A 72,089-nucleotide genomic window follows, 5' to 3' on the forward strand; every position below is an offset into this window, starting at 1 on the left:
CTATGTTTAATACTTCAAATATGTGCCGATAATATCTGATGTGACAATAAAAAAAATTCGTGAACTAAACAACGCCTGAGAGGATAGCGAGCAATATATAGCAAACTAGCAAAGGCCAACGTGCATTCCATTTAGGCATGACCAAAGGTCTGGACACTTTGCAAAAACAGGCTAATTGAGGTACGGAAGTCGGTTGAAGACCATCGCCACCACAGTTCATCTGTAACGGTGATCCATCTCCGAGGAGGCATCAACCTAGCTTAATGATAGTCTTCTGCTAATTGAGGTACGTATGTGCTAATTAACCTGTGAATTAGTCTGTTCATGTCTTTAGACTAGCGATCATAATGGGCTAATCACGATTAAGAATTCTAATAAGATATAACTAGGAAAGTCTCGACGAACTTTCTTTATCTGCATGCCTGCACTGGTCACCACGCTAGCCTTTTTTTCACACCATTTCTGTCCACGGATAAGCAACTGATGAACTGACAGACAACGAGCAACATATATGCAAACTAGCAAAGGCCAACGTGCGTTGCATTTAGGCGTAACCAAATTAGGTCTGGAGACTTTGCAAAAAACAGGCTAACTACTGCCGGTCTGTCTGTCAAATACAGTGGCCATCTATGCCGCCGTGGTCGTCGTCGCTGCTGCTGCTGCTGGCCGCGATAGCGGCCATGCTGGCGCTGCAGCTCCGCGTGGCAACGGCGGCGCCTCCCGTCCAGATACCCGGCTGCCGGACCTCGTCATGCGGCGGCAACGTGAGCTTGCCGTACCCGTTCAGCATCAACGCCAACTGTTCCATCCCCGGCTTCAACGACCTCACTTGCGACAGAACAACGGACAGCTCGTCGAGGCTGCTGCTCATCAACGAAGGCTCTGCCGGCCTCCAGGTCACCAGCATACATCTCAGGAAGGCCACCATATATGCTGCCAACTGTGCCATACAAAGCATGTGTTTGATTTCGGGACACCATCAGATGGGACGGTCCCATCTCCCGTTCGAGGGATGGGATGATCCCGGTTCTTATTTGGATGAAATGATGGGATCACTCCTGTTTTTCTTTTGGTTGGTGGGATAAAGAAAAAAACGAAATGATCCTGGCCCTAGCAGTCACTTGTGTTCACCATATGTTGGTAGGCTTACCTTATATGCTGGTACATATTGCTGCCTCCATTAGTCCATATGTACTCGCATAGGAATTGTATACCAACCTCACCATAGTGCTCTAGAGGTTTATTCAAATGCTGAATTAGCGTCACCTTTGTGATCTTAAAACAGAATAAAGGTAGTAGCAAAACATCACCAGGCCAATTAGCATGATGGAGAAGTTGTTTGCAAGTATACTCGAATACGGTTATTAACTTATTATAGTGCTCATCATGTAGAGTGATGATGAAGTTATCTTTGTCCTAGCCAACGACACTCAATTTTGTAAGCTTGTTTATTTAGCTTTGCATACCTCCTTTGCATCAATTAATTAGAATTTTCTAACATATAATGAGGAAGTTGTTGGTCATATTTCTACATATCAACAATTAGTATATAGGGATCGATACTGGCGGATATCACTGATAATACATTGTTTTCATATTTCTGTCCGGATTTAGATTCTATTACAGATAGTGTCAACAATGCCGAATAGGATATGGTTAGATATCGATATTATAAATATGTGATTTGAGTATTCAGATACGGATATGGTATCTCAAACGTTGAATATCCGGACTCGAATATGGTTGGAATATATCCTTACATTTTCACCCTGTTAGTATGGATCATATATGGGACTAAGTCCTTCTATTACCTACTGGAATATGAAGTTCATTTTCACATTCTCTTGCAAAATTAGGGGATCATGTGTTGTCTCCTCCCAACACACAAAACACTTGTGAACCGAAGATCAAAATCTACAACTACCATTACATTTTGAGTGACATGAACGGAATGCTCCGTACCATTTCAAAGAGATGCTATTACATGTGTATCATCAATAGATCTAATACAAGCATAGATATTAGAGATCACATGGATTGCGTGGGTGCTTGGCTGCGAGCATGCAAAAATAGAAACGGCATAAAGATGTGCCTCCACCTTAAAGTAAGGATCCCACCAAGGGTTCCATGCTATTTTGGTTGGAGTGTCCAAAGAAGTTGGTCTAATTAGTTCCATGTAAATCACCAATAACATGAAGTAGTTTTGTTGAAATAATGTCTAATAATTTCTTCATATATATCTATCAAATTAAACTAGTGCCACAACTAACCTATTCCTAAGGTTGTGCCATACCATATTTAGAAACACACTGAAAGCCCTAGTTTGGTTTTGGATAATTGATGAAACCCTAGTACTAACCTCTATGCTAAGTGTGTGTAGACTTAATGAGGTTGGTACATGCCAAGTGATGGAGCAAGTGTGATCATGGTGATGATGGTGATGACCACAAGGTGATCAAGTGCTCAACTTGAAAAGAAGAAAGAGAAAAACAAAGCCCTATGGAGATCAAGGCAAAGGTATTGCTTAGGGTTTTGGTTTCGGTGATCAAGACACCATAGAGGGTGTGATCACATTTAGGATAGATAGCCGTACTGTAAAGAGGGGAATTCTTTGGCTAAGCGGTTATCAAGTGCCACTAGGTGTCATTGTTCATGTGCATGCATTTAGAACCTAGTGAGCTAACTTAACTCCTTCGAAGAAAATGTTTGTGAAAATGCTAACACACGTGCACATGTCGGTTTACACGTTGTGGTGTTAGCACACTTTGAGAAGGAGGTGGAGTTTGAAGGGTAGAGAGAGGATGGGTTCGGCGCTTTTCGAGAAAATGAAGTGCATATTTTTCTATTGCGCCGGTGGGAAATTTGGAGAAGTCGCGGGAGTGTTTCTCGCTGAGAAAACACTCACCAGACGCTAGCTTCTGGAGCACCGGACGCTGAGTCTGAGCGTCCGGTGCAGACAGTGCCTGGCCCAGCTAGGGTAAGGCACCGGACGATAGGCACCGGACGCTGGCTTGAGCGTCCGGTGATGCGCGTCCGGTGTGCGGGCGTTTTGCGACCCTCTCTGCGCATGGGTCCCGTGAGCACCGGACGCTGAGGGTGCGTCCGGTGGCTTGCGTCCGGTGACCCTGCGAGTTTGCGGAGCTCTCTGCGCATGAGTCCGGTGTGCACCGGATGCGTCCGGTGCCAACCTGCTCAGCGTCCGGTGCTCTGCAGGTTACCGTTAGACTCTGACACGCGGCTGACGTTGGAGCACCGGACGCTGGTGTTGAGCGTCCGGTGCCCCTTTAAGAGCGTCCGGTGACCCCGAGTTTTGCCCAATGAAGGAGCCAACGGCTCTATTTGCTTGAGGGGCTATAAATATGTGTTTGGCCGGCTTGGGGCTCACCCTCTTGGCATTCTAACATACTTGACATCCTTGTGAGCCTAAGCAAACACCTCCCACTCATCTCCTTCATAGATTAAACATCTTTGTGAGATTGGGAGTGATTCCAAGTGCATTTGCTTGAGTGATTGCATCTAGTGGCACTTGGGGATCGTTTTAGCTGCGGTTTTCTCGTTACTCTTGGTGGTTGCCGCCACCTAGACGGCTTGGAGCAGCGGAGGAGGATTGGCACGAGTTGGTGATTGTTCGTGGCCATCTCCCGGTGATTGTGAGAGGTTTGTGCCTACCTCGGCGGAGAGCCAAAGGCAACATTAGTGGATTGCTCGTGTCATTGAGCTACCTCACTTGTGGGTAGGTTCTTGTAGTGTCCTAGTGAGGACGAGGTTCGTGCTACACCTCTTAGCCACCGAACCACCAAGTGTTGGTCGACACAACGGGGACGTAGCGTGCCGGCAAGCACGTGAACCTCGGGAGAAAAATTGTGTGTCTCCATTGTGATTGTTCATTGGATATCTCCCGGTGATTGGACTTCATATTATTGATTGGTTCATCCCCTCTACGCGGCGGTATAAAGTTCAAACCATCTCTTTTACATTCCCGCAAACTAGAGTAGCTTACTTACTTGTATAGAAACTTTAGGTAGCTTTCTAGTGTAAGTAGTGACATAGCTCTTGTGTGCCTAGTAATTATATCAACTAGATTTGTTGGATAGGTGGCTTGCAAACCCCCCTTTAAAGCTAGAGCAAAAAGCTTCGCTTTGTTATTTACTAACCTCTTGCTCTAGTGAGTTTGTAGAATTTTTAAATAGGCTATTCACCCCCCTCTAGCCATATTAGGACCTTTCACACACACACCTTTTGCTCAACATGAAAATGGATGGTATCTTGGAGAGTCCCTAAAAGATAACAAAACTGAAAGAAGGATGCTCTATAATAACCCTAGGAATGTTTATATAAGTTGTGTCATCATTCCAATTCCATATCCCTTTCGTCCAATGTTGGGTGGGGACTTTCGATTGCCCTCCCAGCCTCCCCCCTAGCTCACAAAGAGCCATCCTGGAAACCTTCCCCAGATGTTTTTGGTCATTTCATAGGATGGTGCATTTCGTTAGGCCACGGGAGGCTTCACTAGAGCTCGACATACGAAGAGCATCTGGAGTGAAGGCATCGTGTGTGCAGGCGATGAGATGTATCCCTAAGGAGGATCCTAGCGAGGACTATGTGCCCGAGCAAAGGAGCGACATGGTTTCGTGTATGAAGTCGAGCGAAGGCTTTAGTGGTCTGACAGTCCCACGAAGGTGAATGCTTTTGGTTTCATGTGTGAATTTGACTAGGATGCCCCCACCTGAGAGAATCTAGATATCTCAAGTAGGTTTGGGAGGAGGCATAAGAGTCCTTGCATTGTGTTGTAAAGGGGAACCTATAAATAGTGTCAATTGTACAATAGGAAGGGGATGATGAATAGTGAAACCACTAGTTATTTGAGAGTTTGGCAATTACCCATGTTCGAAGACTTCTGACCAGAACAACTATATACCCAATGGTGGAGGGAAGGGGCCTAAGGGGGCCTGGCACCCCCACCCCCACCCCCCCCCCAAAACCTTCACATACCTACCATAATACATCCCCTAGTTAATGATACTATTTTTACTATGATTTTTTATTCTTACTCCATATTAATCTCTAATAGTATCTTATATAAATAAAAACTAGGTCTTCCTAATATTTTGACCATATCTTTTTGTTCTTATTATTGCTTACAAAACATTAGTTTGTCCCCATAACACAGACTCTAATTAGCTAGTTAATTAAAAATCAGTGCTTTTCTTGTTTACTCCTTAGAATAGATCTCCAATTAAATCTATATTATTTAGCATTAGCGAGTGTGGTCAATATTTAAACGCTATATAGTGGCACAATGTTTCTGTCTAATCGTCTATTTAGACAAACATTTTACCCGTCTTTAAGTGACCATTTTGTCCGAGGCTAAGCAACAAGTGACCAATTGCTAGCCATTTAACATTTATTAGGATCTACAGCCAATTAATTTTGGCCCTGTTGAACTACTTGTTATTACCATAATTCTTTTTCCAGCCAAAAAAATTAGATTGATCAGGTAACGGTTAGAGGCCTGAGGCTAATTAAATTCCCTTCATTTTTTAGTTTTTTCCTCTTTCATTTGTATCGCAAGTCGCAACACAAACGTTTATTTGAGTGGTATGTATCTTTGCCGTGTAGACATTTTGACACGCGCGCATAGTTGTCGCCGGTTTGCACGGCCCTCCTATACTCAAATCCTAGCTACTCCTGAAAAGATACCCATATTACAGTATTATTCACGATCATAGAATCACACTGCTCCTATACTGCACTCCATCACGCATCCTGGATAGACAGCTTGATGACGTACTCCGTCTCTGATTTCTGGACTGATCTACCCTTGCACTCGTAGTAGAACGCGGTCAACGCGCAGTCTTGGAACAATTCTAGGGCGGCCATCAGGACGGTGTACAAGACTCCCAGGAGCAGAGCCCCCAACGTCATGTCGCTACGGGCGCTCATCTTGGCCTGCCAGTAAATCAGCCTGACCACGGCGGCGAGCACGGTCGTCACAAAAACAAAGAGCATGGCACCCTCCTGCCTGCCCTTCACCAGCTGCCGTGCTCGCCCGACCGCGCCGCCGGCGCCATGGCAGCGCCGAGCTTCAGATTCATCCAAGGCCACGACGACGGCGAGCGAGCAGACGAAGGACAGGAAGATGTAGAAGGCGAAGGCGACGAGGAGGACCAGGCAGCCGGCGAGAAACAGCCCCCGGCACCGGCAGTACCACGGCCACCTGAACGCGAGGAAGGCCACGACGGCAGTCGAGGCCAACAGCAGCGAGACGGCGGCGGTCTTGAGCGCGCAGACGAAGGCGACCGTCAGCACGGCCGCCTTCAGCTGCTGCTTCTGCTGCTTGGCTCTGCCGACGACGACGAGCGCGCCGAAGGTGTGCACTTCACCACCGTCGTCACCGGAGTATGTCGTGACGGCGGCGAAGAGGGAGACGAGCTGGATGACGGAGCCGGTGATGTCGGCTGACACGAGATAGGCGGCGCATGTGATGAAGAGGACCTGGTAGTCATCCAGCGTCTGTTGGAGGAGGTCAGCGTAGTCTGGGCCTCCAGGGTCGGTGCTTTTGAGCGTGTCCATGTCGCGGCCGACCTCAAGCTTGAGGGGCTCGATGCCAAGCTCGTCGGCGACGAGAAGGAGAGTGATCCAGGCGACGAGGATGGTGAAGATCGCCGCGAAGAGTCGCCGGCTCCTGCCGGCGGGGAGGAGCAGGCCTTCCTTGAGGAAGTTGAAGGACGATGGGGTGGTAGAGCTAGCACTAGCAGGCTTGGTGGCAGCCATGGATAGAGGTTAGACAGATAGACGAGAGGAATGTCAATGTGTTGAGATTAATTATGAGAGGAGAATAACGGTGATGGTTTAAACCTTTATTATAACGGCCTGTTCGTTAATTTTGTAGTGTCAATGTGTAGCTGTGTGTGGCTGGATGCTTTCTTGCCTACCTCAACCGTGTTTGCTAGTCATTTTTTACAGCAACGTAACAGCCAGCCATACCGCAACAAATGCTTTTAATTTGGCGGAACAAATGCTTCTTTCTCTGGTAGAGTAGTGAAAGTCTAGAACCTTGACGACCAGGCCTAAATGGCACAAAACTGAATTGATAAAACAATTCTAGCAAAAAACCGAAGACATATTTTAATTAATGTTGTGTACTACCTCTATCAAACAAAATGCAACTCTCACATTTTGAGGAGCCAAACAGTTCAAACTTATAGTTATATCATGAAAAATAATAAGTACAATTGGTTTAGCTATAGAATATGGTTTTGTAATAAATTTATTTTGGCGACATAAATGTTGATATTATTTATTATAATTTTGTTTAAACTTGAGCTACTTTGATCAGCACGGTTCCTATAATTGAGTTGTTTTATGGACAGTACACTAGGCTTGACGACAATGAGTAAATGCAACGGTTTTTGGCCGGCACAAATGTTTCTTTCTTTGGTAAAGTAGTGAAACTCTAGAAGCTTTATGACCATGCATACCTAAATGCACGGCCTTTTTATTAGCTCCTGTGAGCTCAGGCTCATCGTTAACAGAAATGCTAACGTGGTGATGACCAATGCAAGCAGCATGCACACAAAGAAATTTCATCGAATCTTTCGTAGATCTTGGCTATGTATATACAGCTGTTGGTGCTCCTGTCCAATAATGTACTCTGGCAAAACGAACGTTAGGATTTCCCGACAGATCAACAAGAGCCAAGGTAAAAAATTTGTTTTTGAGTAGTGTGGGTCATGCAAGACGTCGAGCCCAGAGCTTGCAGTAGGGTAAGGGCATACATTGGCAAAGCAAACCTAAATAAAAATAAATTGAGCCGTTTGTTCTCACGTAATTAAATTACAATCCGATTCACAAATAAAGGAATCTTTATTTATATGAGGTGAATTATTTTATGAGCACCATTAATTGGACATAATAAAATTTACCTTTCATGTCTCAAAAACTGAATCATTTCTGTATGTGTATATTCTCGGGCCTAATCATTGGCTTAGGACTTTGTGAGTGGTAGTGCAGTGGTTCTCGTTCTAGCCATAAGCACCACATTACTGATACATAAACTCAAGGCAGAAAGAAATAAAGAAGAGGCTAAGGCAAAGATTTTTCAAGAAAAATCATGGGCAGTTGTTACAGCAATTGGTATGTGTCAAAGAGCATATATATAGGAGAAAGAATGACCACTACACTAGAAGAGCTCGAGAAAGCCACTAACAACTTTGATAAATCTCATGAGCTTCTTGGTGGTGGAGGACATGGCATAGTCTACAAGGTAATTTAATCAAGTCACATGTTGCAATTAAGAAGGCAAAGATCATGATACAAAAAGAAATCAGTGAGTTTATAAATGAGGTTGCAATTCTTTCTCATGTAAAGCATCGAAATATTGTGAAACTACTTGGATGTTGCCTTTGAGACATAAGCCCCATTACTTATTTATGAGTTCATATCCAACGACACTCTTTACAAGCATCTTCATGTCAGACCACCAACATTAGTTTCTTGGGAAAATAGGCTTAGGATTGTTGTTGAAATTGCTAGAGCTCTCACATATCTTCACTCCTTAGTCTCTACGCCAATAGTCCACAGGGATATCAAGCCCCTTAACATACTTCTTGATGATAATCTAACTATGAAATTGTCAGACTTTGGAGCGTAAAGATATATTCCTATTGATCAAGAAGGGATACATATATATAACTGTGTAAGGGGCATTATGATATTTGGATCCTACATACCACGGCATGGGACTTCTTTTCGAAAAGATGATGTCTATAGTTTTGGTGTGCTCCTTATAGAGTTGCTTACCAGAGAGAACCCAAATTGTTATAGATCCCCACCAAGGTTTTTCTCTTGTCAACATTTTTATAGTTTGCACTCTCAAGGAAACTTAGTCGAAATAATGGAATAATGGATCCACAAGTTGCCAAGGAAAGAGATGGAGAAGTTGTTGATGTTGCCCTATTGGTAGCAGTATGTTTCAAGTTTAGAGCTAAGGAACAACCAATGATGAGGCATGTTGAGATGACGCTAGAAATCATCCAAGCTTCAAAGGAGTTTCCTAGCAACGTGATATATCTAGTGTAGACAATATCCTCGAGGAAAGGAGTTAGGATTCATTTAGGTTTGTATCTAAGGAAAAGTTATTAGATGTTCTTGCGTGGTAGCCTTGATCTTGCTTTGGTTTGCTAAGAGTCATAATAATCAAGTTTTGTTCAATATGGAGCATATAATTAATGTGATCATGTTCTTCTTCCCATCATTGTCGTGTAATATGTTACAAACAAATAAAAAACTATAAATCATAAAGTATACGTATCCTAATGCTCTCATTTTTTCTGGATTTATTTCATCAATTTTAATGGCGCTATTCTTTCAAAGATAGGAGATGTACCCATTGACAGTCGAGTACATGCAGTTGTTAGAAAATTACACAAATGTTTGATTTAATCTATAAAATTACGCATAATACAGTGGTGGCATATATGTGCACATGTACAATTTTATCACTCCTAGATTAGAGATAAACATTACAAGAACTACTGCAACTACAGCAGACATGAAAATGAAAAACAATCGTTTAAGATTGTATTCTGAGGAGGGACCAGTGCCGAAGGCACCGACGGCTCCATTCACACTAGTCAACATAGTGTGTTGCTCGAACTAGTGGACCTCAGTCGATGCAGGAAGATGTTCGCAGTGCAGTCCCGTGAACGTCCACCAGGAAGAAGACGAAGACGAAGTAGTCGCAGTCCCGAACGTCCACTAGGAAGAAGACGATCCCGATCCGTCGGAGTGGAAGAAGACGATCTCGCCGGCGAGCGGTCGTGGAAGACGCTCCCAAAAACCTGATTACCCGCACACCCGAGCAGGTGTCTCGATGCAGGGCGTTGGGTTCCGGAGGCCTGCTCTCCCTGTGCGCGCAGAGGTTCGGGACGGGGATGAACAGAGAGCAACACGACTGGAATGCAAAGGAATGACTGATTGTGTCTCACACAGGGAAAGAGTCTCGCAGGTATGGAATATATAGGCTCAGAAGGAAACGTCTGAGTTAATGACAATCAATCGCAATTAATTACCATTAACGAGACAATCAATCACAATTAATTACCATTAATGAGACAACGGTCAGATCCGGTCAGACCCCGATTTCCTCCCTTTCCTTATTCACCACGCGTGTGCCACGTCACGTCTCGAGAAGACAAGACAAGACAACGCCACGCCACGCCACGCCACGCATCGCCTCGCCTCGCCCCGCCACGGCATGGCTCGGTGCGTGCGCGTGTGGCACCTTTTTTCTCTTCCTCAACTTCTCCATAGGAGCTATAAAAGGCCACCTATTTAAGTTGAGTTAACACATGGTCAATAGTTAATACGGTATTAAACTGTTTTCAATATAGCATTTATTATGGGCCCTTGAATTAATCATCAAATATAATATGGGCTAAAAGCCCATTTATATTCAACAAACCTCACCTATTTCTAGGGCACATAAGAAAATGTCTCAAATTTCCATGTCGTTTCATATACCAGTTGTTTCGGTGGAGACTGTCAAATTGAACTTCCACCTAGAGTACAGACTACACTCAGTCACAACTTGAACAATGGACTATACCTTGAATTGCAAGTTTTGTGTGATGTAAGTTTTATCTAAACTCATAACTGATACCGGGTTGCATGAACATCCTCTCTTGAAGCATATAAGTGATACTTCTGGCCCATTCATGAGTATGTAGAGACCACCCAAATCTCATAGACTGTGACTAGCAGTCAAACTCATATAGGTGTATTCCTTAAAGATGTTTTGTAGGACAACATCTATCGCTTCACAAGCCGCTTTGGAATACATTAAGGTATATAACCAGCCTTCCTTACAGACTTAGGAAAAGAAGTACACTTGAGATGAGTTAAGTTTGGTTCTTTCCTCACAATCTACTTCTGGCTTGTTTCACCATTCTACTTCACGGGATCTCCGATCATATAGAACATGTTGCCACCACGGTAGACCTTACGTGGGTCTCAAACACATCTCACTCGATGCACTATCTATCACATTACGTGATAGTCTCTTTTTAAATTGATCTGCTAGATTCTTAGACGTATAGACATAGTCCAACGCTATAACTCTGGAGTTTCTCAATTTTCTGATAGTCTTCAAACACCGTTTGACATGCCTTGTGGACTTCATGTTGTCCTAGAACTGTTGACTTTTGTGATCACCGTTTGATTGTCACAGTTCATGGAAATAGCCGGCATAGGTTTTTCAACCACCGGTAGATCCATCAGGAGTTCACGAAGCCACTCGACCTCAGCACCGGTGGTGTCTAATGCTGTGAGTTCTGCTTCCATGGTTGACTTGGTTAAGATAGTCTGCTTGCAAGACTTTCATGAAACAGCGCCACCTCCAAGCAGAAACACATATCCACTCGTGGCCTTTAAAACATCAGCATCAGATATCCAATTTGCATCACAATAACCCTCTAATACCTTGGGGTATCCGGTATAGTGAATGCCATAGCTCACAGTACCTTTTAAATAGCGCATCACTCTCTCAAGAGCTTGCCAGTGAATATCTCCCGGATTTGATACAAACCGGCTAAGTTTGCTAACTGCAAACGAGATATCATGCCTCGTGGCACTTGCAAGGTACATCAGTGAACCTATAATTTGAGAGAATCTTAGTTGATCCCTTGCTATTCTTTGATTTTTCCTCAATAGCACACTAGGATCACTAGGCGTAGGAGCAAATTGACAGTCACTGTACCCAAAGCAACTTAAAATCTTCTCCACATAGTGGGATTGCACAAGTGTAATCCCACCATTGCCTTCTCTCAAAAGCTTAATGTTTAGAATAACATCAGCTTCTCCCAAATCTTTCATCTCAAAGTTATTAGACAAAAAGTCTTTAACTTCCTTGATCACATCAAGGCTTGTCCCAAGGATCAGTTTCATCTCAAAGTTATTAGACAAAAAGTCTTTAACTTCCTTGATCACATCAAGGCTTGTCCCATGGATCAGTATGTCATCCACGTACAAACAAAGGATCACACCTTCACCCCCACCAAACTGATAGTACACACATTTGTCAGCTTCATTAACAGCAAAGCCGACAGAAGTTAAAGTTCTGTCAAACTTTTCATGCCATTGTTTTGGAGCTTGTTTTAGGCCATATAGGGATTTTAATAGCTTACACGCCTTGCCTTTTTGACCACTTGTTACAAATCCATCAAGCTGATCCATATAGATCTCTTCCTCTAACTCTCCATTTAGGAAAGCTGTCTTTACATCCATCTGATGAATGAGAAGACCATGAGAGACAGCCAAGGATAGTAACACTCGAATTGTTGTCAAACGGGCAACCGGTGAATAAGTATCAAAGAAATCTTTCTCTTCTCTTTAGGTATAACCCTTAGCCACAAGCCTAGCCTTGTACCTGTCAATTGTACCATCAGGCCTAAGCTTTTTCTTGAACACCCATTTACAACCTATAGGTTTACACCCATAAGGCCGTTCAACAACTTCCCAAGTTCCATTAGACATTATTGAATCCATCTCATTCTTTATTGTTTCCTTCCACAAGTCAGCATCAGGAGAGGAAAATGCCTCTTTAATGGTTGTTGGGGTATCATCCACGAGGTACACAATATAGTCATCTCCAAAATACTTCACTTTCCTTTGTCTTTTGCTCGTTCGAGTGACTATATTATCATCCTCCTTAGGATAGTGAACATGGTTCCTCAGTTTGTTCTATCGGAATGAATTGCACATGGGAATCTATAGATTCGTGACTAGAAATATTATGTGTACTTTTCATAGGGAATTCACTTTCAAAGAATGTTGCATCTCTTGATTCCATTATAGTACCAACATGCATATCTGATAATCCAGAATTTATAATTAAAAACCTATACCCTACCCTGTGAGTAGCATAACCAAGGAAAATACAATCAACTGTCTTAGGTCCAAGTTTACGTTTCTTGTTTATTGGCACATTCACTTTTACCAAACAACCCCAAGTACGCAAATAGGAGACATTTATTCTCTTCTTTTCTCATTCCTCAAATGGCGTGATTTCTTTATTCTTTGTAGGAACTCTATTCAGGACATGATATGCTGTCAGTATCGCCTCACCCCACCATTCCTTAGATAGTCCTGAAGTCTTTAACATGGCGTTAACCATCTCTGTTAGAGTACGGTTCTTTCTTTCGGCAATCTCATTGGACTGTGGTGAGTGTGGTGGTGTCCTCTCATGAATAATTCCATGTTCTACGCAAAAATCAGAAAAATCACTTGAAAAATATTCTCCACCACGATCGGACCTTAAGCGTTTAATTTTCCTCTCAAGTTGATTATCTACTTTAGCTTTATAGGCTTTAAAATATTGTAATGCTTCATCCTTTGATTTAAGCAAGTACACATGACAAAATCTAGTACAATCGTCTATAAATATAATTAAGTATCGTCTACCACCTTTAGTCAATTCATCATTCATCTCACATAGATCAGAATGGATTAGTTCTAATTGTGCCAAGTTCCTCGCCTCTGCAGCCTTGTGAGGCTTGCGAGGTTGCTTGGATTGCACACAGACATGGCACTTAGAACCTTTGACTAAATTAAATTTCGGGATTAAATTCATATTTGCTAGCCGCGTTAAACAACCGTAATTAACATGACAAAATCGCGAATACCAAATATTCGACTCATTCGAAATGTTCACGACTTTATTACACACATCATGCATAGATAAGCGGAACAAGCCTCCACAATCATAACCTTTACCAATAAAAGCTCCAAACTTAGAAAGTATAACTTTATTGGCCTCAAAGACAATTTTATAGCCATCTCTGCAAAGTTGTGAACCGCTAACTAGATTCTTTTTGATGGAGGGGACATGTTGTACGTTCTTCATCAGCACCGTCTTTCCCGAAGTGAACTTCAGAATGACCATGCCAACACTAAGAACACGTGCATGAGAGCCATTCCCCATCACTAAGACTCCAGTGTCGCGGGCCTGATAAGAAGAAAACAAAGAGATGTCAGCACATACATGAACATTAGCCTCAGTGTCCATCCACCACTCAGGTGAATGACAGACTGAAAGAACAATGAGTAAATAATTATCATACCCAGATGTTCCTCCTTCAGCCTCGCTAACGACCATGTTCACTGACTTTTCTCTTCTCGTTTGAATTTGCGGTCTGGACAAGCACTTGCCTAATGGTCATTGCTACCACAAACAAAGCAGCCTCCATCTGCCTTTTTCTTCTTAAAAGTTGTAGTTTGCTTTGGCTTCAGATTTTTCCCTTGCTTGTTCTTTTTCTTATTACGGAATGCGTATTGCTTTTTCTTCTGCACCACATTGGCACTAGAAGACTCAACGCCTTTCCCATTTGTGTCTTTTGCTCTCGTCTTCTCCTCAACATCAAGAGTTTCCATGAGTTTGGCAAGACCAAACTCTTTTCTCTGATGTTTTAGAGAAGTAGCAAAATCCTTTCAAGAAGGTGGCAGCTTAGCGATTATACCACTGGTGTAACATCCCAAAAATTCACATTCAAAAATCACTCGCATTAAAAATTATTTTAAAAATATATTTCAAAAACTATAAAATAATTTGAGCTCTATAGTATCTCCATCTAATCCATCCATATTTTTTTCGCGCACAAATAACAGCAAGTACCAGCAAGCTTACATGCAAGAAAACATAGCAGTGCACCTACACGAATATATATCTCATGCATGCATGCATGCATGCGGGACGAGCATGCACCGTCCATTAGCATGCACCTACATGCAAGGACATGGTGATTAGGCACCGTCCATTTGCACGCACCGTGCATGCAAATGAGACATTGCCATTTGCATGAAAATTAGGCACCGCCCACCGTCCTGTCGTCCTATGTAGCCATGCACTACAGTAGCAATTCTAATGGTACGAAGCTGAGCACCAGAGGCATAACCTCACTCCTCTGGCCTATAAAAAACCAGCCTCGGGTGCTCACTCTCACCACCCGAGAAACACATTCACTCACTCGCTCACTCGCTTTCACTTCGCGTATACCGTATACGGCCATACGCACAAGCCGAGCTCGACTGTCGTCGCAAGACGAGGTGAGCAGCTCATGAGCATCCCCTTACTCTTCTCTGTCTTTCTGTAGTATTTTTCTGTATTTTTCCTTATATTTGTCTGTACCGATTCACTGTTAAGAACTCCACGAATAGAGCCATGACATACAGAAGAGCTCTAATGACCCCTGCTAATTTCTCTCTAACCATGCATGCGTGGGCCATAAGCATTAACTCCAAATAGTACATGCATGCATGCAACATGCACTACCAGCCAAGCAAATGTCCACGTGAAGCATCCATTCCTTAATCATCGTTAGCCTTTTTCGCATGATTAAATTCCGGCCATTTCACAAATACCACATGCTAACTCTGATTTCAATAATTCTTTTTCCTAAATTAATCTAAAATCATGATCTACCTCTCATATTAATTTCTTGATTTTTGGAGCTCATTTGAATTTATATAATTATTTATCTGTGCCTGTTGTCTGTGTCGTTCGTCGCGTATTTTAGTTGACGGAGTGAACGAGCCGGAAAACGAGAACGTTGGAAACGAGTACCGCGAGTTTGACGCCGAGGACCCGGACTGTCAGCAGGAGTTTGCTGAGGACGCCGACGGAGGCAAGTCCAACCGATCCCCTTTGATGCATATTGATCCTATTTTTAAACACAACCCGTAGAAGCCGTTTTAAATATTGCATGTACGATATATGTACGAAGTATTTTCGCTGCTTAGTTAAAATCTGTTGAATAGCCATCCTTGAATTGATATTACCCGGTAATTGTCTTGTTCGAACCTAGGAACAAATAATATGCTACGACAGAAATATCATTATTTAGTATGCTTAGGACTTGTTACTCATCCTGGATACTCATCGCTATATTTTTCAAATATAATGATTTTAAAAGTAAAAGATGTGAGTGGTGAAAATAAATTGTGGGTATTATGAAAGAGTTAATGAACAAGTTATAGATGTGATTACTATGGAGATGGGGCGGATGGGATCTCTTTTGGGGATGCCCTGGTGTTGTGGCTTATACCTTGCGGGGTTAAGCGAAAAGATATCCGCCTTGTCTCGATTAAGGACTGAGTTGATGATTCATCTTGCCTAACTCATTTATCGTACAACCACTCGCCTTGCATGAGAAAGGCTTAGTCTAAATCCCTCTAGTTAGTATGGCAATCACCTGGAGGCAGGTGTGCAACGGGACACTAAGTGATGTATGTAAAATTGTGGAAATATATGAAAAGAGCTTTGTGAATTATTGTGGTATCATGAGGTGTGGCCTTAGTGTTCCCGTGGTGAGCGCCATTACTTAGCTATGGAGGGTAATGACTTTGATGGATCTGTGCTTGCACGACGGTGTAAGTTATGGTATCCTACTTGTGGGAAAAGCGTACAACCTCTACAGAGTGTAAATCTATCTGGATAGTCGTGTCCGCGGTCTCGGACGGGTTATGGTTTGGTTTCAACAACTAGATGGGTTGGTATGAGTGAAAACATGAGAGTGAGTGTGATTTTGGAAATAAATGGTTGACTGCCATTTTGTTGTGGGAACAAGGGTTCAACAACACTTAAAATTGTGATCAAACCCCCATTTTCAGAAATACTATCATATGTGGAAAAAGAGTTCTTTTACAACAGTATTTGTGAAATGAAACCTTGCATGTGTAAAAAGATAGCTTTATGCAAATAAAACTAAGCCTCATCCTTGATTTATCCATATGCATATATATTGTTATCCCCTTCCGTAGGGTAAGGTTGGATTTGCTGAGTACTTTGTACTCACCCTTGCTTTATTAAACAGAGGAAGATCCGGACTTCGATCCCGAAGTGGCGTTCGAGTAAGGTCGTGTCTGCACCCAACTAAGCCTGTGGCATTGGGACTCGTCAGATGTTCGATGGCGATATCGTTTGTTTCTGGGTCCTTTGGACCTATGTTGTATTTTGGTGTCTTATTATTATAGCGTGCCTTCCTTGTCCACGCTTTCCGAAGACTACTGCGCTGAAACTTATCTGATGTAATAAATGTGTTACTAGCCTCCTGGGACTAGTATTGTATCACATTTGAGTTCCTGGTTTACCAGGGGCGCTTCAGGTGGTATCAGAGCCGTAGTTGGCTGTAGGACGCGACCTTAGGCTTTTCTGGACCAGTATTTTACTAAATAAACATATTTTACCAAAGTTCTTACCCTCTTCCCTCTATTTGAAAAAATATTTACTCTCATCTATGTCTCTCAGATGGCAGAAGGAGTTTGGACCAGCAGTTACTGTCTAAGTGTAGACGGCTTTCCCAAGCTCTTGTATGCTACCATGCAGAAACTTGGAATCAAGGATCGCCCAGAATATGAAGGCAGAGAATATGAAGAGCATGAGACCGAGCGGTGTGAAGTTACCGTCTATATTGGGAAAAGTGAGGACTTCCCTAACATAGCCGAAGCTTGGAGTATGACTGCGACCGGATTTCGGTTTGCAGATACATATCAAGCCGTCGCCCGCAAAGCCTTGAGGTACCTATGCCAGATCTACGAGAAGTCCATCACCCGTACCCCCATGAGGTTCTTTCCACCCGACGAAAAAGATCGACCAGTTTGGAGGACCCGTATGGAGCTCTTGCAAGGATGCTACTCACTTGAAGATAACCCAACTGTGGTATTCATGACCACATACCTTCTTGCTCTAGATAAGCAATATGATGAGCAGGCCTCAGAGTTAAGGAAGTGCATCCATCGTGCGGAGGAAGCTGAGATCATAGTTAGAAAGCTCCATGTACAGCTCGCGGAAGCTCAGGCCCAAGCAGCTGCAGCCGAGAGTCGTGAAACTGCCATTGCTGAAGTCTTGAAGGCAGCTGAAGACCGCCATGCTCAGGAGTTGAAGGATGCCTACCTTATCACCAGGATCAAAAGAAGGATGTTAGCAGAGGAAGACCAAGAGCCCATAGTCCTAAAAGGTATCCTAATCATGTCCCTAAAAACCAAAAGAAAGATGGACATAGAAGGGCCATCAGCTCCCCCACCCACAGAAGCCTCTCATAAAGCTTTAGAGTTGGAGCCCAGTAAGGAAGAAGGATTTCCCCTCCTCACCCAGCCAGCACCAAAAGAAGACAGTGACCCACCTCTTAGTCCAAAAGAAGAACCACAAATGCCGGAAGCGTGATCCTCCTCAACACCAAGGGAATGAAGCTGTTCTGTCCGAAGAAGTTGAAGAATAGTAGCACCTAGTTCCTCCTTATGTCTTGGGGAAGTGAAGTTTACTTCACTTTTGTTCAACCCCCCAAAGTAGATGAACCATATTGTAGTACGCTTATTTCCTCCATTACTATGTTGTAAACCGCCCTCTTATTCAAAATATATTTGTGCTTGTTGGTTGTGATAAATAATTGAGTGCTCTATGTTGTTCCCTTACGGGATAGCAAGTCTTAAAACTTGCACCTTTTTAAAATATAACGCTTTAATAAAAAAAAAGAACATCACTCAATAGATCTAACCCTTATCTAATGCTTTCTCATCTTAACCAACAGATGCCTCCCAAACCAGCTACCCGCTCTCAACCAAGTGGTCGTGCAGCTAGTAGACAAAGCCAAAATCCAAATGGAAGTCAAGCCAATGCAAATGTGGATGGTATTCATGAAGATGAAGTGAGTCAGACTAGGAACCATAATGAAGGAGATGACTTGCCCCCTCCTCCAGTAATTGACTTAGCACAAGTCATGGCAACTCAGACTCGCCTTCTAGAGACCTTGGCTCAAGGCATGAACCGCCCTAGGAACAACCGTGGAGCCGGAGTCCAAGACAAGATGACTGAGTTCATGAGGCTTAAGCCACCCACCTTTACTGGATCTGACAACCCCATGGAAGCAGATGATTGGCTTAAGGTGATTGAAAGGAAGTTGGACACAATCCACTGTGATGGAAGGGATAGAGTTCTGCTAGCATCTCATCAGCTGACAGGAATTGCCCTTTCTTGGTGGGAAGCCTATAGTGGAGCTGTGGACAATGCAAACACTATCACATGGGAAGAATTTGTGGATGAATTCCGTCGGTACCACATTCCAGATGGAATCATAAAGCTGAAAGCTGATGAATTTCGCAACTTGAAGCAAGGAAATAAAACTCTAAGTGAGTACATCTTCCAATTCACTGAATTGTCTCGCTATGCCCCAGAATTGGTCAACACTGATGCCAAGAAACAGACAAAGTTCATAGAAGGATTGACCTGTGAGCTCAGAACCCTCATGACCCCACAGATCTATCCAGATTTCAACACATTGATGAATAGGACCATTCTGACTGATGTGGCCAAGACTGAAGAAAGGAAAGAAAACAAGCGCAAATTTCTGGAGCGCAAGGTTCAAGATGGTGCTAGATCCCAGAGGCTGAAAACCTTTAGCCAACCAAGCCAGCGGACTCAAGCCCCAATGCAGTTTCGCTCTCCTCCTAGTGTCTCCAATAACCAAATGCAGTCATCATATCAGCCCAAGACAACCTATCAGAATCAAACTTATGGCAAGACTCAACAGAACAGCACTGGTCAAGTCACAAACAATGTTAGGACTTGCTTTAATTGCCATGAGACTGGACACTACATCGCCAACTGTCCCAACAAGAACAACCCACCAGCAGTATCCACTCAGTCCCATACTGTTAATGGACCAAGACCTGCAGTGTCTGGAGTCAACCGTGGTTTCCCTCGCAACAATAGCAACACCAACAATAATAGCCAGATGATGAAGCAACCTCAACAATCCTATGGTAGAGCCCGTGTCAACCATATTCATGCTCAGGATGCTCAGACTGCTTCAGGAGTGGTACTTGGTGAGTTCTTAGTCAATTCAGTACTTGCAACAGTATTATTTGATTCTGGAGCATCACATTCCTTCATATCATCAAGTTTTGTTGAGAAGCATCAAATACCCACAGTACTACTAAAGTTACCCCTAATAACCCGAACACCTGGGTCTGACATCAAATGTCATCTAGGATGTTCAAATGTAAGGATCATTCTAAGTGGGGTAGTTTTCTTAGCAGACTTAGTAGTGCTCAAGTCCAAAGGAATAGATGTTATCCTTGGAATGGATTGGTTAACCAGACACAATAGAATTATTAGTTGTGCAATCAAAGAAGTATCATTAGTTAACCATGAAGGGATTAAAGTGAAATGCCAAACCCGAGGGTCTAAAGTTAATCCAATGGTCTTCAATTTGGATGCAAGGACCATAGAGGAAGTACCAATAGTGCAAGAATACCCTGATGTATTTCCTGAGGAACTACCTGGAATGCCACCAGACAGGGATATAGAGTTCATCATTGATCTTATCTCTGGGACTGCCCCATAGCCAAGAGACCTTACAGAATGTCTCCAGCAGAGTTAGCTGAACTAAAAGAGCAGCTAAGAGAATTGCAGCAGAAAGGTTATATCAGACCTAGTTCTTCACCATGGGGAGCCCCAGTCTTGTTTGTGAAGAAGAAAGATGGAAGTATGAGGATGTGTGTGGATTATAGGTCTCTAAATGAAGTCACCATCAAGAATAAGTATCCCCTACCAAGGATAGATGACCTTTTTTATTAGCTTAAAGGAGCCAAGTATTTCTCTAAGATTGATTTGAGATCAGGTTATCACCAGCTCAAGATCAAGAATAGTGATGTTCCCAAGACAGCCTTTGTAACCAGATATGGACAATACGAGTTTACAGTGATGTCTTTTGGATTAACCAATGCCCCTGCCTATTTCATGAACCTCATGAATAAGGTATTCATGGAAGAGTTAGATAAGTTTGTTGTAGTCTTCATTGATGACATACTTATCTACTCTAAGAGTGCTGAAGAACATGGGCAACACTTGAGAGTAGTGTTGGAAAAGCTAAGAAGACACAAGTTGTATGCTAAATTCAGCAAATGTGAATTTTGGCTTGAGAAGGTTGCATTTCTAGGCCACATCTTGACAGCTGAAGGAGTTGCAGTTGACCCTGAGAAAGTAGAAGCTGTCTCCCATTGGCAGCAACCCACCAATGTGAGTGAGGTTAGAAGTTTTCTTGGATTAGCTGGATATTATCGAAGGTTTATAGAAGGATTTTCCAAGATAGCCAGACCCATGACAGAGCTTCTTAGGAAGGATAAGAAATTCACTTGGACAGAATCATGTGAGAAGAGTTTCCAAGAGTTGAAGAAGAGACTGACAGCAGCACCAGTGTTAACTTTACCAGACATTCACCAAGATTTCATCATATACTGTGATGCCTCAAGACAAGGTTTAGGATGTGTTCTCATGCAAGGAGGAAAAGTGGTTGCTTATGCATCCCGTCAGCTTAGACCTCATGAGCAAAATTACCCTACCCATGATTTGGAGTTAGCAGCGATAGTACATGCTCTCAAGATTTGGAGGCACTACCTCATTGGAAACAAGTGTGAAATCTACACTGATCACAAGAGTTTGAAGTACATCTTCACACAGTCAGACTTGAACCTAAGGCAAAGAAGATGGTTAGAATTAATCAAGGACTATAACCTTGAGATTCATTACCACCCAGAAAAGGCCAACGTGGTAGCAGATGCCCTAAGCAGAAGGTCATATGGTCAGCAGCTGGTGCCTAAGAACACTCACCTACAAGAAGAGGTAGCACAGTTGAACATGCATATAGTACGCCAACCTCAAAATGGCAGTCTGATGGTGCAGCCAACTCTTGTGGAAGAAATCAAGCAGACACAACATAAGGATAAGGATCTGATGAAGATTCGTGAGCAAACTGGAGAAAATAAAGCTCCATACTTTAGAGTGGATAACAAAGGAGTATTGTGGTATAAAAACAGGATTTGTGTGCCCAAGGAGGGAAGTTTCAAGAATTAATCCTTGATGAAGCCCATAACTCAGCTTATTCTATCCACCCTGGTGCCACCAAGATGTACATGGACCTAAAAGAAAGATATTGGTGGAATGGCATGAAAGCTGATGTGGCACGATTTGTTGCACAATGTGATGTATGCCAAAGGGTTAAAGAAGAGCATCAGAAACCAGCAGGCTTGCTCCAGCCATTGCCTATTCCTGTTTGGAAATGGGATGAGATAGGCATGGATTTTGTGAATGGATTACCCAAAACTCTGAAAGAAAATGATTCAATATGGGTAATAGTGGACCGCCTTACCAAGGTTGCTCACTTCATACCTGTGCGCACCAAATATAGTGGAGACAAGTTAGCCCAGTTATATGTGGATAACATAGTCAAATTGCATGGTGTGCCAAGTAGGATTGTATCTGACCGAGGTACCCAATTTACCTCTAAGTTCTGGAAAAGTTTGCATGAAGCTATGGGAACCAAGCTAGATTTTAGCTCAGCTTATCATCCTCAAACAGATGGTCAGACTGAAAGAATAAATCAGATTATGGAAGATATGCTAAGAGCATGTGTGCTCACATATGGTAAAGATTGGGAGAAAAGCCTAACTTATGCAGAGTTCTCCTATAATAACAGTTACCAAGCTAGTTTGGGCATGTCACCTTTTGAGGCCCTGTATGGAAGAAAATGTAGAACCCCATTGATGTGGTCAGAAGTTGGAGAACGAACCTTGCTTGGACCAGCCCTTATAAAGGAAGCAGAATATCGTGTAGCTGAAATCAGAGAAAAATTGAAAGAGGCACAATCACGTCAAAAGAGCTATTCTGATAAAAGAAGGCGAGAGTTATGTTTTGCAGTTGGAGATTTTGTGTATATCAAAGTTTCTCCTATTCGAGGAACTCGAAGGTTCCAAGTTAGAGGCAAGCTAGCACCTCGGTATATTGGACCATATCAAGTATTACAGAGGATTGGAGCTGTAGCCTATCGTGTTCGGCTACCTGAAGAAATGTCAGATATACACAATGTGTTTCATGTCTCCCAATTGAAGAAATGTCTCAGAGTACCAGAGGAACACATATCGCCAGACACAGTTGATTTACAAGACGACCTAAGATATCAAGAAGTGCCAATAAAAATACTAGATACAGTCACCAAGCAAACTCAAACAACAACAGTCCGAATTTGTCGTGTTCAGTGGAGTAGACACACAGAAGCAGAAGCAACATGGGAAAGAGAAGATGCCCTGAGAGAAGAGTTTCCCCATCTATTTAGGACCCAGCCGAATCTCGAGGACGAGATTCCTTTTAAGTGGGGTAGGTTTGTAACATCCCAAAAATTCACATTCAAAAATCACTCGCATTAAAAATTATTTTCAAAATATATTTCAAAAACTATAAAATAATTTGAGCTCTATAGTATCTCCATCTAATCCATCCATATTTTTTTCGCGCACAAATAACAGCAAGTACCAGCAAGCTTACATGCAAGAAAACATAGCAGTGCACCTACACGAATATATATCTCATGCATGCATCCATGCATGCAGGACGAGCATGCACCGTCCATTTGCATGCACCTACATGCAAGGACATGGTGATTAGGCACCGTCCATTTGCACGCACCGTGCATGCAAATGAGACATTGCCATTTGCATGAAAATTAGGCACCGCCCACCGTCCTGTCGTCCTGTGTAGCCATGCACTACAGTAGCAATTCTAATGGCACGAAGCTGAGCACCAGAGGCATAACCTCACTCCTCTGGCCTATAAAAAACCAGCCTCGGGTGCTCACTCTCACCACCCGAGAAACACATTCACTCACTCGCTCACTCGCTTTCACTTCGCGTATACCGTATACGGCCATACGCACAAGCCGAGCTCGACTGTCGTCGCAAGACGAGGTGAGCAGCTCATGAGCATCCCCTTACTCTTCTCTGTCTTTCTGTAGTATTTTTCTGTATTTTTTCTTGTATTTGTCTGTACCGATTCACTGTTAAGAACTCCACGAATAGAGCCATGACATACAGAAGAGCTCTAATGACCCCTGCTAATTTCTCTCTAACCATGCATGCGTGGGCCATAAGCATTAACTCCAAATAGTACATGCATGCATGCAACATGCACTACCAGCCAAGCAAATGTCTACGTGAAGTATCCATTCCTTAATCATCGTTAGCCTTTTTCGCATGATTAAATTCCGGCCATTTCACAAATACCACATGCTAACTCTGATTTCAATAATTCTTTTTCCTAAATTAATCTAAAATCATGATCTACCTCCCATATTAATTTCATGATTTTTGGAGCTCATTTGAATTTATATAATTATTTATCTGTGCCTGTTGTCTGTGTCGTTCGTCGCGTATTTTAGTTGACGGAGTGAACGAGCCGGAAAACGAGAACGTTGGAAACGAGTACCGCGAGTTTGACGCCGAGGACCCGGACTGTCAGCAGGAGTTTGCTGAGGACGCCGACGGAGGCAAGGCCAACCGATCCCCTTTGATGCATATTGATCCTATTTTTAAACACAACCCGTAGAAGCCGTTTTAAATATTGCATGTACGATATATGTAAGAAGTATTTTCGCTGCTTAGTTAAAACCTGTTGAATAGCCATCCTTGAATTGATATTACCCGGTAATTGTCTTGTTCGAACCTAGGAACAAATAATATGCTACGACAGAAATATCATTATTTAGTATGCTTAGGACTTGTTACTCATCCTGAATACTCATCGCTATATTTTTCAAATATAATGATTTTAAAAGTAAAAGGTGTGAGTGGTGAAAATAAATTGTGGGTATTATGAAAGGGTTACTGAACAAGTTATAGATGTGATTACTATGGAGATGGGGCGGATGGGATCTCTTTTGGGGATGCTCTGGTGTTGTGGCTTATACCTTGCGGGGTTAAGCGAAAAGATATCCGCCTTGTCTCGATTAAGGACTGAGTTGATGATTCATCTTGCCTAACTCATTTATCGTACAACCACTCGCCTTGCATGGAAAAGGCTTAGTCTAAATCCCTCTAGTTAGTATGGCAATCACCTGGAGGCAGGTGTGCAACGGGACACTAAGTGATGTATGTAAAATTATGGAAATATATGAAAAGAGCTTTGTGAATTATTGTGGTATCACGAGATGTGGCCTTAGTGTTCCCGTGGTGAGCGCCATTACTTAGCTATGGAGGGTAATGACTTTGATGGATCTGTGCTTGCACGACAGTGTAAGTTATGGTATCCTACTTGTGGGAAAAGCGTACAACCTCTACAGAGTGTAAATCTATCTGGATAGTCGTGTCTGCGGTCTCGGACGGGTTATGGTTTGGTTTCAACAACTAGATGGGTTGGTATGAGTGAAAACATGAGAGTGAGTGTGATTTTGGAAATAAATGGTTGACTGCCATTTTGTTGTGGGAACAAGGGTTCAACAACACTTAAAATTGTGATCAAACCCCCATTTTCAGAAATACTATCATATGTGGAAAAAGAGTTCTTTTACAACAGTATTTGTGAAATGAAACCTTGCATGTGTAAAAAGATAGCTTTATGCAAATAAAATTAAGCCTCATCCTTGATTTATCCATATGCATATATATTGTTATCCCCTTCCGTAGGGTAAGGTTAGATTTGCTGAGTACTTTGTACTCACCTTTGCTTTATTAAACAGAGGAAGATCCGGACTTCGATCCCGAAGTGGCGTTCGAGTAAGGTCGTGTCTGCACCCAACTAAGCCTGTGGCATTGGGACTCGTCAGATGTTCGATGGCGATATCGTTTGTTTCTGGGTCCTTTGGACCTATGTTGTATTTTGGTGTCTTATTATTATAGCGTGCCTTCTTTGTCCACGCTTTCCGAAGACTACTGCGCTGAAACTTATCTGATGTAATAAATGTGTTACTAGCCTTCTGGGACTAGTATTGTATCACATTTGAGTTCCTGGTTTACCAGGGGCGCTTCAGCTGGCCACAAACTTTTCAGGCAACACACAAGGGAATTATTCTAGTTCCTTTGTTAGTGCCTATATCTCATGTGCTTGTTCAATCACAGAACGGTTATCCACCATTTTGTAATCAAACAGCTGCTCCAGGAGATACAGCTTGCTACCAGCACCAGAAACCCCAAACTTAGCCTCAAGCGCATCCCATAATTCCTTCACAGTGGTGCAAATGATATAGTTGTCAACATACTTTTTACCGAGTGCACTAATCACGGCGCCTCTGAAGAGGTTATCGGATGCCAGGAACTTTTGCTCCTCCTCAGGAGTAAACTGTTCCGGCTTCGCCTCTGCGGCGTGAAAGCAACTCGTAGGAGTTAACCACAAAATCATTCTCGCGCGCCACCGTTTATAGTTTAAACCATCAAAATGATCCGGTTTTAACGCAGCAGCAAAAGCACTAACAGAAAAATGTCTAATATCAGGTTTTTGAATTGTTAGAAAATTAGATATTTTAATGTTTGATTTAATCTAGAAAATTACGCATAATATAGTGGTGGCATATATATGCACGTGTGCAATTGTATCACTACTCAGATTAGAGATAAACATCGCAAGAACTACTGCAACTACAGCAGACATACTGAAAATGAAAAACAATCGTTTAAGATTGTATCCCGAGGAGGGACCAGTGACGAAGACACCGACGGCTCCATTCACACTAGTCGACATAGTGTGTTGCTCGAAGTAGTGGACCTCAGTCGATGCAGGAAGATGTTCGCAGTGCAGTCCCGCGAACGTCCACCAGGAAGAAGACGAAGACGAAGTAGTCGCAGTCCCGAACGTCCACCAGGAAGAAGACGATCCCGGTCCGCTGGAGTGGAAGAAGACGATCTCGCCGGCGAGCAGTCACGGAAGACGCTCCCTAAAAACCTGATTGCCCGCACACCCGAGAAGGTGTCTCGATGCAGGGCGTTATGTTCCAGAGGCCTGCTCTCCCGATCTCTGTGCGCGCAGAGGTTCGGGACGGGATGAACAGAGAGCAACGCGACTGGAATGGAAATGAATGACTGATTGTGTCTCACACAGGAAACGATTTCCTCTCTTTCCTTATTCACCAAGCGTGTGCCACGTCACGTCACGTGACAAGACACGACACGGCTCGGCGGCAGCGATGCGCGCGCGTGGTACCTTTTTTCTCTTCCTCAACTTCTCTATAGGAGCTATCAAAGGCCACCTATTTAAGTTGAGTTAATACATGGTCAATAATCAATACGGTATTAAACCGTTTTTAATATAGCATTTATATTTATTTAAGTTGAGTTAACACATAGTCAATAGTTAATACGGTATTAAACTGTACGTTTTTAATATAGCATTTATTATGAGCCTTTGAATTAATCATTAAATATAATATAGGTTAAAAGCCCATTTATATTCAACAGCAGTGACATTGTCGACTTTAAGATGTGTTGGCTTTTTACTCTCGAAGGTGCATATAGAGGAAGGATTTGTGTATAGGGATGGATAACGTACATGCATGTTTGTGGATATCTGTGTCTCTACTATGTTGTTGGCAAAAGAAAGGAGTGGTGGTGAATCATATATATGTTTGCATTCACAGGATCAATTATCTCACATTTTCGCGAAGAGAAACTAATCATTCAGCGGTGTGTGACAAATTCAATATGCCAACGTGTGTTGGTGAGCACATCATCGCTCAATCCGGAATGTAACAACGACTTTTCTAAGGTCGTTTCCTCCAAAATTACAAATAAAGTCACACCTTTTTCCTCTCTTTTTTTCTGTTTGCCCGAGAGGAACGCACTTGGGAAGAATGATGACGGAAATTATTCTAATTTTGACCAAATTTATATAATAAAATAATTATTATTATAATACCAATTAAGTATTATTAGATTTTTTCTTTAATTATATTTTCATAGGATACTCACTTTATGTTAAAAATCTTAATATTTTTTCTATAATTTTAATCAAACTTAAAAATGTTTTGACTCTCTAAGATTTTTAGAATGACTTATAATTTGGAATGGAGGGAGAAGTATATTTTCCGATGTGTACTGTACACATTGAGCAACGCAATTTTTTTGTAAAACAAAGACGTCGACTTCGGCTGCGATAGGCCATGCATCCACACCGCACCAAATTTGGTCAGCCGCTCCACCCACCGGTACGACGAGCCTGATGCATGCATGGTCCCTGCTGGTAGATCCCCCTCTAGCTCGTATATGCATGCATGGTATCCGTTGTCTAGCTGCTACGGCCTACGGAGTACGGATACATACACACGTACGTACACGCTACGTGCATGCTAGGGCTTGTGCAGGATGCCCCTGGCGTACACGGCGGCCTCCACGACGGTGGTGATCTCGTCGGCGACGTCCGTGACGTTGCACCGGTTCCCCTGGAACGTGGCCGCCGCCGCCGCCGGCCTCGCCGCCGCCACGCAGTCCAGCAGGCTCTGGTTGCACAGCAAGTTGAGGTAGTCGTCTGCAAGAGCGTACGACGTACGTTCCATGCGCATGCATATGCACACACAGGCAAAGATCGAGTTAATTAACGCATCAATTATTAAAAACTAGCAGCAGGCAGGATGAAATTAAAACGAGAAATAAAGAGATCGAAGAGATCTTGTACTCGTTCGATATGATCTTGGAATAAATAAATAAAATGAATGAAGAGAATATAATGCTACAGTGATGGAACCTATATATATATATATATATATATATATATATATATATATATATATATATATATAACTGTTGCATGTATATGTATTACTATATATTACGTACTGTCGGTGGCCTGGACGCAGGCGTCGTGGAGCATGCAGCAGGCGTCGATGGCGTCGCAGGGGACCTCGCCGGGGCACCCCGTGTAGGACACGCCGCAGTACTTGCCGTAGCGCATCAGCGGCGCTGCTCATCATCGTCGTCATCGATGGCAAAAAAACATATCAGTCAGCTGCATATATATTAATTGGTTCCACGCACACAACATTCAGTTCAGGCACAGCGCACACGCAAGGCCTTTGCTTAGTTTATTAAAAAATCTAAAAACTTTTTAAAATTTCCCGTCACATATATAGAGCAATAAATATAGATAAAAAATAACTAATTATATAGTTTGTTCTTAATTTGTGAGATGAATCGTCTTTTGAGTCTAGTTATTAATCTATGATTAGATAATAATTATCAAATAAAAACAAAAGTGTTACGACAGGAAACTAGACAAGGCCTAATACGTACCCGTGCAGTGCTGGGACTCGCACTCTCGGCTGCAATCCTGCGGATGCATAGATATGGATCATCGCACTGCAAATGACTATACCGAGTACATAGTGGAATTAGAGGTGTATATATGGGTCAGACCGATACCGAGTCGTCGTCGCCGCCACCGAAGATGCTGCCGGCGGCGGTGGGTGACTGGCTGCTGGCGACGGCGAGCAGCAGGATGAGAAGAGGAGCAAGAAGACGACGACGACTACACCGCCGTTGCAGGGGATGACGGCCGACGGCGAGCTCCCTTCTTCTTCCGTCCATTCTTGGTTGATGATTCGGAGAAGTGATCAAAGGCTGGGTACTGGTGGCTGCGTTTCGGCGGATTATTATTTGAGCTGCTGAATGAGAGCTAAATATATATATGAATGAATTATTAATAGGGGATTATAAGTGCGAAGTTAAGTTTGGTGTAGATTGGTTGGGAAAAACGCAGTGCTTCGCACAAACTGATGGATGGACGAGATGGCGATGAGTCGACGGAGAACCTGACCGAAACTAACAATATTTTGTTGCTTTCGTTTCCCTCTACTATCCATCATGAGTTTATTTAACCATATATAGCTATCTAGATGATGATAGATTACGTTAAGTAACAGTGTACTTGATCAACTGGCTAGTGCTTGACGCTTAATCTGGAGATGAACTTGGCAGGCGGGTCTATACGCTGTGCTGAATTGTTTTGAACGCTTTAGCAATAGGGAAACCTTTTGTCTACAAAAAATTTGGAGATGAACTGGCGGCGCACAACCAGATTTTTCAATTTCTCATAGTAGTGTGGGGTTCTCCTAGTGTTTTAGCATTCAAAATTTAGTATAAACTTTCCCTAGTAAATACCTCCTAGTGAGAATTCTCTAGTGTTTTGACTACTAACTAAAAACACTAGAAGAACTCAACCATTTTGGTAGTGGCCTGTCAGCATAACGCTAGCTCCAGAACTTTAGTACGCTAATTTGAACCTTATCTTCTAAAGAAACAAACAAAAAAAAAATCGATTCCGATCTATGTTAGTTGTTAGCTCAACTGCAAGAGCTAGCTAGCTAGCGGACCAACGCTAGGGCGCTCAGGGTGGTTGTCCGCCCGGTGATCTATCAGAGTCTGTGTCTGATCTCCACGTGACCACCAGCTGCTTTGTTGCTCTTTGTTTGCCGGGACAATGCCTCGTCGCATGTCCTTGTCCAGTTGCCGTTTTCTTGGGGACTGATGATTATGGCCAAAAGCCCAAAAGTTTGGGTCAGTAATTTGACCATTCCTCTTTGGAAGCCAACCAAAAATGCTTTTCCAAACAACTCTTTATTTAGGCCGCTCTACTACCCAAGTTTTAGCACGCACAGATTTAGACCCTAACCCAAAGTGGGCTACAAAGTTTTCTGGGCTAGGCCATTGATTTTTCACCTTTTTGAACAGAAATCCAATGGGCCTTTAATCCACATGGCCACCAAGGCTTGGCTTTTCCAATGGTACAACTGAGGAGATGTTTGGGAGAGATTCTTGAGCAACTCCTAAAGCTGTTTTGGGACTTTCTCTATTATAAACACTGCTCCATAGCACAGCGGTGTCTGACGAAGCCAGAAAAAAGGAGCTTCCACTAGGTAGAAGCTCCCTACCTGTCCTCTAAGTCTAGATCCCCTTTTTGCTCTCCTACACCAAGCTCGTAGGCAGGCCGTGGCGGTGGCGGTGGTGTGTGCATGGAGTAGTGGATCGAGGTGGGGCAAAGTCGTCGGCATGGACCTAATTCACGGCGCAAACAGACTAGAGCAAAGTGGCCAAGCCATGTAGGTGACGCACAGTTCTCGGAGTCGTCGGGGCCGGCGGAGACCAAAGCATGTCGAGACCATAAGACGCGAGACGACACCAAGGCGTGGTGCATGAAGGACAGGAATGTCGAGGAGCGATTGAGCAGAGTGAGCAGACTCCAAGGAGGACAGGGTGCGGAGCTACCAGAGTGGGCGGACGCAGGACACCAGGGCATGGTCGCGCAGAGCTGCGGGAGCAAGGGATGCTGGGGACGCCGAAGCACGAGCACACCTAGGACAGGGACATTGAGGTGTGGCCACACGGAGGTACTAAGGCCAATCTCAATGGGCATTTCATGAGAGTATCATGCACATTAAGTAGGACACCAACTCAGCAAAAAGAGAATGTTTGCATGAAATGTTTAGGAGAGAGAAAGAAATCGTTTAACCACGGTGAATGAGATAGCGTTGTTTCCAAGCTCTGGGAAATCATGTGAAATTCGCATTGAGGGTCATCGTTTCATCCTCCCAGATCCGGTGCACGGGCGGAGCCGCTTCGCCATCTTCCTGCGCGGTGCAGCAATCTTCCTGCGCGTCACCACCATATCCTCCCGCCCGCACTCCACTTTGGCATCTTCCCTCCGACGGCGCGAGCGCAGACGCGTTCATCCACACTAGAGGCCAAATACAGGTGATTGCGGGCCAGAGCATTGAGGCGAAGCCCGTCCGCCGTGTGCCTGCTCGTCCGTTCGCCGTCCGCTATCACGCCATCTTGCCTCGTTCGCTGTCCCCCATCGCGTCGTGCCCGCGAATCGCCAATGATCCGCTGCCGGCAGCCTCTTTCGGGCGACGCGCACACGGCAGAGAAGGGAAGACGCGCCAGACCGCCTTGGACTGAAGAAGCCCTCCAATCCGGTGCCATCACCCCCACCAGGTTCGTCGATAGCATCGCCACTCGTCCCTCGGCCGCCGTCGCTGCCGATTTCTTCCTCAGATCCGCTTGCCATGCCTGCTCCGCCAACTTCCTCCTCAGCTCCACTGACTGCCGCCCCTGGTGTGGCTAGTTGGTCCCCTTCTGCGCCGACATCAACCATGCTACCAGCCACAGCCACCACAAGGAGCAGGATGGGGGGCCATGCTCCCAAATTTTTCATCTCAACATGGAAACCAGCAAGCCCCAAATCCATGGTATGTGTTCATATATATCTATGCAAGTAATTAATAGATTTCGATCTGTGCAAAAATAGTTCAAATGATATTTATAGATGCCTTGAATTAGTTGATTTAAAAGTTGTTAGGCTGGTTTGTGCTAAACATGCTGCATCTGTGTCGATCCTATTTGGTTGGATAAGATGATAGTTTCACTTTGTGATTCTATTTGGTTGGATAGACATGTACTCCATCCATGGACAAAAATGAAAGAATCACGAAGATGCAGCATATACATAGCTTTTGTGTTTCAAGAAGCAGATGTCCAATATATATACAATATATACATGTTCAAGAAGCTTATGTTTGGTACTCACACTTGCATGCCGATCGGCATCAGCACCTAGCTTTATTGTTACTGACAGCATAATTTATCTATTCACAGAACTGAATACAAGTGATGCTTGCACTAGTGTTTTTTTCTTTTCAGAAAGCACTTGTGTTATTGTGAATACGTGTTTGCATTTGACTTCCTGTATGTGGGTGATAGTATATGTTTTTTAATTGTATGAAAATGCCAGGGCTCGTCCACCAGGTGGTTATCTGAATTTACTTCAACAACCACAGTATCCGCCACAGCCACACATGCACGGAGAAAATTTTCATTTAGTTGGTCACGCTATGAGCTTCAACCCAATATCCCCACCAGCACCACCACCACCACCAGGTGGCTATAGAACAGGATCATCTCATGTTGTCAACCAAAGCACTTCAATGAAGGAGACTATGAACATTGACATTGAGGAAGGGGAGAACATTGAGGCAAATATGGCAGTAAAGAAAAGATACTGGACTCATGAAGAGGAAGAAAGACTGGTAATCATTTATCAGTTTTGTAATTTGCTTTTTCTAGGTCATTGTTTGGTATAATACTTGATTTGTTCTTATTGACTTTTTATAGGCCAGTGCTTGGTTGAATGCTTCTAAAGACCCAATTCATGGGAATGACAAGAGAGGTGAAACATTTTGGAAGGAAGTCACTGATGTATTCAATAAGAAAAGGAATGGGAAGTGTAGAAGGGAAACAAACCAATTGAAGATTCACTGGTCACGCCTCAAGTTATCGATCGTTGATTTCAATGACTATTGGGTTAAGGTAACTCAAATGCATACAAGCGGATACTCTGATGACATGCTAGAGAAAGAGGCACAATAGATGTATGCAAACAGGTTTGGAAAGCCTTTTCTGTTGGTGCACTGGTGGAAGATACTAAAAGAAGAGCCCAAATGGTGTGCACAGTTTGAGACGGAGAAAGACAAGACTGAAGTTGTTGATATTCTAGAGGAGCACTCACATCCCATTGGTAGAGAAACAGCAAAGGCTGAGCGCAATGGAAAACGTAAGAAGAAAAATGTTATGGAAGGAATTGTCATCCTTGGGGATAACATTGAGAAAATTATCAAGATACATGAAGATCAGAAGGTAGAGCGTGAAAAGGTCACATAAGCACAGATTAATATATCTAATGCAAATAAGGCAACAAAAGAGCAAAAGGAAGCAAAGATGTTTGAGGTCTATAATTCCCTACTTAGTCAAGATGCAAGTCACATGTCTGAAGATCAAAAGGCTAGTCGAGACAAGGCATTATGTAAGCTTGAGGAAAAGTTATTTGTTGACTAAGGTTAGTTCTCCAATCTGTCTACTGAATGCTCAGTTCATTATTGTGTGAATGCAGCACTTAAGATCTTCTAGTATGAATGCAGCTCTATATATGTGCACGCAGGGCAGTTTCACATCTAGTGTGAACGTACTCCGTGATGTCGTGCTAGCTTGCATCATACTTCATAATATGATAGTTGAAGATGAGAAGGAACGTGACATTCTTGAAGAAAATCTAGATCTAAATGTGCCTCCTAGTTCATCAACCGTTCAAAAACTCGAATTCTCTTTGAATCAGAATGTTCCGTTAGAGAGAGCTTTACAAAAAGATACTTCTATTCGAGATCGATCGGCTCATCGCCGACTTAAGAATGATTTTGGTGTAACATATTTGAAATAAGTTTGGTGGTCGTGCACATATATCTGGTACTTGTGACTATATTTTACATTATTGATTATCTATTATAGTTAGTTATCTACCTTAAGAATTTAGCTCCTTCATCTGTGATGTGATGTTGAATTGTTTTTTTTTTGTTTCTGCACGATAAAGGCATGGCTGAAGGCAATCTGAAAGCAAGACTGAAGGCTATCTGATAGTACTCAACCTATGGGGTGCAGAGAAGAACCAGTGAGAGGCCGTGCGCAAGGCTGAAGACTATCTAAATTTTTTTTTATCTATCTTAGTTTATTATTAGTACAAAACTAATTACACAATTTGTCTGTAATTTGTGAGACGAATATTTTAAATCTAATTAGTCTATAATTGAATAATAATTATCAAATACAAACAAAAATGCTAAATAGGCAAAGTCAAAATTTTCCACGAACTAACAAGACCTTAAAATCTTCAATTCAACCTTGGCCCTATGTGTGCAGAGGATGGCTGCATGCAATGTAGTTGCGTATTGCAAGGGACCCACACATCATAGATAAAATGCTTGTTCTAATACACATACAACTGTCTCAGCATCCTGTATTTGCTCAAGCAGCCTCTCAAACATAGACTCAACTCACCTTACATCCAAAGCTGTGCACAACTTGCATCCAGTCATCCTGACATCGTGTGGAGGAATCCGAGGCATGTCCACCGAAGCCATCACAGATCATAATGATAAGAAATAAAAAAGAAAAGAAAGGGAAAAAAAAGGAAAAAGAGCTTTATGGATATTTGTATAAAAAGAAAAAACAGCCTGTCATAGTAGATAAAAGGATAAAATGCTGTTTCTTAAAACAATGAGAATCTATTTTTTTACAAAACATTTCAGTAAAACAGCTTAATCCTAAGCTGCTCTTGGAGCTGAAGTAAAAATAATATGTTTCACAAATAAAGCATAGTGGTACCAAATATTCCCTTGGTATAATATTTAGTCCCTCGTACCACTTGCAATGCTATTTTTACATATGTAAATATCAGTACAACAAACGAGTAGGATGTACCATCACTGCTACTAGAACAGGCCTTTCGTCGATGTGCCAAAATGCCTTTAGTCTTGGCATTTTTGACGCCCGAGACAAAAAGCTTCTTTAGTCCCGGTTGGTAACACCAACCGGTCCAACAGCTCTGTTGTCAGACGCTGTCGGGAGGGACCTTTTGTCCTGGTTGGTGTCACCGATCGGGACTAAAGCCCGACCTTTAGTCCCGATTTGTGCCACTGACCGGGACTAAAACTTTTGTCTCGGTCTGTGACACCGACCGGATCTAAAGGATGGGCTTTAGACCCGGTTTGTGTTATCAACCGGGATTAAACCCTCCCCTATAAATTCAAACTCCCTCTCCCTCTTCTTCCTCCCTTCGCGAGCCTGAGCTCTTGTTCTTCCACTGTTCTTGCTTGTTCTTGCTCTCATCTACAGCGATCAATCCACTTCAACGCTTCTACGCCATTGTCGATTTGTTTGAAAGGTTGCTAGCTTCATCCTCCTATATTTTAGCAGCACCATATGTAATTTCATGTTGTATATGGCTATTTTATTTCATGTTGCTAGCTTAATCACTTTTCATGTTTGAATTTTTATGAAAGATGCATTGAATAGTGCAAACAAGGACGAACACTTGTATGAGCTTTGAATGGAGGGCAAACATTTGTACAAACTTTAACCGGCGGTCGAACACTTGATTACTTGTATATTATTGTAAATGTAATGTGTATGTACGTATATGTATAGCTCTATAATATATAAATATATATAGTTTCATACTTTATTTGTGTGCAATAATAACGCTCTCGTATAGAGGCTGCTACCAACCAGGACTAAAGTTCCCCTTTTAGTCCCGGGCCTGCGAACCGGGACTAAAGGTGGGACATTTAGTCTCGAAACCTTTATCTTGGCTCGCAGCCCGGGACTAAAGGTCTTTTTCAATCGGGACAACAAGCCCTTCGTGCAGCTGTGCATACCCCTTTCTAGATTTAGGAAAGTTTTCTAAGGTTATATATACTCGCGGACATTCACTTCTCTTACATTATTCTATTTCCTTTATCTAGTAATAAAAATGTGTTTAGAAACAAGATTTGGTTACATGTTAAAAACATTAACAGTGGATCACTTTTGAAAACATTCAGTTTGGAAACATATGGTTATATTCGTATATACTTTTCAAAAAATAAATAAATCTCAAGGGTTTTAGGATTTTTTTATGCTTGTTTAGTGTTATTTCAATTAATATAAAACAAACAACAAATATCTTGCTAGAGCGACATGTGAATTGGGACGCAATTGATACATTTTTAAGTTAAAGTATTAATCATATATGTATTTTGAGTAATTTTATAGTTAAAGTTTACATGTTCGACTTTATCGAATCCTAATGCGCCCTACATAAACTGGAAGGAGTAAATATTTTACTCGACTTTGTCTTTATTTTAAAAAGTCCAAACTTTGGAAAACTTGCTACCTCACAATAACTCAAATATACTTAATTAAACACACATATAAAACGACAAATACATCAATTCAAACATTTGAACTACCAAAACTTGTTTCCAAAAAAAGGAAGTCAAATTTCTTCACGGGTCCCGAATGACATTGAAAAATCCTTGACTCATTACTTTTAGTTCAGAGAATGCTTATACATAGAGACAAATCAAAATAATAGGCAGAAAAAATATAGGGGTGCAAACCATTTGAGGTGGTGGGGGGTGGGGTGGGGGGGGGGTGTTGTATATAGACACAGCCTCAAATGAGAAAGTGCTGTTGTAACAATGGGCTTGGCCCTCGAGTAAAAACATCTTTTATATATATATAATTCTCGAGGAGAAACATTCCCCTTTTTTCATATAATTTTTGAGGAGAAATATTTAGCTGGTTTAGAGTATCTCCAAGAGCTTTTCTAAATTTCACGCTTTAAACCACTATTTGAAGAGTCATTTACATAAAAATTATTTTCTATATATTCTCTCATTCTCCAATAATTTTTCTATTTCTCATGTATAGTCTACAGGGCTATTTTCATTTTCTATATTTAGAAAACAAAAAATCCGGAATAAAAAGATGACTATATTTGAATGATCATTTAAAGAAGCTGTTGAAAAGTAGTTTTTTACTATTCCTAACATTGAATATATCTGACAATGATTCTTTTGGTACGATAGATATTAATATATTCTTTTATATAAATTTAATCAAATTAGATAAGGCCTTGTTTAGTTCCAAAATTTTTTGGAAACGGCCACTGTAGCACTTTCGTTTGTATATGACAAATATTATCCAAATTATAAACTAACTAGGCTTAAAAGATTTATCTCGCAAATTACAGATAAACTTTATGATTAATTTTTATTTTCATCTATATTTAATATTTTATAATGTGTCAAAAGATTCGATGTGACAGTAAATCTTGAAAAATTTTACGTTTTAAGAAAAAACTAAACAAGGCCTAAGTTATATTAGATTTAGAACAAAGCCAAAACGACTCCTGATTTGAAACGCAGAGCGTATATTTTTAGATCTTTGCAATACATCTACCACATCAATCGAAGTACAAACACCGGAAAATAAAAATATACGTACATCTTTGTAAACTACGGACATAAATAAATGAAATTTTATATTTAAAAAACCACTGTACCAATTTGAATGGCAGAAGCATGGGCGAAGCTTCACCGCCCATCCCATCCCCCAGATTGACCGCCCAAGCCTCTGCACCTCACGTTGCTCGCCCACTCCTCCCTCACGCAGCAAACACCATCGCCACCCAACCAGAAATCCCCACGTGTTCCACCGACCATCCCTCGTCCACCCACCTCCCCGCCACACCGACGACCACACACCTTCCCCCCGCACCGATCCCCGCGGCGCGCGCCGCGCTCCTTTGACTGCCACGTCATCTCACTGCCATGCGGGCCCCGCACTCCGCGCCCGGCCCTCCTCAAATGCCCCCACCCCTCGCCTCCCCACCTCCGCACAAACGCGTCGTTTCCGCACGCTCCACAGGGGATCCTCTGCGCCACCGCAACCGTGTAACCCCGGCCGTGCCGCCGCCGGCGATCCCGATCCGCCGACCCGACCCGTCCCGTCCCCCCGCTCGCAGCCATGTCGCCGTCGGAGCCGACGCGGGAGGAGAGCGTGTACATGGCCAAGCTGGCGGAGCAGGCGGAGCGGTACGAGGAGATGGTCGAGTTCATGGAGCGCGTGGCGCGCTCCGCGGGCGGCGCGGGGGGCGGGGAGGAGCTCTCCGTGGAGGAGCGCAACCTGCTGTCCGTCGCCTACAAGAACGTCATCGGCGCCCGCAGGGCCTCGTGGCGGATCATCTCCTCCATCGAGCAGAAGGAGGAGGGCCGCGGGAACGAGGCGCACGCCGCCTCCATCCGCGCCTACCGCTCCAAGATCGAGGCCGAGCTCGCCCGCATCTGCGACGGCATCCTCGCGCTGCTCGACTCCCACCTCGTCCCGTCCGCCGGCGCCGCCGAGTCCAAGGTCTTCTACCTCAAGATGAAGGGCGACTACCACAGGTATACCCATTACCGCCAGCAGATCTTGCCTTTTATTCTGCGTACATATCTGCCTCTAGAGTCTAGACGATGCGATCTGTTTATGGAGTGGCCGAGGAGTGAGGTTGGTGGATGTACGCGCGATCTATATGCGATGTCTGACGGAGTTGATGGATTTTCGCTTATTATATCAGGAATCGTTGTGTTTGGGATTTAGATTAGCGGGGGTTTTGGGTCCTTATTTATTGCTGGTTATTATGATCTGTGGGGGCTGCACGATCTGATTTGGGCCCTTTGTATATGGACTATGGGAATTGTGGTTTGGAGAAGTCAAAACATAAGATCTGCAGTTGTTGGTTTGGAGAAGTCAAAACTTAAGCTCTGTATGCAGATGTTTCTTGTGGGGATGACAGGGGTCTGAGTGATGATTACGTCTAAATTTAATGAGTGATCCTTTTTTTTTTTGTTTGGTGGGTTACATACACTCTTGTTATTTGTGGTGGCTAGTCACCAAAAGATAGAAAGGGGAAAGGGAAAGCGATTGTGGTGCCTGTGACGTTATTGAGTGAGGTTGTTTTCCTTTTATTTCTGGTGCATGCTGAGGTTGCCTATCATGAATTTCTATGAATTTGTCTGTATGATACATGATGATGTGCTGTCTCTTATAGTAGAAGATTGAAGGATACGAATTCATGATCTATGGATTTTTTTTGCCCCCTACTGCACATATATTTTGGTATCTGATTTCTCCTAACAATGATTTTGCAGGTACCTTGCTGAGTTCAAGTCAGGTGCGGAGAGGAAGGATGCTGCGGAGAGCACCATGAATGCTTACAAAGCTGCTCAGGTTTGATCTTTGTGTACATGTTGATAGGATGACGGTGCATATCTTGTTAATTGTGATTCATTGTTGTTGGTTGGTTTGTAGGATATTGCTCTTGCTGATTTGGCACCAACCCACCCCATCAGGCTTGGGCTGGCACTCAACTTCTCAGTGTTCTACTATGAGATTCTGAACTCCCCTGATCGCGCTTGCAACCTTGCAAAGCAGGTTTGCTTCTTCTCCCTTCACCTGTAGCTGATGATATATGATGCCTGGGGATTTGGAGATTGTAATAACTTGTTTTAAATTGGGATAGCAAGCAAAAACTTGATTGATGGCCATCACTGCTAGTCTGCAACTTACATGTCGGCCCTCTATAGGAAATTACTGGTTTGTGTTTAACTGTAGATACCTAGACATGAACTACTTTTCATCCCTGAACAAATTTTCTAGTACTCTCTCGGGTGATTACTGTTTGTGTCCATGCAATGCCGATTTGTGTTCTGCATGTGTATTCACTGAAACATTATCTCTTACTATTAGGTGTGTTATATTCAAGTGGGTCTAATTAATCTGGGATGCTACTATTTGCTTTTACTGCCTGGGGTGTTGTTTCTTCACTCAATTTGCCATGCCTTGTTGCATACATTTTCTATTTCATATTGAACACTTACTCCTACAAGCTAATGCCTAATGATTATAAGTCACCTAGAGAATTCTCAATTTCCCTTCTATGATGGCTACAATGACTAACTGGTATAGAATAGTACATGAAATTGGACATGACAGTCTAAATATAGTGCTTCAGATAGTACACTTGATGTTGTCATCAACCTAAGCATCATTCACTTAATATTTGCTGGAGTTGATTTGAATTAAATTTAATGTGTGTTGTAGGCTTTTGATGAGGCAATCTCTGAGCTAGACAGCCTGGGAGAGGAGTCCTACAAGGACAGCACTCTGATCATGCAGCTCCTGCGTGACAACTTGACCCTATGGACTTCGGACACCAACGTGAGTTATCTTCTTTCCCACGGAGCATTGTTAAGCATGTGACCTTGGCTCTCTTTGTCCATCATCACTAGTCACGGTTCTCATGTGACCTTGGTTCTTCCTTTTTTTTCCCCCTCTTGTCAGGAGGATGGCGGCGACGAGATCAAGGAAGCTGCTGCCCCGAAAGAGTCCACAGAGGGTCAGTAAGATGGACTCGATCTCCCGACCTGATGCATTTGCTGATGTTGGGAGAGGGGTGACCAGGACCGCTGTGCTTGAATTCTGATAGCTTATCTTCTAGTATACCTTGTTGTTGTCTTCCGTCATCACACGCACCGGTGTATGCATGCGATGGAGCTGCTGCCATTGCTGCTGTTTTTAATTAAGCACTCTAGATGTCGTCATGCCGCGCGCTTTGTTGTTTCGGTTTTTTCAAGTCGATAAAATGATGGCTGGATGCTGGTTTTCGTGCTCCAAGCCAGCCGCCACCAAGGAAAAAAGACCTGCTCATCTTGTGTTGCAGCTGTTGTGTTTTAGAATGACCCCACGTACGGAGTATTTGACTTGACAGGCCTGCTGCCGAGTGGTATTCTGTTATGATGATGGCTTTTGCAAAGCTATTTGGCTTAAATGTCTCGGAATAATCTGAATTGGCTCCATTGGATTTTTTTAAGCATTATTTGGATACAGTTGTATCATGCATGGTTGAATACCGCAGTGCCCGTTGTGGGCGGGTTGAGCATCGGGTTAGGCCTTGTTTAGTTACCTAAAATTTTTGCAAAATTTTTTAGATTTTTTGTCATATCGAATCTTTAGACGTATGTATGGAGTATTAAATATAGATGAAAATAAAAACTAATTGCACAGTTTGGTCAGAAGACGAGAAGATTTTTTTGAGTCTAGTTAGTCTATAATTGAACAATATTTGTTAAATACAAATAAAAGTGTTACTATTCATATTTTGTAAAAAATTTTGGAAGTAAACAAGGCAGCTCATGCCTCTCATCGGGTCTCGGCTGCATTGGAATTGTGTGGTCGCTGCTGGGCTGTCAGCATTTTTTTTAGCAAAGGCGTCTGCTACGGCCACATGCACACACATCAGGCTTTTTAGGCCGTGCCCATTGGCATCTGATGCGCATCTAGGGGAGGGGACCAAGAATAATGAAGGTTCGATGCATATTGGGAATACTCTGCAGTTCCACTAGTGCAATATGCATGGCAATAATTCTGCCGCCGCTCTGCACTTCGGCCTTGTTTAGGCAGTTTGCAAAATTTTTTGTTTTTGGCTACTGTAGCATTTCGTTTTTATTTAACAAACATTGTCCAACCACGGAGTAACTAGGCTCAAAAGATTCATCTCACAAATTACAGGTAAACTGTGCAGTTAATTTTTATTTTTATCTATATTTAATACTCCATGCATGCGACCAAAGATTCGATGTGACGGGGAATCTTAAAAATTTTTGTGAACTAAACAAGGCCTTAGTTCACCCCGAAAACCAAAAAGTTTTCAAGATTCTCCGTCACATCGAATCTTGTGGCACATGCATAAAACATTAAATATAGACAAAAACAAAAACTAATTATATAGTTTAGCTGTAAATCACGAGACAAATCTTTTGATCCTAGTTAGTCCATGATTAGATAATATTTATCACAAACAAACGAAAGTGCTACAGTACCGAAAATTTTTCACTTTTCGGAACTAAACAAGGCCTTCGCTATTGACACGAAAGATGATGTAGGCCTTATTTAGTTTCCAAATATTTTCTAGATTTTTTGTCATATAGAATCTTTAGACGTATTTAAATATAAATAAAAAAAGTAAAGTTTATCCTTAAAAATTATAGATCGCGTTGAGGATTACAACTTTGATATAAAGTTTGTCTTCGAAAATGTTATGAATTATTTTTTGATATAGAATTTTTAGATCGCTTTGTTTTGACTAGATGACTCAAAACCAAGTTTGGAGATCGACATGACAACTAAATAAATTTGAAGACTTAATTAGGTGATTTTTAAGTTTAGGAACCAGAATAACACAGCAGAACAAGTTTAGGAACCGAGATAATACAGACAAACAAGTTCGATAATCTAAACGATCGATTTACGAGTTTAGGAACCGGATGACACGGCAGTACAAGTTCAAGGATAGTTAGTGGACTTTGCTTATAAAAAAATTATTAATTACACAATTTGATTTTAATTTGAAAGACGAATTTTTTAAATCTAATTAGTTTATGATTAGATAATAATTACTGAATACACGAAAGTGTTATAATAGCTAAACCTAAAAATTTTGGGGAAAAAAGACCGTAGATGCCTGGAGTCCTTGTTTACCGCCCTCGTCAGTACTAGCGTGTTGGGCGTTGTTAACTCGTTCCTTGTTTCCCTTTTTTTTTACGAGACGTCAAAGCCCGTAGATTCCAATGTCTCCAATCTTCATTTCGTCGTCTTTCGAGTCTAACACGATGACGTAGACATCATTTTTTTTTCAACAAATGCCCATTCAAAGCGAGGAGACCATCCATATCATGTAGAGTAAATAGGTCGTTTTAGTTTTGTGAAAGTCTCTTAACTTTGACTAAGTTTAAAAAATATTTCTTGAAATCTATACCATAAAATTCTTGATAGTATACTTGTTTAGAATTATAGCTGGCGGTGCACTTTATCTAGTACTCCCTCCATTCTAAATTGTAAGTCACTCCAAGAATCTTAGAGAGTCAAACTTTTCTAAGTTTGACCAAATTTATATGATAAAATAATAATTATTATGATACCAACTAAATATTATTAGATTCTTCATTAATTATATTTTCATAGTATACTCACTTTACGTTATAAATTTTAGTATTTCTCTTTATAATTTTAATCAAACGTGAAAATGCTTTAACTTTCCAAGATTCTTAGAATGACTTACAATTTGAGATGGAGGGAGTATTACAGTTGATGGTGCACTTGTTTAGTATTATAGATGTTAATGAGATATTTCATAAACTTAGTTGATTTTAAAATAAAAGAAATTTGACATGCAACCAATTAAAACAACAAACGCATTAACGCATGGAGTGATACTGACCGTGGGCCTGTGGAGTTGCCTACAAATCTTGGCAGGAATTAGCTTTTCAATCAAACATCACATAAAAAAAACTACATCCAGAACACCGCGATTTCCACAAAGACATGAATACGATAAACTGAAGCAGCGGCCAATTTCATACCTACAAACTGAAGTAGCGCTATATTTTATATATGATTTTCACACCTACAGTACAAAGCACTGCATCGATAGTCAAATTTGACTGAAACGTGAAGACAAAAATAAGAGTGCAAGAAATTGGAACTGGCGACTTTGGCATGTGAATTTACAATGCAGTGTTTCAATTTTTTTGGGTTTTCCGAGACATGAAAATATACATATACATATAGACCAGGTCTATCTAGACCGATGAAAGAAAACTTCTCCGATGACAACAAAATAGACTAAACTCTTCTAGACTAACTTTTTTTTAATCAATTTCCGCTAGTTTTTCTCATACCAATACACAACGCAGCAACAGGCTGGAAGTACATACCAATAATAGCATGTAGTAGGATGTAAAACAGATGAACCATGTCAACGAAAATATTCAGTCGTCGTCTTCGTCGGGCCTGCTTGCTAGGCAGAGCTCATGTAGTTCGTTCAGTATCCATTCCTCCCCAGTGTGGCCTCCGAGAACCAGGACCCTGGTGCCGCCAACCACGCAGGTGCTGTGCCCCCAGGCGAACTTGGGGGGCTGGCCAGGTACGTTCAGGATCCTCCATGTCGGCTTCTCCTCTGCGGGATCGATCAGGAACAGCTGCGCTGGGGAGTGGAGCCCCGCAATGGAGCCCCCAAATATGATGATCCGTCCACAGGGCAGGCTCACTGCAACGTGATCGAGCCTTGGTGGCGGGCCGACATTTGGGAATCCAGTCGTCGCCAACTGTCTCCACTGCGGACTATCTTCACTGACATCAATCGAGTAGGCGTCGCTGGAGCGCAGTCGGAGCGAGCCGCTCTTTGCCAGTCCACCAAACATGAACAGTTTAGTTGTACCATAGACAGACATGGTGTGGCCGAGGCGGGATGGAGGCGACCAGGATGTAGGAATCTCCCTCCATGCAGGCTTCTCCTTTGTGAGGTCAAGGAGGAAGGTGTCGCTGAGAAGAACACCAGACTCGGTGCACCCACCTGAGACGACAAGCTTCGAACCATCCAGGGTGCATGAGCTGTGCCAAGACCGTGGCAGTGGAGGAGCCTCGCTTGCAACCTCCCTCCACGTTGGCTGCTGAGCATCAAGGTCAAGGACAAAGACATCGTTGAGCAAACCTTGCTGTCCGCAGCCTCCAAATACTACCAGCCATGACCCGTTCAGCCATGATAGAGTGTGGCCCCACCGGCCAGGCGGGGAGGCAGAAACCTTGACGCGGCGCCATTCTGGCCTTGCAGCCTCCAAGTTAAGCACAAACGTGTCATCCATAGGCTGCATGTTGACACCTTCCCCTCCAAAAAGGACAAGACGGTTACCAACAGCACAGGCACTGAAATTGCATCGGGAAGGCTCAACGCGCCCTCCAACTGTGAACTTCCTCCATGAGGCTGCCTCAAGAGTTGTTAACTCTCTTGCAAGACGACCCCATCCTACCATCTTGGTGCTCATCTCAAGCCTGACAGTGACATCCCTTCCCCATGCATTCTGGCAGACCATCTTCCTCAGATGATTGTTTTTGGTTAGCTCATGCATTCTGGTACAGACTGATCCAATGGATGCAACATCTCTTGGTGACAGGCGAGATAGGATGTTGTGTGCAAGAACTTCATCTGACAATTGAAATATAGCACAGTGGTCAGAACTCTGGATTTTCGGAGCATGCTCATGAGAAGCTGAGTTCAGATCTTGAATGCTCAGCCTGTTGGACTGTTGCTTATACACCGGATATGATACGCTGCTGAGATCGATGTTTGCGTCAGAGAATAGCTGGATCCCAATAACATGTGTCACATAGCCATCATCCCCATGCATAGGAATGAGCCTTAATCTGTTGTAAAGTGGAGCACCGTCCTTCCGGAAATTCAGCAGCTCGCCTTGGAATTCAATCCCCTCATTGAGGCATCGCCGAATCTCTGAAACAACCATGGGATCAACAAGGGGATGTCGCCTTTGGGCACGTGGATCCCGAAATTGTAGGAATCGGCTGAAAGACAAGTTTGAGTGAACACAGTTCGTGAGATGCTTCAATATGCCCTCTGTCAAGTTTGTCAGTGTTAGCAATTTTAGAGTTGGTACAAGCAAGAAAGCATAGCAAGCAAGAAAACATAGCAAACAATAAAGCAAGAAGAAAATAACTACTTCTCACTCTATCCCAAATTATAAGACGTTTTGGCTTTTCTAGACCCACACTTTTGCTATGCACTTAGATATACACTGTGTCTAAACACATAGTAAAAGCAATGTATCTAAAAAGCCAAAACATCTTATAATTTGGAATGGAGGGAGTACAAGACGTTACAATATAGAATCATTTGGATCAACTAGCCTGACAAAAGATAAATGGCTTCTCTCTGCTTCCATGTGGATGTTCACTGTCTTACACCAACATTAACAGGAAACAAGTTCCAAAATTGTCTGTTATTCATGCTAAAAAAATTGGCTGTTACCATGTTGCTTTGGCACAACTTCTGAATTTCTACCAATTTCAGTACTGAACTTCTTAAGTAGATCTGATGCTAAATGCCTAGACAACTTCATACTGGATCCAATGATTTCTATTCAACATAATCATATGAAGTAAACTGGAATTCCCTATGATTTCCGATCTTTCACTAACATCCAATTTTAGATAACAGAATTTTACAACCAGGCTTCAAGTCAACCACCTGCTCAGGTGCTCGCCCAGTTTGTCATGGCCTACAAATCTTTTTTGTATACCCATAAAAGCTAGGTATTATTCTTGAATAATTCCTCTCTCTATGTGGCTATGTGCAAGTGGCCAACTTTAGAAGTGCAACCTAACTACCCAAGTATCAAACAAAATATCTTTAGAAGTGCAACCTAAGTATCAAGTAGAATATCTCATAGGTAACCATCAAAATGCTCTCCCCCCTCTCAACAAAATATCTCATAGGCAACCATCAAAATGCTCTCTCCCCCCTCTCAAGCAAAATATCTCATAGGTAACCATCAAAATGCTTCCCCAACCCACCGCCTCTTCTGCTCAAAAGAAAACCAAAATGGCTCAGGCAGTGGTACTACACGATCAAAACCTATATTATTTACAATCCTCATTCAATAAATTTACCTACAACATGAACAAACTCAAACTAAACCTTATATCAGGAGACCCTGTCTACACGTTTTTCTGCATAGCACCACAAAGACTTTTTATTAGCTTCACCAATCATATTGCTTGCGTGATTTACTCTTATACCAACATGGGCAGTGGTCCATTAAATTATTTCACTAATGTCACCATTGACCCATTTCAGAGGCAGATCGACACCTAACAATCACTCAAATTGATACCGGCTGTCTAAATCGCATAGCACAGGAGGCCATGATTCGATTAAAGCATTAAGCACCAGAAAATTCTTAGTTCACAAAACAATCAAAAGTCTTAACCACATTCTAGAATCCTACTAAGAAGCAGGCACCTGCTCTGCTCATTTCTGTCTTTTGCCGCAAGCATCGTGAACACGCACACCATTTGGTCTGGAGAGCGAATGTGTGACGAGCTGTAGCTTTACTACGCGGATCCTGAAATCTGGAGAGGACCGCACGAACGCCGTGACACGGTTCGAAATGAGAAACAAAATCCTAATAATAATCCTGTCGCAACGGGCTGCGACTCTGTGGTTCCAGCTGCCCTGCCCTCGCGCGGGAGGCGCCAAGCAAGCAAGCGGCATTCCCTAGCATCCCGAATTTGCCAATCACCAAGTAGAGGAAAACAGAAGTACAGAAAACAGGGAGCAGAGGCACTGACCAGTTGCGGCCGAGCACCTCGTGCGCGCGGTACCCCGTGGCGGCCTCGAAGGCGGCGTTGACGTAGATGACGGGGAAGTCGACCTCCGACGCGTCCGCCACGACGATCGCCGCCGCCCTGGGCTCCCCGAGCCCCGCCGCCGCTGCCGCCGCCGGCGCCCCCCACTGCGGCCACCCCGCCTCCGCGTCCACCTCCATCCCCTCCTCCTCCTCGTCCTCCTCCCCCTCCACCACCTCCACCTCGTCCTCCTCCCACAGCCTCATCCGCTTCACCGCCACGGCGCCGTCAAACATGCGAGTCCGGCCGGTCGGTCGCCGCCCACACCACGCCACACCACACCCCCTTTCTCTCTCTCTCCTCGGCGTGCTGCGCCCGTGGTTTGGTTTGGTTTGGTGCGGTAGGAAAAAAAAATGGAGATTCTGCCAGGGCGGGGGAGATATTTCTGCGCCTCGATTTTATAGGCGCGGGACGAGCCGCAGAAAAGGGGCGTGGTTGCGGGTTATTTACGGGATCTGCCACGCGGGGCTGGCGGAAAATATCTACCGCAGAGGCGGTACCAGGTGGGGCGGTGGGCCCGCGGGAGGGCGCCAGGTGGGGCCGGTGGACCAGGGACTGGATCCCCCCCAATCCAACGGTGCACCGTGGGTTTCCTTCGCTTGGCAGGGAAGAAGCTGCGGAGTGAGGACCACAGAGTGCAACGGCCGGTGGCAGCACGTCCAGCAGTACTCCTTTTGAAAAATGGAATATAGGATATTGCTTTTTTTTATAATACTTGTACTTTTTTTATAACTCTAAAGAAAGTCATTTAGTACAATAATATGGTCTACAAAGCTTAGTTTTTAACTTCTTGTTTTTATAAGTATTTAACAAAATGTGGCATATGTATATATATATTTTTATAAAAATATTTTTTAAGACAAATTTATTTGATGGTTTTCACATTTCCAAACTCAACAACTTAAAAGTTATTTATGATTTATATTTTGAATGTTTAACTTAAACTTTGTCTAAAACAACTTTTTTTTATATAGATATGGAGGGAGTATATAAAAAAGTATTGCTTTTTTTTGTCCTAATAAGAGATAAGAAATTGCTTTTCTTTAACTTTTCTGCCTAATAGCTTTGCATTCTTTTTTTCATGGACACTGTCGCGTGCAGAAATTGCTCTTCCGTTTTCCTTCTAAATGTATATAAAGGGGATGTGTAAAAATCACCTGTTCTTTGCTGTCCATGACACGTATACAAATATTAAGATTTAAATATTATTATAGTCTTTGATCAATAGTTTTATTCAATAAATTTTTAACTATTTAATACAAACTTTTTGGTTACATTTTTAACTAAAAGTACTATCTAATAATCATGATTTTGTACACAATGCAAAATAAATTAATAATTACTTACAATATGATTTTGGAGACCATGCATGTCATGTGTGTTATACAGTACTTAGGCCTTGTTTAGTTGACCCCAAAAACTAAAAGTTTTTTAAGATTCTACGTCACATCGAATCTTTCGGCGCATGCATGAAGCATTAAATATAGACGAAAATAAAAACTAATTGCACAGTTTACCTGTAAATCGCGAGACGAATCTTTTGATCCTAGTTATTTTTTAATCGGACAATATTTACTACAAACAAACGAAAATGCTACAGTAGTTAAATCCAATTTTTTTCGCATCTAAACAAATATGCATGTTCCTACTAGAACGTAACTGCATGGTGATAAATAGTACGGTAAGATATCAAGGCTTTCTCACTGTGGGTTCTCAAAAGGAGGTGCAAAGATGGCGTGCCAAACATCCCATCTAAAAAAGCACCCAACAACCAACCAGCATACAATGAAAAATATCATGTGAATATCAACGTCAGCTAAAGAAAATATCTTTCCCAATCAGAATTAGTTTCTCGCATCTTACTCAAAAGTCGTTGTTGTGGCGGTACGTACTTAAGTTTTGTGTCTAGACATTCTTGTGTTTTTGTTACACGTGTCTTTTTGTTCTGAACCACTGCATAAACAAAAACACTCACATACATATAAGCATAATACTCATAAAAACATCCATACACACATTCTATCGAGTATATAGGTATGAAGCCGATAGATCTTAAAATTAATGAAATAACCATAGACACGTCACTACTAAGTAATGAACATGTCGTCTATCACTTATAGAATAGCGTTAAGAAGGTTTCATCATAAGGGACTTATTAGCCGGTTGAGCTATGATTATCACCCAGGATTACTTTTAACCAAAGACATGTAGTTGTCAAGTATTATTTAATACTTGTCATTAACTTTACCCAATGTTTAGTGTACTTTTTGTATTTTAGGTGTAAGGATGTCAGACGACCTTTATGCAAAAAATTCATCAAGTAGCTCTCAAGTTTTTTTAATTACTTTTTATCAATTATGTAGCACAGATATATATACTGCATGATGCTTACAATGCCAAAGTTATACACTCGTCATGCTAGTCCCTCATGTTCAAGCATACCTGCAAGTTCTTGCGGGAATTGCAGAGGTGTTCTAGAATGAAATTAGATTACATATAGTTACTTATATAAAGAGATAAACTATTATAAAATAATAACATTAGTGGATGGTGTAAACACATGTTAGTGAATGATGACACGATGTCATAAATCTTTTTAATTTTCACTATAATTGGTTCTCCTAGAAAAGTTCGAATGACTTATAATTTGAGATGGAGGAAGTAACAATGAACACTGTATATAAAATGGCTCGAAGACAACAGTTGCCTAGTTGGTTGTATCTTACTGATAATGGACTTCTTTTGCAATTGTCGAGGCGAGGCAAGGCGTGGCGTAAGCATGAACATGATGGGCCTGTTGGATTGGGCCAGAAAAGGCTGCTTCGGCCAAGCATATATTCATCCCAAGCGTCCAATTTTAGACGTTGAGGCCATAACACTACTACAGAAAATTTTTAGGAGACATTTTGGTTTGGGTCACAGAGGCGGGCGGGCTAGCGGCCCGCCTCGTTAATCTGGGCTGGACTGCCACCCTGGCAACCGCCACAAATAATCCGTTAACCATGGTGGTCACTGTAACAAAACCGCCACGGTTAATCTCCTATTAACCGTGGTGGTTGACCTAAGTAAACCGCCACGTTTAATACATTAACCGTGGCGGTTGTATTACAGTGACCGTCACGATTAATCATTTACGATCCTGTAAGTTACTCTTTTTTGTCCTATAAGTTATTACAGCCTTGTATTGTTGTAGGTATGCAAATTCATTACGATCAAGCTACAAAGCCATGATGACAACTTGTGTTTGCAGGATGCAATCATTTGTGTGTAAGGAACTAGATAAAGATATTATCTACCTATCTCCTATGCATATTTCCCAAAGGGCCATCATTGGCTTTGATATACCAGACACGGATCTTAGGCTAGTGAAGTTGAAGGGGATGCAGCGAGTGCTAGCTCGGAACTTGATGCAAGGAGAGATCAAGTTTAGAAAGGGACAATACGTCTTAGAAGCCATGAAGAAGATCATAGGCTTGCATGGGCTTGGCCCAGCTGAATCTTTTATCATATCCCTATCACACAATTATATATATACACTGATGAGTTGGCATGCTGTGGAGGTGTCGTCCTCCGTGCATCATATATACAGTCTTTTGGCCCCATTAGTAGTTTTGATTCTCGCATATGTTTTATTGAACCACCACATATACTCCTAGATGATGAGCCAGGTCTTTGCAAATATATACTTCCGTGTCATCAAATAGTGCAGATAATATTATGGTTCGAATGAATGAGAATGAGTGGCATCAGGAAAGTAGAGGAGATGAGACAAGGGTTCACCTTGTGAGGTTATTTATCTTGGGTACGACAGACCCAACAAGATGTACTTGAGGGTTGGAGATAGATCGTAGATGAGCACATGCTTGATATCTTAGTTGAGCGATAGGATGAGCATCAATTACACCTGCTGGAGCACCATGCTTCTGGAAGCTCGGGTTTGTGATATTGTGGGAAATGGGTGCATCCTTGCCGCCCACTAGTTTGGGTAAGTCAAAACGATACTGACAATAGCTACTAGGTTTGCCACTTTTCATATTTGAAGATTTGAGATCAATATTGTTTCTGTGGTACAACTTGGGCGTCATGGGCCACTGGATTGTATTTATGATCTATCCTCATGACGCTCATAGTTTCACAACATGGTATACGAGAAGTCTAGTGGCCCATGTATACTATGTTGTGAAAATATAATCCAGTGGCCCATAGTTTCATCTTAGAGCAATCCACTATATGTTCAGTGTGGTGTTTATCATATTCACTGTAAGCACACATACCATGTTGTGAAAAAAAAACTCTTGCTATTTTTCTTGAATAAAATCATGCTTAAATTTACCTAAATATCTAACCGCCCTAGTTCACACATGCTTTATTCATACCAGGTCAATTCACTCCGCATATCACACACATGCTCCCGATCTCTTATCACAGTCACAACGCAACTGCTAGTTTCTTACAAATATTATAAGATATACTAATATTGGGCAGCATAATTAATCAGTGAAAAATAGATGCACGCAAAAAGGTACAGTACCGTTCAAAATCTATAATTTCTGCCAAGTATAGTAGTAGAATATTATCTACCATTTCTTTATCTCTGGAAAAGAAGCAGGGCCCAAAGAGAAGGGAAGAGAAGAGAAGAGAAGAGGAGATACCCCACCAACGCTTCCGCTAGATATGCTCGGCAAAGGGCCGGCGGCGAGCGGCCAGGAGTCCAGAACCTTCCGTCCACTGGCGCCAAAATATCCCCGCGTGGCCTCGCCGTAAATGGCCGGCGCCACCGGAGGGCAGAACCGTCACTGCCGCAAACCTGTATTGTAACTGTAAGATAATATCTCGTGTCGCTAGCCCAGTCCGCTCGTCCGGCCCGGCCTGAAATGGGGAAAAATATCTCCGCGGGGCCACTTGCGCCGGCGCCCGCTTTCCGTTTCGCCGGCTCGCCGTCGCTGTCGACGTCGCGGCGGAGCCAGCGCGAGCTCCCGGTTTGCGTCGCCGCCGATCCTAAAGGCGTTCTGGACATGAGCGGAATTCAGGAACCGTCACGTGTATGCTTTTGATTTGTCACTGGCCATTGTCTACGGGACCTGGGCAAAAAACGAGGGCGAGATCCCTTTCTGGTTACTCCTGTAGGCCGAGCAAATCATTTTGTTCAAGGGAAAGGGAACTTTATTTAGGACTGATTACTTGCATTGGGTACTCCGTATCAGATATTTCTTACTCGTGCGTTGTGATTGATTCTAAATTTTGATATCGTTAGATACGTGTCAAATAATTTGTACGAGTCTACCTTGATGTTGTTTGTGATCTTATATATTCATCTTGGTAAACCTAGTCGACGTTTCCGCGCATTGTGAGGGTAAATTTCTAAAATTGGTATAAAAAAAAGCTATGGTAGCATCAAATCTAGATTCTACGTGGAAGGTTCGAGGACTATGCATAACGTCATACAAAGCACGGGTGACACGGAACAAATATGTCATAAAATAAAGCAATGACTATTGGGGGAACTCCCTATAGCGACACCCTCTCCCCCATTCCTGCCTCTAGACCAGAATCTTCGCTAGGACTTGACGACATCAAGCCCCTACTGTAGAGTCTTGTTGGTGGAGGTTGTGCCGCTAAGGGTCCTTCGTCCTTAGGGGCATTTTTTATCGTCCCTCACCCTGGCCTTAGTAGCGAGGCCCATCGAGCGCTCCCACCAATGAAGTTTCCCATTGGAGCTGGCCCCATGAACACCCTCACCGACTTCACTTTAACTTTCACTAAGATGATGATGCAAAACTTTGTTTTGCAGGGCCAGGGCGGGGCCTCTCGTCGCGGATTCGGGGGCAGAATGATCGAGATCCCCGCACAATGACATAAAGTGAAGCATAATTATGGTTGAGGCACAAGGGCAACAAGAGCCTTAGTAGTGGCTAGAGTTTCTAGCGATATCATCATCAAGAACCAAATGTTGCGCTTGGCGATGAGCAAGACGAGGTACTACCGACAACATCGACGCAATAGTCATCGAGGAGTCAATGGTCATATTTAATAGAACGCTGCACAAATGAAACAATGACATCATTTGATCAAATGATGTTATTAGACAATATGTAATAATAACTAGCAAGATCTCAATTCAAAGTTTATAACATCAAACAATGCATGAAGTAAGAGTTCTCAACCAACAAACTTTTTTAAATTCTAAATTACTCTAGGTTTTAGTCTAGAAAGAAAAAATATTAGATATCCTATTCTAAACATCCAATAACCAACATAGAATTTGTAGATAATCCATATCAGTTGGATTTTATCAATTACATATGCTACCACACGTACGCACACAATATATGGAGCCAAATAACACACGGTGGCAAATGTATGAGCAGACTTTACAAAAGGCAGGTGAGAGAGCAACAAGAAAGAAAGAAAATATTTTATCTCTCTAGAATATAATTGTAATATGATATTTCTCTTCGAATTCTAAACTAAATATGTTATTCCCTAAACTACAAAACCGTTCAAATTACCTTTTTGGAGTGTTTTAAGGTGGTTTTATTTTTTCTTTAGATGAAAATATTCTGGTAAAGACTTGATGAGGTTTTTAAACCAGAGAAAATTTCTCTAGGCTTTAGAAAATTGGAGAGCAAAAGTCGAGTGATAGACTGGAACATGGAAAATCTAACTATAATATTTAAACCTTGTAAGAAATATCTTTAGAAGCTTCCAAAGAAAAGATTTAGTTCTAGAAAAATGAAAGAAATATCCAAAAATATTATAATGGATTTCTAAACATAGTTCGATTTTTTAAAGAAATTTCTAGATATTTGTGCTATTTTCCTAGTGCCAAACCTATTTTTGGAAGCTTTTCTAGAGATATTTCATGGATTATAGATATTTTTTTTTCACAAAAATTTTATAAACTTCAAGTAATTTTAATGTTTAAAATATTATAAATTATTTATTAGATTTTTTAACTAAAAAAGACAAAACTGCCTTTAAACCACTTCAAGAGGTAATTTAAACTGTTTCTGAGAGCTCAGGATTTGAGATGTCTGATGTTAAAGAAAACTCATAAGAAAAGCCTGGTAACTCCTGGACTGCAGCTGTAGAAAAGCCTGCTAGCAGCCCACTAGCCCAGCAGCAAACGGCCTACAAAACACCTTATCAGAGAGCAGACCCATTATCGCTGTTTGAGCAGGAAGTGACAAATTTTACCCAAAAAAATCTAAGTTGTTCGATCAGCGTTCAATTTTCTACTTGAAAATGTGACTGATTGGTAAGCTAAAAATCAGTCCTCTAATAAGGAGACAGATCTCCTTAAAATCCTTAATTTCATGCCATTTCTCCCCTCTCTCCAAAGTACAGAAGATCTAGGCTTATTTAGTTCCTAAAAAGTTTTGCAAAAAATTTTAGATTCCCCCGAATCTTATAGCACATGCATGAAGTATTAAATATAGATAAAAATAAAAACTAATTACACAGTTTACCTGTAATTTATGATACGGATCTTTTGAGCCTAATTAGTCCGTGATTGAATAATATTTATCAAATAAAAACGAAAGTGTTACAGTATCCGAAATTTCAAAATTTTGCCAACTGAACAAGGCTACCTCCTTTTTATTTATATTAATTAGAAAAAACGATTACAACACCCTTCTGTGCCAAATTTGATTTATCTTAAACCGAAAAGATATTGAATTTATTGTGTCAAGTTAACAGGACAAATTCATGCGGTTTGATTTCTATCTTATTTTTCAAAGTCTTTTATTTATGCATTCATTGTATTTTCTGTATATATATAATACCAGAAAAACAGGTAAGAAAGCCGAAGGAAAAAAAAATCATACTCATACTACTCCTATGGACTTCTACATTGCACCGTGCTGAGCTGCAGCTACCTGTCCGTCGTGCACGTCGACACGACCCGCGTTCCCTTGCTCCGCCGCCGTGCCTTCCTCCTCGGCCCTGACCACCTTCTCCATGGTCATGGCGCCGACGTCGGACGCGGCCCTGGCGACGGCGCCGACGGCGGCCGACACCCACGCGGCGCCGCGCGACGCGTAGGGGCTGCCGGCCACGACCTCCCCGGCCGCGGAGAAGGCGCCCCAGGCGCGCTCCGTGACCTGGAACCGCTCGTCGACGCCGCGCGCCGCGCCGCGGGCCGCCGCCGTGCCGAGGCTGAACTTGTCGCTGAGCCCCAGGCGGCGGTCCAGCGACGCGACGCGCGCCGTCGCCGTGGACAGCAGCTGCTGGTGCCGCCCGTCGAACGACTGCGCGCGCCGCAGCGCGTCCTTGCTCAGCACGAAGCCCTTGGCCAGCATGGTGCTCACCACCTCCTCCGCCTTCTTCACGGCCTCCCCGGTCGGCGTGCCCGGCGCCGGCGACCTTTCTTCTGGATGCGAGTGGGAGTAGGCTTCCGGTGGCAGTTCGTAGTCTTCCACTGGCGCGATGTTCACAGGAACATCGCCACACATGCTTGATCCCTGCAACCAGGCATAAGAATTTTTTTTCAAGATTGTTCAGAGATGATATTTACTGGAATCAAGAGGAGATCGAAACGATTTACTGAAAGTTTAAAACGTTTAATTAAAATAAAATGTTGAGAGATAGATGCTAAAGGTGTGCACGCATACAGAGAGGAGTAGAGCTGTGTCAGCTCCATGGAACTCCTTGAAGGTGACATAAGCGACCTGAGACGTCTCCGAGTCCCTGCCATGATTTAGAGCGAATTTCATCAAAAAATGATTTAGAGCAAAACAAGCACATGGGAGTTGGGAAAAATTGTGCGTGGTTTAGGACTTGGGACTTGGGAGTTGGCAAGGGAATCGATCACACCTTCGCATCTCGACATACTCGATCTCGCCAGAGAAGGAGAAGAACTCCTTCATGTTCTCCGCGGTCGCTGAGAGAGGTACGTTGGTCACCTTGATAGTTCTGACCTGAAGCAGGGAGAACATCATATATATCATATTAATCAATGACTGAGCTTCCACTAGAGTCATTAGTTATTTAACTGGTACTTGTGCAGACGTAACGCATGTTATGTTGAAACAACACTGAGTATGTTGTTGAACAGTGTTCACTGATTTCAACTTTTTGCCAAACAAAACATTGGTAGTTGTCATGTGTATATTTTTCAGTAAGTAGACGCAAAAAGCACTCAATTTTTTCCTCTTTGTAAAACATGAATGGCATGCATGGGCAGAGTAGGATAATATGGTGGTGTGGCAATCTGGTGTACTAGTTATTATATTGGTGCAGAGAGATGAATCGTCCGACTCACGTCCGACACGTCGATCGTCCAATTGGGGGAAGTGCAGGGCTGTGGTGATGCTGATGATGATGGTGATGATGTGCAAAGTTCAGCTGGAGCGACTCCTATCCTCAAATAGCCAGGGTCCAGCCGGACCTGCATTAGCAGACATGCATGAGGATCATCAGCTAATCAGGGCTTATGCATGTTTTACCATCTTCCTGATGAAGAAACTGAAGCAAGGCACCTAGCAAGCATCCTGGGACTAAACCAACAAGTTCAGTTCCATTAATTGACTACTATTTTGTTTTTGTCTACTTATTAACGGTTTCTTCTTTGTGCATTGAGCAGACTGCAGACCAGTGCAAAGTTGGAAAATACACAGTGATAAAGAATAGCTGAATAGGCGTCGTCAGTCAGGTTCGGCACTGTAAGAAAATCTCATGGATCCGATTGTCGTCCTAGCTAAAAACACACCCGCTGTTACTAATGTATGTGTATGATGACGGGGGCTTCGTTTCCTAGTAGAATCGAGATTTGACTGCATGCATTAGTGTCTGCTTTCCGATTCTGAATAAATCTCATGTATGTATGATTTCAGTGCATTAATTTATTCCATATTTCCATTACATCTCGTTTATTCAGGAAGGGAGAAAATCTGTTCCATGATGGAATGGATGACCAAGGTAACAATGACCAACATCGACAAAATGTGCAGATCATATCAATCGGAAACGAACTGAGTAAAAAAAAAACAGGTTGTAGATAAAACAACTGAATATGTCACACGCAGCAGTATCCAAACACCATCACTCACCGCCATGAACGCACCCGAGACAATGGAGCCGGGCTAAGCCACGGTGATGAACCGGATCAATCTGCGGCGATACGGCAGGGCAGACGAGTGCCGCGCTCACCGGCGTGTTGGTGTGGGAGGGAGAGAGAAATAGCGAATTGGGACAGTGTGTGGAGCAGCGGCAACTTCGGTCCAGTCGAGAACCGCTTCTAACGGGCAAAGCACTGATGAGCACTTGTAACAGCTCATTTCATGTCCGACCACACACATGTAGTATATATGGGACTTTGCCCTTATGATCATTATATATCGCCGGCTCGGCACAACTGTTTTCTGGCTAGGGCCTTTAGACCTCTTTAGCAGATCGAAACGGAGGCCTGCCATGGCCCATACATACAGAAATAAGCAAATAAAAATCTTTACACCGATTATTGTGTAATTCGCTAGTACAAGACGGAGCAGTTGTCCCGTTGGCAACCTTCTTCAATTCCGGGTTTAAAAGCCCACCATTTAATTTTGATTTATAGAACCAGGACTAAAGATGAACCTTTAGTCCCGGTTCTTGATACAAATCCGGAGGGGCTACGTCCGAAGCGGTCGTAGGCCGCCACGAGTCCTGGTTGGTATTACAAACCAGGATTAAAGGTATCTCTTGTTTTTTTCTTTTTTGGTTTTACTTTTATTTCATTATTCATTTTTGGTATTAAAATAGGTTTTCGAATAAGCATTCTACGACCCTAATCTAAATGTATACGCACGTATATTATGATAATACATTTTAAGTATTATACAATTAAAGTATGAAACTATATATATATATATATATATATATATATATATATATATATATATATAAAATATAGGATAATTCCTTTTTACTCCTGGTAGTAGTTACTCCTACGTGTATATCTCTGGATTTAGGGCGTATATGCTGATGAAATGTATGTAGACGAAGTATATGGTCATATTAAACCATCTAATGTAGTATATATGTTAAGTATGCATGCATATATAGAGCATGTGGTTATACTTATTATATATACTACATTAGTGGCATTTTATTAATATATTAAAAAATATAAATTCCTTTGAAATTTTTTCATATGTTAAGATCTAGAGTATCTTAATATAAGTATACGAACATACTCAAACCGATAAACAAGTATGAATACATACGCAATGTGGTTTATTGAAGATGGGAGTAATTACTCCTGGGTGTACGAAAAATGCATCCTATATATATATATATATATATATATATATATATATATATATATATATATATATATATATATACAAACGTAAAGTATGAAATTATACAAAAGCTTGCATTCTATATGCATGTCCTTCGGATAACATTCAATCCAAATTAATTATTATCTATGTTTGGCTTCAATTGTTCTTTGTGGTTGTAGTAGTGCTCGCCCTTGGGATCTATGACTTGGTCATTAAAAAATCCAGCTACTATCTCTTGAATTGCTTTGATTTGTCTTTTCGCATGACCCTCTCCTTCAACCATTCAAGGGCATTGATCGGGATCCTATCTCTTACAAGGTAGCTACAGTGATTAACAAATTTTTGTGCATGTGGTCCAAGTGGCTAACCATCGAATTCTGAGATTACAAAAGGGCCCTCCAATGGCTTTTAGGGCCTCATACATTGAACCATTAAAAAAATCTAACTATTATATACATTAGTACCTCAATATCTAAATAAGCATATTTCTGGATACATAACTATAAAAAAATTATATTTTCCTCAGCAAAAAATAAATTCTAATAATAAAAAAATTGAAAACACTAGCTCACCTTTGCCATACAAGACAGGATATTAATGCACCATAAAGATATACCAAATAAAATATATGGCTTTTGTTTCACCTGTCACACTTTTCCTCCTTCATGTCTGCTCTCGTCCTCCAAAGCCCATCTTCATCAACTGTGTCACTCCCCATTCTCCCTCTAGCCTAAAAGCCTAGCTCAAATCGAGGAAGTTCCACCGCACGTATTTTCTAGGAAACAAAGTCAACAGACAAGAAGGCACTGATTGTGCGGGTTGCATCAACGCTGGTAGGAAGCTGCATACTGGATAGCACTACAGATCCATAGGTAGCCATGGCTGAGGTCCAGCAAGTCTTGGTTGAGGTAACACCGTATGCCACCATCATCTCAGGAACTGGTGAGTCCAAGGTTTCCACGAGGCAAGGGCACTTCCTCATCCCTCGTGCTAGAGGTCCCAATCCCCCAAATAAGCCATCTGCAGCTGTTATCCCTGAATGTCACCAGCAGATTAACTTTGCCAGGAGCTGGTCTCGCTCCCAGAGACCAATACTTTTGTATTTCCATGGGGTGAAGCTACTGTAACACTTCAGGACAGAGCTGTCCTTGGGGGGTTGCCCCTCCTTGGTTGTTCAGTGAGGGACAAAGCATTGCTGCCTGAGGTGCAGCAAGATGTGAAAGAGTTGAAGATATGCTCTGGATGGGCATCCTGAATGATAGTAAGTACAGGAAACCAGCATTCTCAGGATGGGCTAAGCATTTCCTTGATTGTGTGCTAGTAGATAGTACTGGGGAGCGGGTTGAGCCTGCCGCTTACTTGGCCATGTGGCTCTCTATGTTTGTGCTGAGAACAACACCATTTGATGTTGTCAACATTGATGTTTTTCATATTTCTGCCATGATGGTCCATGGCCTAGGTGTGGCTCTTGCACCGGCTGCCCTAGCCAGCTTGTACACGGGCCTTTCTGCTCTCTAGCAGCATATTAGCAGCAGAAGTGAAGACACATTTGTGGTGAGCACACCGATGAATGTCCTGCAGATTTGGGTCTGGGAGCACTTTCCTGTGTTACGGCCTAAGGCAATGAGCGGTCTTGAAGGTCACCGCTTACCAACGGCTGCACGGTGGGACAATGTTCAAAAGAGGCTCGATAGTAGTACTATCCGGGGGAGCTTGATGCGCCAAGAAGTTTCGGATGGATGCGCTGGTTCCTCAGCATGGCTGGGTCTCTGGAGATGAAATTAAAAAGAGTAAAGAACTGTAGTCCTTTGCACGGTGTATCCATGCATATGAACTTATTGGTATGTACTGCACAACAATGTATCATCCATATCGTGTTGCGAGGCAACTAGGTTTTCATCAAGATGTGCCAGGAACTGTTGTCCACATCCGCTCAAGTTACAAAGACTCGTGGAAAAGATATGATTTGAATCCTCAAAGCATAACTTTTTTTATTCCAGAGGACCCAAGGCAGGTAGAACTAGAAAGTACATGAAATGGTGGAAGTCTCAGTCTGTTGCAGATGTTTCACAAAAGAAAATGACCAACTCAAGTCAAGAAGGTGCAAGCACAGCCCTAGATCGAGGCATAAAGAGGTAGAGGCAGGTTACACAGGTAAGCATACAAATTTCTCCTTATACAAACAATGTTGGTTGTTGTAACTTTTAAGAATTGTTCTATCGATTGAGACAATGGCTTTATAGACATGAGAGAATTGAGTCTCTTTTATTCCACCATGTTGAAGAAGTTGTCATATAAACTGTGCATGATGAACCTAAAAGATGAAACTTTCTGGCAAAGTGAAAGAAGAGTGGAACTTTAATTTGCCACCTCAGTATGACTTATATCAATATCTATAAAAAAGAATGCTTTCAGAATTCTATTTCCTATCCTTAAAAACAATCTATCTACATTATATAAACCATTTAGCATTTTTTCTATGTCTACCTAACTTCATATATTTTCTGTGGTTTCTGAACTACTTTCTCATCAATATGGTTACACAGTAGTATTCATGTATCTGAAAACAATGAAAACCTTACTTCTCAGGCCCGATATCCATGATGCATCTTGCTTTACCTATGTATTGTAGGATCGAAGATGACATGTTTTGTATCTATGCTACCATATGAATAGACGGCTACTTGTCACTAAATAAATTTACCATGAAATCTGCTTCAATCTTAATGCATGCTCTCTCTCTCTCTTGTAAATCTAATGATCTCGTCTAATACATGACCAAAATCATAGACTGAAACATCTTATATATTCCATGGTAAAAAAAAGGTATATGGATTTTCTGTATACCACTACAACTAATAATTACTAAGTTCAATGAGATTATTGTCAAAATTATGTCTTTGAAAAATCTACCACTCTCTGTTCCAATGCTCTGTGAGGGGAAACCAATTGTTCAATGGATTATGGGGAAAACCACATGTCTTTAAGCAAGTAGTCTTTTGATTCAATATTCTGCACTTTCACCATGGACTTGCTCTGATATCTAATCAACTTTCTATTTCCCTCTTTTTGAAGGCAGAAAAATCAACTCAAGGCTGAGATATGGATCCAAAAGCAAAACAACAAGAATAGTGATCAACCAACCACATGAATGAAGAGGGATCACTTTCCATAAAAGTATTTTGATTTGTAGTTTTATTATGTGTTCTAAACAGTTACTGTTAGCCACCTTTTCCCAAAGCTGAATGATTAGCAATAACAATATATGTTGAGATTTGAGTACTATTGTGTGGATGATGTATCAAATTACTGGTGGTATTGCCGATAAAGATACTCAGATTTCTCGTGATTACATGCAAAAACAAATATGAGACACTTGAAGGCGCAACTTAGCAGTGGGTCCTCAGTATTTATCTGATGTTTCCATGCACCATTTATTGATCGTGGAGCAACACTACTACACTAGATCTATAGGCTGTTAGTATAATCTCTTGGCCTTGACTCCATAGAGGATCAAACATTTCATACATTAGAAGTTGTCTGCCATTAGTCAATGTTGCTTGTAACTAATGATGTTTAGTGTCCATCGACATGGTTGCCTATGACTAGATGGCTTTTCTCATCCGAAGTAACAAAAGTCATCGAGCACTTGGGCTGACTACGAGTATACTGTATATTATATGCAAGTAGTTTTCCACTATCTCTTAGTTGGTTCTAGGCTTCAAATGGGGCTCATTCCCAATGTGTGTGTTCGGTCTTGTGCTTCCCTGTGTCGTCTTCTTCCTTCACCCGCTGCCACCTACCACCTCTGCTTAGATAGCGCTGCCCAGCTGACGGCAGCTCCTCTCTGCTGCCCTAATTGGAGTGTGAGGTGAAAGATGTTGGAGCTTTGCATCCACCGCAAGCCTTACACACCTTCTATCCTCCACCACCCATTCAGTTATAAAGCTAACTAGTCAGTAACCCCGCGCGTTGCCGTGGGGTAATCCAAGAACCACACATGGGTGGTGATTGTGAAATCTAGAATGAAATTTGTAAGTTTCAAATAATGTATGAAATCATCGAGAAGTTAATATGCACACTTCCATATAAAACATTCTTCAACTTTGTGCTCTTTTGTGATTCTGTGGAATTATATACTTTGAAAATACAACAATTTAATTTGTAATTTCATATAAGTGTTAAGACTCAGACATGGCTTATGCTCCTTTGTGGTTCTGTGAAATTATACATCAAAACAGTTTTTTTTGTAATTTCAGATAAGTGTTAGGACTCAGACATGGCAAAGCGGTAGCATGCGTGCTTAAGTGAACTTATGAAAAATTGTCTAATATACCATTACATATGAATATACAGTTAGGAGAAGCACACAGAAGATATGCTAGCTGCTTGCCAGATAATCACTTCATACAAAACTAACCTAAACTTGTGATTTTAATATAAGAAAGTAGAACCTTCTGCATATCAGTGGTCATTATCAGGTGCTTATAGTGCGAAGTGCCGCTGGAACTTCATGTGCCCCAAATTGCCGAATGTTCATGACTTCTTTTATTTATTAGCCTCTCCAAGGAGTGTTCCTTTTTGTTGATGGATTCCCTGTCCACAAAGGAAACAGCTGCAGTCAATAAGATTTGGTGGTTGCCATCATACAGTTGGACAAATTTCTAACTGTAAGGGGAAGGGGCCTCTATCTGTTGTATCAAGGCTTTTAGATTTGAAGAACGGATGCATGGTTTCAAATCATTTTTTCATACCCCAGGTGGAAGTACTGTCCATTCATGAGAAAAGACGCACATCAAATATTGTCGAACAATAATGTTTCCTGATTGACCCACAAATGGAACTAATCAAATAGTAGCATAAGCAAACGTAAATAGAATATCTGCGAGTGAGTACTCAGCTTGGTATGAGTTGAGTTTGTGGTTGTATTGCCGGTTGGGCAGCACGCAATGACGTCAAACCGCCAAATTATATACAAGGCATAAAATTGTTTAAAAACAACTATAGTTGATTTTGCTTTATTGCACAAAGAAAAATTATGTGACCTAATTTTTTAGTTTTCTTTATAAGTAATAAAAAATATGTAGTGTTTTAATTACTATTTCTATAATGCAAAAATGTGTGGTGTTTAATTAAAATAAAAAAGCTCATGTATTTGGACTGTAAAATTGTTTTCACATTATTTCAACTTTAATCTTTTGATTTTTGATCACTCATTGTCGAAAGACAAGACATAATGCCACCTTCAAACACAAATTTAATGTGAAACCTAGGGAAAAAAAAGGAAAACACCAAATAAATCCGCTATTATAAAACAATAATATCTCTAATACACACTATTGAACATCACTATATATATATATATATATATATATATATATATATATATATATATATATATATATATATATATATATATATATATATATATATATATATATATATATATATATATAGTAGTGAACTTCCTCTTGACGTATATCACTTGGTTATGATCATGTCGTAACCATGGAGTGTTCTCATCATTTAGTTGGATGCTTGGGTCTTTGTTCACTGTAAAGGGTGGAATTCGGTCATGCTTTTCATAATCTTCTGACATGTCTTCGATTCCAACGATGTTTCTTTTCCCTAAAAGAACTAATGTGGCGCTTTGGCTCATTATTGATTGGGTGGTTGTCATTTTTCTCTCTCTTCGGTTTGCACCTGATTCACATTCTTGGCAATGACAAATAGTTCAGCTTTATACCTAATGTTGTTGAGGTCCACTGTTATCGTCCCATACTGGTTGTCGACTGCTACGATGCCTCTAGTTGTCTTTACCCATTGGCACTTGAACAAAGGGAGTTCTGTAGAACTGTGTAGTGTGCTTTGTTGACATAATCATCATCCATACCAGTATACGTTTTCTTTCCTAGTGCCCCCTTTCCACTTAGTTTCCCCTCGTGTCGCGATTCAGGAACACCAATTGGGTCAAGGTCAGGAATAAAGTCAACACAAAATTTGACCTCCTCTATTCTATAGCCCTTAGCGATACTTCCTTTTGGCCGAGCACAGTTGTGAACATATTTATTTAGGACTCCCATGAACCTCTCAAAGGGAACATGTTATGTAGGAACAGATGACCGAGAATACTAATCTCCTTCACAAGATGAACTAGAAGGTGTGTCATGATATTAAAGAAGGAAGGAGGGAACACCAACTCAAAGCTGACAAGAAATTGAACCACATTATTCTATAGTTTCACTAGATCCATTGTATCGATTGCCTTCTGCGAAATTGCAATGAGGAATGCACATAGCTTCACAGTTGCTAGACGTATGTTTGGAGGTAGAATTCCCCTTAATGCAACTAGAACCAATTGCGTCATGAGCACGTGGCAGTCATGACTCTAAGTGTCCAAATTTCTTCTCTGCCACATTTATTATACCCTTTAATTATATTTGAGGAGAATCCAGATGGCACCTTGGTGCTGTCTAGGCATTCAAACAAGTTGTCCTTCTCTTCTTTGCTAAGGGTGTAAGTGTAGCTGGCAGGACTTAAGTAATGGCATCCATCATCTGTCTTCTCTAGATGCAAGTTTTCTCATTCTTTCAAACACCGTAGGTCCTGTCATGCTTCTATTGTGTCCTTAGGTCTGCCATACACGCAAATGAAGCCTAGTAGGTTCACACAAAGATTCTTCGTTAAGTGCATCCATCGATCATGCTGTGAATCTCTTTGCAGAAAGAAATCATCGATAGCCAAGGTACATGACTTTTCAACACTTTTTCAAGAATATACCTTTAATGTCACCAAAGCAGTGCGTGCATGCATTATATCCCTTGCTTGATTGTCCTGAAAGATTACTTAGAGCTGGACAATCATTGATTGTTACGAACAACAATGATCACATGCCAAAGTGCTCTTGTTTGTGCTTATCCCACACACGTACACCAGGCTTATTCCACAAAAGCATAAGTTCTTCAAGTAGTGGCCTCAGGTACACATTGATGTCATTGCTGGCATTGGATGAGCATCGACATCATAATAAACTTACACTTCATGCATAACCAGAGAGGAAGGTTGTAGATACATAGAGTAAAAGATCAAGTGCTGTGAGTACTGCTCTGCTCCTTGAAAGGATTTAGACCATCTGTACTTAAAGCCAACCTTAAGTTTCTTGCGTCACTTGCAAACTCGGGGAATTGTGTATCGATTGCTCTCCACTAGGACCCATCAGCATGGTGTCTCAACATATTGTCTACTTTATGGTATTCTTTGTGCCATCACAACAACTTTGCTTGGTCTTTGTTTCTGAAAAGATGTTTCAAGCATGGTATTATAGGAGCATACCACACAACCTTGGCATGGATTTCCTAGATGGCACGTTCACCGTCAACATCACCAAGATCATCTTGTCTGATCTTAAACCGTGACACGTGAGATACAGGGCATGCATCCAATTCCCATACTCCTTGCGATAGAGAATGAAGTCATTAGGACATGCATGTATCTTTTTGATTTCTAATCCTAAAGGGCAGACTACCTATTTTACTTTATACATAGTGGTGGGCAATTCGTTATCCTTTGGAAGAATCTTCTTTTGGATTTTTACTAAGTCCCCAAATCCCTTGTTAGATACACCATTCTTTGCCTTCCATTGCAACAATTCTAGTGTGGTACCCAACTTTTTTTGCCCCGCATCACAAGTTGGGTGTAACAATTTCTTGTGATCCTTTAGCATGGAGTCGAACTTGATCTTCTCCTTTTCACTTTCATATTCTCTTTGTGCATCACGAATGGCCTGACCAAGATCATCAGCGGGCTCCTCTTCTACCCCTACATCTTCTTCAGCTCCCCCATTGCAGTATCATTGAAGGCACCGTATTCAGCAGTAATGTCATCATCACCCCATTGTTTTTCTTCACCTTCTTCCATTACAACCCTAATTTCTATGTGCTTCATCAAACAAATATAGTTTGACATGAAACTCGACTTGAACAAGTGTGAATGAATAGTCCTTGAGCTAGCATATTCCACAATATTCTTAAATATGACACATGGGCAGCACATGAATGCATCGCGATTGTGTGCGCCGGCCACACATAACAAAGAATGCACACCATCAATGAACTCTTGGGAGTGACGATCAACATTGTACATCCAATGCCGGCTCATCTGCATTACGTTACATAAATACCATATTAAAACCTAAAACATAATTAGTTAATTTTGGAACATGCATGCCATCACAAAAGTTACAAATTTATGAAAGCCTCGCTACAATGTAGACAATCCCAACCACCACAAAAAAAACTAAAGCTAAAATGCACTTCAGTGATACAAGGATTTCATGACCAATCCCAACTAAAAACAGAGAGATCCCCTGTTTGTTCAACATCTTTGGGCTTCTTCGGCTGGATCACTGCCACATTAGCCACCGTATTTGCCTATTGTGCAAGATATTTTTGCATGAGTTCAACATACTCTTCCTCAAAGTACAAGCCAATGCCATTCCATGGAAATTAAAACAAAAAAATTAGAACTTTGTAATCACAATTATCATGAAAATAGGCATAAACTAACCATAATCATCAAATACGAGAAAATAACTCACATTGCGAACTGGGAACTTGTAGAAGATATGACCCTTGTTGGGTCCTTCCTTCTTCACTTGGTACTCCATCACAATCTTTGTCTCATCATCACACTTGCCGCAAGGAATGAGTGGGAGGCCCGACTTAAGCCACTTTGGAAATCCATGAGATGCCGAGGATGCAGAAGCAGTTGTCATCTACTCTCTATACTCCTTTTTTAATACACTATAAAATTCTCATTTTATAATCAAATAAAACTAAAAAAAATCTAAAATTCTCTATATCTCTAAACAATTAAGTGTGCTATCCGTGCTACAAAATAACAGTGAATACTAGTTTTCAATAGATACTTTAAGCTTCCTTTATCCAAAAATGCAAGCTTTAAGTGATTTTGAGCTCAAAGTGCTTACAAATAAGAAAAACCACAATAAAAAGACATATACATATATTGTAGATCACAAAATGAGATAAGCCAATGAGAAAAACATGAGAGCATGAAGTTGGTAACCTTTAGAACCGAAGAATTGATGGAGGAATTGAAGAAATTGATGGATGAATCAAAGAATAGATGGAGGAAGCAAGAACACTATCTTTTAATTTGAACTGAAAGCTCGGGGAGGCGGCTCGGGAAGGAAGAAGCTAGCTTGAATATATAGGGTGGAGCTTTAGTGCCGGTCAGTGGATCCATCTTGGACTAAAGGTCCCTTTCTAGCCACGGGCCCATCCACCAGCCGGGACAATAGTTTTACTCCCAGGTTGTGCTACCGACCGAGAGTAAAAGTTGACCTTTAGTCCCGGTTATTAGTTCCAATCAGGACTAAAGGTCCCCTGCCACAACACCATGAGGTAGTAGCCATTGGGCAAGGTCCTTTAGTCCCGGTGAATGGATCTAATCGGGGCTGAAGGTGCTTCTGGACGCACAGAATTCCGGGACTAAAGCCAATTTTGGCAGAAGGATCAAAGGTCGTTTCTCTTCTAGTGAGGGATACTCCATCTACTTGTTAGTCAAGACATAGATTGACCTCTCTCTCTCTCTAACTCTGGAGCCTATATTTAAATAACAAAAATAAAATGTGTAGCAAAGATCTTCAATAAAAAATGTATAAACAAATTAGGATTCTAGTTATTACGTAATGGTCTTCTCGCTGTACAAGTAAATATGGAAATATTTTAATTTTTTTGTACATGAACACTATTTTTCTCTCTATTTAGATCCAGATCCAACACTAGCAACCTACTAAAAATTCCCGTTTAGGGTTAACGTGGTAGAGAATATAAATCATGAATTGAAACAGCACGACAACGTCCATAGGTGGGCCATTTTAGGTGCACACATCAGCTGCATTAATAGCCCTCCTTTAGTCAAGACATAGATTGACCTCTCTCTCTCCCTCTAACTCTGGAGCCTATATCTAAATAACAAAAATAAAATGTGTAACAAAGATCTTCAATAAAAATGTATAAACCAATTACGATTCTAGTTATTATGTAACGGTCTTCTCGCTGTACAAGCAAATATGGAAATATTTTAATTTCTATTTTTACATGAACACTATCTTTCTTATTTAGATCTAGATCCAATTCTAGCAACCTATTAAAAATTCCCAAGTATGGTAACAGAGGCTAGCCTTTGCCTTGGGTCCCTTGGCCATTTGTGCAGGCAGTGCCAAAGACCGGCCTTTGTAGTTCTTTTAAATTTGCTAGTCTCATGAATTTGATTTTGTTGTAGCGTTGGGTGACCTTTTAAGTTATAAATGATGGAAGTGCGCAAGTAGTTTCTTGGTTTCATGATATCCAGTTAAATTTCATTTCAACAAACCCCATCAACTAATCCACCCACAACTCCAGTTGTGTTCAGACTCTGCTTCATACATTGAACCATTAAAAAAATCTAACTATTATATATATTAGTCCCTCCATCTCTAAATAAGTATATTTCTGGATACATAACTATAAAAAAAATTATATTTTCCTCAGCAAAAAATAAATTCTAATAATAAAAAATTCAAAACACTAGCTCACCTTTGCCATACAAGACAGGATATTAATGCACCATAAAGATATACCAAATAAAATATATGGCTTTTGTTTCACCTGTCACACTTTTCCTCCTTCATGTCTGCTCTCGTCCTCCTAAGCCCATCTTCATCCACTGTGTCATTCCCCAATCTCCCTCTAGCCTAAAAGCCTAGAAATTCTCAAATCGAGGAACTTCCACCGCACGGAATTTCTAGGAATCAAAGTCAACAGACAAGAAGGCACTGATTGTGCGGGTTGCATCAACGCTGGTAGGAAGCTGCATACTGGATAGGACTACAGATCCATAGGTAGCCATGGCTGAGGTCCAGCAAGTCTTGGTTGAGGTAACACCGTATGCCACCATCATCTCAGGAACTGGTGAGTCCAAGGTTTCCACTAGGCAAGGGCACTTCCTCATCCCCCGTGCTAGAGGTCCCAATCCTCCAAATAAGCCATCTGCAGCTGTTATCCCTGAATGTCACCAGCAGATTAACTTTGCCAAGAGCTGGTCTGGCTCCCCAGAACTGTGGCGGATGTGGGTGGAAAAACTTCGACCCAAGCATGAAGCTTTGTGGCGAGAGCTTGGGATCTTGGATGGCCTAGTTGCATCTACCTGCAGATTTATACGGCATGAGCCCTTACTGATTGAGATCTCCAAATCCTGGAACCCAGAGACAAATACTTTTGTATTTCCATGGGGTGAAGCTACTGTAACACTTCAGGACATAGCTGTCCTTGGGGGGTTGCCCCTCCTTGGTTGTTCAGTGAGGGACAAAGCATTGCTGTCTGAGGTGCAGCAAGATGTGAAAGAGTTGAAGATATGCCGGAGCATCCTGAATGATAGTAAGTACAGGAAACCAGCATTCTCTGGATGGGCTAAGCATTTCCTTGATTGTGTGCCAGTAGATAGTACTGGGGAGCGGGTTGAGCATGCCGCTTTCCTGGCCATGTGGCTCTCTATGTTTGTGCTGAGAACAACACCATTTGATGTTGTCAACATGGATGTTTTTCATATTTCGGCCATGATGGTCCATGGCCTGGGCGTGGCTCTTGCACCGGCTGCCCTAGCCAGCTTGTACACGGGCCTTTCTGCTCTCCAGCAGCATATTAGCAGCAGAAGTGAAGACACATTTGTGGTGAGCACACCGATGAATGTCCTGCAGATTTGGGTATGGGAGCACTTTCCTATGTTACGGCCTGACGCAATGAGCGGTCTTGAAGGTCACCGCTTACCACGGGCTGCACGGTGGGACAGTGTTCAAAAAAGGCTCGATAGTAGTACTGTCCGTGGGGAGCTTGAGGCGCCAAGAAGTTTCGCATGGATGCCCTACCGAAGTATAGATGTTGCGCTGGTTCCTCAGCATGGCTGGGTCTCAGGAGATGAAATTAAACAGAGTAAAGAACTGCAGTCCTTTGCACGGTGTATCCATGCATGCGAACTTATTGGTATGTACTGCACAGCAATGTATCATCCATATCGTGTTGCGAGGCAACTAGGTTTTGATCAAGATGTGCCAGGAACTGTTGTCCACATCCGCTCAAGTTGCAAAGACTCATGGAAAAGATATGATTTGAATCCTCAAAGCATAACTTTTTTTATTCCAGAAGACCCAAAGGCAGGTAGAACTAGAAAGTACATGAAATGGTGGAAGTCTCAGTCTGTTGCAGATGTTTCACAGAAGAAAATGACCAACTCAAGTCAAGAAGGTGCAAGCACAGCCCCAGATCGAGGCATAAAGAGGCAGAGGCAGGTTACGCAGGTAAGCATACAAATTTCTCATTATACAAACAATTGTTGGTTGTTGTAACTTTTAAGAATTGAGACAATGGCTTTATAGACATGAGAGAATTGAGTCTCTTTTATTCCACCACGATGAAGAAGTTGTCATATAAACTGTGCATGATGAACCTAAAAGATGAAACTTTCTGGCAAAGTGAAACAAGAATGGAACTTTAAATTGCCACCTCAGTATGACTTATATCAACATATATAAAAACAACGCTTCCAGAATTCTATTTCCTATCCTTAAAAACAATCTATCTACATTATATAAACCATTTAGCATTTTTTCTATGTCTACCTAACTTCATATATTTTCTGTGGTTTCTGAACTACTTTCTCATCAATATGGTTACACAGTAGTATTCATGTATCTGAAAACAATGAAAACCTTACTTCTCAGGCCCGATATCAATGATGCATCTTGCTTTACCTTTGTATTGTAGGACCGAAGATGACATGTTTTGTATCTATGCTACCATATGAATAGACGGCAACTTGTCACTAAATAAAATTTCCATGAAATTTGCTTCAATCTTAATGCATGCTCTCTCTCTCTCTCTCTCTCTCTTGTTAATCTAATGATCTCGTCTAATACATGACCAAAATGTCAGATTGAAACATCTTATATATTCCATGGTAAACAAAGGGTACATGGAACTGGCGAATAGCCAAGTGCACCCATTTTATACAAATTTGTGTTGTAAATGCTGATGTTTGCCTGATTCAAGATATGATTATGGCTTCTTGAGTTCACTTATTATTTTGGGTTTTAAAGTGCATTGACCTAACTTCCTTTCACCATTATTATACATATGTTTTATATCATACTAGTTTTATTTGTTGAGCAATTACTCTCCAACTGAATTATCTGTAGACCATTACAAATAATAATTACTAAGTTCAATGACATTATTGTCAAAATTATGTCTTTGAAAAATCTACCACTCTCAGTTCCAATGATATGTGAGGGGAAAC

General features: G+C 41.8%; 4 protein-coding genes across 6 annotated transcripts; 1 reads left to right on the top strand and 3 right to left on the bottom strand.

The window, feature by feature from the left end:
- Positions 27,861-29,549, bottom strand: LOC8057014 (probable phospholipase A2 homolog 2). 2 transcript variants are annotated; one of them, XM_021461188.1, is made up of 4 exons: positions 29,218-29,549; positions 29,095-29,131; positions 28,642-28,764; positions 27,861-28,333 (listed from the first exon to the last, which is right to left on the bottom strand). In XM_021461188.1, the coding sequence occupies exons 1-4, from the start codon at positions 29,386-29,388 to the stop codon at positions 28,155-28,157; spliced, it is 510 nt and encodes a 169-aa protein (XP_021316863.1). In that variant the 5' UTR covers positions 29,389-29,549; the 3' UTR covers positions 27,861-28,154. The 2 variants fall into 2 exon arrangements, with proteins under 2 accessions (XP_021316863.1, XP_002450911.1); XM_002450866.2 differs by having other exon boundaries at positions 29,224-29,527.
- LOC8057015 (14-3-3-like protein GF14-D) lies at positions 38,056-41,086 on the top strand. Its single transcript, XM_002449611.2, has 5 exons — positions 38,056-38,615; positions 39,363-39,441; positions 39,523-39,645; positions 40,315-40,431; positions 40,555-41,086. Exons 1-5 carry the CDS (start codon positions 38,197-38,199, stop codon positions 40,615-40,617), a joined length of 801 nt encoding a protein of 266 aa, XP_002449656.1. The 5' UTR covers positions 38,056-38,196; the 3' UTR covers positions 40,618-41,086.
- Positions 43,739-47,835, bottom strand: LOC8057016 (adagio-like protein 3). 2 transcript variants are annotated; one of them, XM_021461532.1, is made up of 2 exons: positions 47,413-47,835; positions 43,739-45,627 (listed from the first exon to the last, which is right to left on the bottom strand). In XM_021461532.1, exons 1-2 carry the CDS (start codon positions 47,703-47,705, stop codon positions 44,040-44,042), a joined length of 1,881 nt encoding a protein of 626 aa, XP_021317207.1. In that variant the 5' UTR covers positions 47,706-47,835; the 3' UTR covers positions 43,739-44,039. The 2 variants fall into 2 exon arrangements, with proteins under 2 accessions (XP_021317207.1, XP_021317208.1); XM_021461533.1 differs by having other exon boundaries at positions 43,739-45,679; positions 47,413-47,539.
- LOC8066061 (binding partner of ACD11 1) lies at positions 55,185-56,866 on the bottom strand. Its single transcript, XM_021461093.1, has 4 exons — positions 56,735-56,866; positions 56,287-56,390; positions 56,085-56,160; positions 55,185-55,934 (listed from the first exon to the last, which is right to left on the bottom strand). Exons 1-4 carry the CDS (start codon positions 56,864-56,866, stop codon positions 55,320-55,322), a joined length of 927 nt encoding a protein of 308 aa, XP_021316768.1. The 3' UTR covers positions 55,185-55,319.

This window comes from Sorghum bicolor, chromosome 5 (genome assembly GCF_000003195.3).
Source record: "Sorghum bicolor cultivar BTx623 chromosome 5, Sorghum_bicolor_NCBIv3, whole genome shotgun sequence".
In the NCBI taxonomy this organism is placed as follows: Eukaryota; Viridiplantae; Streptophyta; class Magnoliopsida; order Poales; family Poaceae; genus Sorghum; species Sorghum bicolor.

Coding starts and splice junctions, on each gene's coding strand:
- LOC8057015 (XM_002449611.2), top strand. CDS start 38,197: ATGTCGCCGTCGGAGCCGACGCGGGAGGAGAGCGTGTACATGGCCAAG. Junction 39,442..39,522: donor ATGCTTACAAAGCTGCTCAG/GTTTGATCTTTG, acceptor GTTGGTTTGTAG/GATATTGCTCTTGCTGATTT. Junction 39,646..40,314: donor CTTGCAACCTTGCAAAGCAG/GTTTGCTTCTTC, acceptor TGTGTGTTGTAG/GCTTTTGATGAGGCAATCTC.
- LOC8057014 (XM_021461188.1), bottom strand. CDS start 29,388: ATGGACGGAAGAAGAAGGGAGCTCGCCGTCGGCCGTCATCCCCTGCAA. Junction 29,132..29,217: donor GCGACGACGACTCGGTATCG/GTCTGACCCATA, acceptor ATGCATCCGCAG/GATTGCAGCCGAGAGTGCGA. Junction 28,334..28,641: donor CTGCGTCCAGGCCACCGACA/GTACGTAATATA, acceptor ACGCTCTTGCAG/ACGACTACCTCAACTTGCTG.
- LOC8066061 (XM_021461093.1), bottom strand. CDS start 56,866: ATGCAGGTCCGGCTGGACCCTGGCTATTTGAGGATAGGAGTCGCTCCA. Junction 56,391..56,734: donor GGACGATCGACGTGTCGGAC/GTGAGTCGGACG, acceptor TCCCTGCTTCAG/GTCAGAACTATCAAGGTGAC. Junction 55,935..56,084: donor ACACAGCTCTACTCCTCTCT/GTATGCGTGCAC, acceptor GCCTGGTTGCAG/GGATCAAGCATGTGTGGCGA.
- LOC8057016 (XM_021461532.1), bottom strand. CDS start 47,705: ATGTTTGACGGCGCCGTGGCGGTGAAGCGGATGAGGCTGTGGGAGGAG. Junction 45,628..47,412: donor GAGGTGCTCGGCCGCAACTG/GTCAGTGCCTCT, acceptor CTTGTCTTTCAG/CCGATTCCTACAATTTCGGG.